General features: G+C 49.9%; 3 protein-coding genes across 10 annotated transcripts in view; 1 reads left to right on the forward strand and 2 right to left on the reverse strand.

Annotated features, from left to right (window-relative positions):
- The window catches only part of LOC122369109, a 20,279-nt gene extending 1,181 nt beyond the window's left edge, over window positions 1-19,098 (reverse strand). Inside the window, exons 1-3 of one of the 2 annotated variants that reach the window (XM_043343543.1) lie at window positions 18,856-19,098; window positions 1,201-1,390; window positions 573-780 (exon numbers count right to left, since the gene is read on the reverse strand). In XM_043343543.1, coding sequence (XP_043199478.1) covers window positions 573-780; window positions 1,201-1,249 — 257 coding nt within the window. In that variant the 5' untranslated portion in view covers window positions 1,250-1,390; window positions 18,856-19,098. Of the gene's footprint in view, window positions 1-572; window positions 781-1,200; window positions 1,536-18,855 lie in introns of those variants that run through there. The other variant, XM_043343542.1, reaches the window with a different exon arrangement.
- A 14,175-nt stretch (window positions 19,099-33,273) lies between these two features.
- Window positions 33,274-48,452, forward strand: LOC122369099 (splicing factor 3B subunit 2-like). Of its 3 annotated transcripts, XM_043343526.1 has the most exons (13): window positions 33,293-33,533; window positions 33,694-33,696; window positions 41,530-41,712; window positions 42,606-42,735; window positions 43,122-43,335; window positions 43,561-43,735; window positions 44,146-44,394; window positions 44,735-44,937; window positions 45,136-45,318; window positions 45,736-45,907; window positions 46,312-46,553; window positions 47,024-47,297; window positions 48,230-48,452. In XM_043343526.1, the coding sequence occupies exons 3-13, from the start codon at window positions 41,566-41,568 to the stop codon at window positions 48,299-48,301; spliced, it is 2,061 nt and encodes a 686-aa protein (XP_043199461.1). In that variant the 5' UTR covers window positions 33,293-33,533; window positions 33,694-33,696; window positions 41,530-41,565; the 3' UTR covers window positions 48,302-48,452. The 3 variants fall into 3 exon arrangements, with proteins under 3 accessions (XP_043199460.1, XP_043199461.1, XP_043199462.1); XM_043343525.1 differs by lacking the exon at window positions 33,694-33,696 and having other exon boundaries at window positions 33,274-33,529; XM_043343527.1 differs by lacking the exons at window positions 33,293-33,533; window positions 33,694-33,696; window positions 41,530-41,712 and adding an exon at window positions 42,052-42,066.
- Window positions 48,453-49,230: 778 nt separating this feature from the next.
- Window positions 49,231-59,981, reverse strand: LOC122369103 (cell adhesion molecule 3-like). Of its 5 annotated transcripts, none has more exons than XM_043343537.1 (8): window positions 59,925-59,981; window positions 58,548-58,890; window positions 55,072-55,280; window positions 53,495-53,630; window positions 53,015-53,151; window positions 52,578-52,681; window positions 52,080-52,213; window positions 49,231-50,699 (listed from the first exon to the last, which is right to left on the reverse strand). In XM_043343537.1, exons 2-8 carry the CDS (start codon window positions 58,591-58,593, stop codon window positions 50,593-50,595), a joined length of 873 nt encoding a protein of 290 aa, XP_043199472.1. In that variant the 5' UTR covers window positions 58,594-58,890; window positions 59,925-59,981; the 3' UTR covers window positions 49,231-50,592. The 5 variants fall into 5 exon arrangements, with proteins under 5 accessions (XP_043199472.1, XP_043199470.1, XP_043199471.1 ...); XM_043343535.1 differs by having other exon boundaries at window positions 58,548-58,744; window positions 59,925-59,960; XM_043343536.1 differs by having other exon boundaries at window positions 59,887-59,930.
- Between the last annotated feature and the right edge of the window lie 10,715 nt (window positions 59,982-70,696).

Below are 70,696 nucleotides of genomic sequence, written 5' to 3' on the forward strand. Positions count from 1 at the left end.
GGTATGCCAAATTTGGCGGCGCTACGCGCCGCCGTTTTTACGTTATTTGCGAAAAACCTTAGGGGCGGGGGGGGGGGGTTGCATCGACCCCCCTCGTCGGGCGAGGGTTAATCAAAAGTAACGTCTGATAATTTGACAAACCAGCGATCTACGGAACTGTGCAACCCAAGCTGATAACTCCTAAGGAACACAAACCGCGTTTTCACGACGGGCTGTCTGGCGAATGCATCTAATTTGACCAAATCTGCACCGACTCTCCTTTGCGACAATTATCTTCAAAGAATTAGGTACTTCAGTGTTTTAATCGAAAATAATGTCTGATATTTTGAAAAGTGAGGTATATAAGCATCTGTGCAACCCAAACTGATAACTTTTATGAAACAAACGTGAAACTAATTTGACCAAATCTGCACAAAATCTGCACCTAATTGCACCAAATGTGTGTCAGATGTCCGTCGTGAAAACGGCTACAATGAACCTAATTTGAACAACTCTGCACCAAATATGCACCAAACGTGTACCAGACAGCCGTCGTGAAAACGGTTATTGCAAAGCCGTCGGCGGTGACGCACCCGTTGACGTAGCAGTTATAGAACAGGGGGAGTCGCTGCACTCCCCGGCATGGCGCCGGCGGGTCGGAGCCGCCCACCAGTTCCCCGCAGTTCGGAGCTACAGGCTGAGTGGCAGAAGAGTTGAAGTCTCTCGGCAGACATTGGCGCTCCCCCAGAAGCGCGAACGTCGATGCCAGTAGATCGGCGTCAAAGACCGAGGCGCTGGCACCTGCAAACAACTCAGTCTTAGGTGGAATTTGAAAACGGCTGACCCTTGCCTCCCGTCCTTGCCGTGCCACACTTGTCAGTCAAGCGCCGCCAGCCTGAATACTACACAGTACAGTGCACATTGCGCATGGCGTCCACCGCTGTCACTAAAAGTAAGCAGATACATACACTGCTCAGTGCTCACTGCGCAGTCCTCAGAGCGCATTGTTCATCTGCCACCCATGACAGCGCAGATAGCATGCACCTGTTGAGTATCCACGACAGGTTGGATGAGGATGTAAATTCACAAGCTTTGTGTGTCTTTTTGGATATGTTTGAATGCATTTGTAATAATTAAATTTGTTTATTTATTTACATCATCATCCATAGCACGCACCGTAGAAACACAGTGCACAGAGTGTGCTGCTCAGTGAGTGCTCACCTGTCACCAAGAGCAGCGCAGAGGCGAGGAGGCCGACGGGGGCGGCCATGGCGCTAAGTTCGACGGAGTGGTGCGGACGGTGGGACGGCTGTCGCTGGTCTGCACCCGTCCTGCTCGCCGACGGACCGAGGCCGACTTTCTTTATACAGGTGTCTGTTCGATGGCGTTTTTTATCGGCATGCTGTTCCGGCTGACATGAATGGAGGTTATTTCCTGGCTCTTCTCGGCTTTTTCATTGGTGAACAGCAAAATCCTTGCTTGTCCCTTGCCCCACTTGCGCATTGGCAACTAAGTACCAAGCATGTTTTATAGAAACTGTTACTATTTTGATATAATGCCAGGGCTGCAGAGTCGATGGATTTTAGGGTGACTCCGACTCCGACTCCGACTCCGGCTTCAAAAATCGACTCCGACTCCGACTCCAACTCCGACTCCGACTCCGGACGGTTCTATTAACCCGCGCCCCGTTGGGCTCTGCCGAGCAATGCTCGACAGAGCCCCCCCCCCCCGTTGGGGGGGGGGGCAATTTGGACCCCAAAGATCTCGAGAACCACGCAACCTAGCGACAAGCGGCAAACGGTGTTGGATAGCCCTATCAGGGAACTACCTTGTGACCCAATTTTATTGACCTACATAGGTCAAACCGATGACGTCACAGGTCAGGTCAAAGGTCGAATTTTCACCGTTTACAGGCATTTCAAGAAATGCGTTGTAAAATCGAGTAAAATGCATTTCATTGAAAATCATCGATGGGGAAATGTTCTTCAAACACATATTTTGCTATTTGAGGTCACTGATACCAGGTCAGGTCACAGAGGTCAGGTCACTGGGGGGTCACAATATGAAAGTGTCGTGTGATGCATGTTTTATGGTCAATTTTACATACATGACAAATGCGATTATGTGGGTCAGGCAGACTTTTGGGCCAGCTTAGGTCACGTTTTGTTCAAGGTCAGGTCAAGGTCAGGTCAAGGTCAGGTCAAGGTCAGGTCAAGGTCAGGTCAAGGCCAGGTCAAATTAGGTCAAATTTCAAAAGTGATATTTTTGCATAAAATGGGCATCGATTCGTTGCAGCTCGTCACGGGGAGCTCAATGGTGGTCTTTGTTTTTCCCTACGTGGTCTAGAATCGCTAAAAATTGAGTTCAAAAATTTGACGTCATCATTTTGAACAGTTTTTTCGCTATAACTTGGCCAAAAAACGAGATATCGATCTGAAATTTGGTATGTATAGAAGAGCACAGGGAATATCATATATATTCCGTTTTTTTTCGAAATTCGGAAATTTTTTGGATTTTTTGAGTTTTTCTAACAAAATCAATTTTTTGAATTTTCGGGGAACAAAAACCCAGAATTTTGAAAATCCGACATAGCAGTTTTGTAGCACCGCTTTTTGTCTACTAGACCATATAAAGAACTTTGAAATTGCTTGGTAACTGTAAATTTGGTGAGCGTTTCAAGATTGCATGTTTTTTGCTCATTTTTGCTCGAACATGACCTCAGTTTGACCTCAATAACTCCTGACCTAAGATGACCTAAGACTTGAAATTCGGTGTGAAGGTGTCAAATTGATGCCCGGGAAGGTACTGAAAATTTGGCGGCGCTGCGCGCCGCCGTTTTCTTGCTATTCAGGAAAAACTACAGGGGGGGGGGGGGTAAAATGCCCCCCAAACGGGGCGAGGGTTAAAATCCATATCATGATATTGAAGTTCATAACGGATATGTTTTTATCTTGCCTGAAACGATCCTTTGTGCGTTCCGCCTTGGAACGCACAAAGGATGGATGGAAAATGCAATAAATAATACGCATTTTTTATAAGGTGGAACGCACAAAGGATGGAAAAATGCAATAAAAATAACAAGCAAGCAGATTCTGGGGAATTCACAGTCTTGCTTCTTTCGCTGAAAACGTTCGTTCAAAACAGCAACATGGCCTTTTTTCGACAAAATCTAAGTTCGAGCGCAGCATCGGCAATCTAACAGGTGCAGGTGTAGATTATTGATTATCGTTCCGCATTTTCCAAAATCTTGAACTGAATCTTGGCAATTTCTCGTGACTACTTCACGTCCATGATACATTCATTTCTTAACCCGTGACCTGGTGGGGGGGGGGGCTATTTTTTGCCCCCCCCCCCCCTCCAGACTTTTCGATATATCTCGAGAACCGCTACGCCGATCGTCACCAAACTTTCAGTACCCTCACGGACATCAATTTTACACATTGTGACAAAAAAATTTTCCAAAGGCTATGATAGGTTGGCCGGAAATGACGTCAGAGTGACGTCATGTTCTGCCGTTTTCGACCCAAAAAGGGTTTCGCGGGAAGAGCTCTCAGGCCTACAGCTTTGCAAATACAGAAAAATGATAAAGACATAAAAGCTGTAGAATCAACAGGGCTACAGAACTGCTATCTCGGATTTTGGAAAGTTTTGGATTTTGACCCCCAAAAATCAAAAAATAAATTTTTTGGATATAATTATCGAAAAATCCAAAAAGTTTTCTGAATTTCGCAAAAACCGGAATATATGTGATAGTCCTTCGCGCCTTCCATCCACATACCAAATTTGAGATTGATGCCTCTTTTTTGGCGAAGTTATAGCGAAAAAAACTGTTCAAAATTGATGACGTCAAATTTTCAAACTCAATTTTTAGGAATTCTAGACCCCGTAGCGCAAAACAAAGACCACCATTAGACTCCCCGTGACGAGCTGCATCGAATCAATACCCATTTTATGCAAAACTATCAACTTATAAATTTGACCTTTTTTGTCCTGACCTTGACCTGACCTTGACCTGAACTTCACCAGAAAGTGACCTAAGCCGTACCTAATAGTCTTATAACCAACACCATTGAGTTGGAAATGAAAAATTGGCCATAAAACATGCATCACACAACCTTAGTAAAGTTGGGCTCATGTGACCTGACCTGTGACCCTTGGTGACCTGACCTGTGACCTGACCTAGTATTGTCAGTGACCTCTAATAGCAAAATATCTACTAGGCAACTGACGCCCTATCGCTGATTCTCGACAAAATGCGTTTTCCTCGGTGTTATAGCGCATTCCCTAGAGGACCCGTGAACGGTGAAACATTTCATCTTTGACCTGACCTGTGACGTCATCGGTGACCCCGAGGTCAATGAAATTTGGTTTCCTTCAACAAATTTGACAGGCCGTTCGAACGCCGTTTCAATTTTGCGGATCCGTCCAGTAGTTTCGGAGATACGAGGGGGGGGGGGGGCAAAAAATAGCCCCCTCCCACCAGGTCGTGTTATAAACAGACCCACCAGGGCGCGGGTTAAATTGAGCTTTTTGAACCGAACACGTACACATATGATAAAATGAATGTCACCATCGTGTTCTACGCCCAAAATTACGCATAAAAATGTGTCACAGGCTGCGAATATCAGTTTTGATTTTTCGGGGATATGTGCCTACCCGGTTGACCTGACCTTGGCCCTGACCTATGCTTGTCTGACCCCTACATGAAGCTGACACTTTTGTAGGCCTAATATGAAGGATTGTGCACCGTTTTGACAGAGTTTATGACGAGAGGCGCCCATTGCGAAGTCCTGAAGTCCAGGCTACTGAAAGCCCGATGTCAGGTGTTTGACCTGACCTTGACCCGACCTGTGACCTCAAAATTCAACTTTAAAGTACTCATCTGAAGCGTCTCGTCCCGTTCTTTCGTTTGCCGCCTCGTGCGTTTTGCTGCGCCTATTGGTTCTAGAGTTACCGGCTGGGGGCGTTTAACGACCCCCCCCCCTCCCCAGCAAACGGCGGGTGGCGAAATACCCCAGCAACTGCCGGGTTAACGGGGCCGGCCGGTCGACGTGTAGGTTTAACCCTCGCCCGTATTGGTGTTTTTCCAGCCGCGAACGTATAAGGGGGGGGGGGCCGTTGGACCCCCCCTTGCCGTTTCGCCCCTGATCGAGCTAGAGCTTCGCGGAAAAAAACGAGCGTGTTGCCCGTGACGAGAGCAAGCCGATGATACCTAATTTTAGGGTCCTAGGTCATTGGTTGACCTTGCAGGTCAGGTCAATGACCCAAAAGTCGGGAAAATCGGGACCTGTTAGAACAGTGGTCGGCAGGTCATTCGGGATCGTGCCCCCTTTTTGGGCGCCAGGCAGGGCCATTACCCCCACCTACCAGACCCCATTGCTGACACAACCAAGTTTACTGAAATTCCATACCATCCTGGAACTCTTTGGGTATTTGCGCATTTCCAATGCATCAAGTTTAAAACATGACACTTCCTCCACAAAACATTTAATGCCTATATCCCAGTAGCGGCGGAACACCTTCAATTAAGGGGGAGGGGAGGGGGGGGGGGCACTGCTGACTTTTGGTCCCATTCTTTCCATGCAACGCCCATAGGGCTAATGTTAAAATGCAAAAATCAAAGGGTGCACGGTGCCCCGGTGCCCTCCCCGTTCCGCCGCCTATGCTATATCCCATTTAACCCTTGTACAGTATATCTAAAAAGTATGTCCCCTGGTTTGGCTCTCCCACAGGAGGCGAATCGGTAACTTGGCTGAATCCCAGTTGCGGCACCCGGCCGCCAGGGTCGCTGCCGCGCGAGCGGCCTTGACCGCTCGCATGTCATTGGCAGTTCGGTCCCTCCCCATCTATACCGAGGTAAGGAGGGGAGAAGAGGGGAAGAGAGGGGAGGGAGCGGCATCCGCTCGGCACTTGGCGACACCTGGCTGACCCCGCGCTCCCTCGCTGACCTTTGTCCTGCCCTCAGGCGAAGCCCGACTTCCTGGCCTGTAGTGGCCGAGCGGAAAACTGAGCTCGCGGGGCGCGACTCCATCGGCCCAATCTTATAAATGGAATGCTGTCGTATTCACGGCATTAGATAATATTAATAGTGATACCAGCAGTGGATGCGGTAAAATACAGTCCAAAATAAACGAAAGCACTCGATTCGTGCATAATGCGCCCTCCCATTCAAATAAGCCCGCCCACTTCGATAGATGGTGTAGTTTCTTAGGGCGTAAAAGATGCAAAACACTACCGATTTTTTTTAGCTCGGCCACTGGGACCGAGAATATACAATTGACTGAAATGCATGAAAACCATTTTGCATTTAGGTAATAGCCGTTTTCTGCACCCAAACATTAGCCAGTGACGCCCTGTCCATTCTAAAGCGTTTATAAGATTGGTCCCAGCACCCGATTTTATATGAGGGAGTCGAACCCATTTACGCCCTTCGTTGCGTTTTCGCAACGCAAGCAAGCGTCGACGTGATCGAAGCTTGAGAAGTGTGTAAAAGAGACTAACCGATGAGACAAGTTTCAGCGTGTGTAGCATGGTTGTGCGCATGATACTACGCAGTTACAAGTCTGTGCGGCCGGTAAGTTACTGCCTAGAGCTCCCAGAGGGAAGTCGAAGGTTTTGTGAGTGATGACGTCACGAAAACCAAGATAAGTAGGCTAAGTGCTTAATAATATCGTAATGAAAATTGTGTAAACATATTCTGCAGAGTCCCTACAATAGCGTAGATATCCATTTTGTTAAGAAATAATGCTACAAAAAGGGTTTGTGACTATTTTCAAACATGACTACGGTCGCGTTGCGGGAACGCAACGAAGGGCACATCGGAAAGACAGCGGTGTTGCGAAAACGCAACGATGGGCACATTGGCAGGGTAGCGGAAGTATGAATATCAACAGCAAACTTCACTCGTGATACGCTGTGGGTTCTCTCTTTCTCTTCCCCATCTTCCTCCCTCTCCTCCTCGTTCCCCAACTCTCTCCCCCCTCTCTCTCTCTCTCTCTCTCTTTCTCTCTCTCTCTCTCTTTCTTTCTCTCTCTCATTTTGTAGCCATGAGGCTGTAGCGGCGGAACATCTTCAATTAAGGGGGGGGGGAGCACTGCTGACTTTTGGTCTCATTCTTTCCATTTCCATTTCCATGCAACGCCTATCGGGATAATGTTAAAATGGCAAAATCAAGGGGGGCACGGTGCCCCGGTGCCCCCTCCCCCCGCTCCGCCGCCTATGCCATGAGGGACGTATATAGGTATGTTTAGTGCAGGGGCGTCGTTTTGTATAGGCCTGGGAGTGCCCGAGCACTACCAATGTTCAGCTGAGCACTACCAATGTGTTGTTGAGCACTACCAACATTTTTCTTCACTTATTGAGAAAATTGCATTCAAACATGTCATACAAATAAAATGAATGAGGTTCTTATGTATAAAATCAACATGATAGCAAGTAACTTCAATGGTAGGTAAGTGGTAACTATTGATGAAAATCTATAGACTTAGGTACTCCACAAGTAGATTGAATTTGAATTGGTTGACCAATTCAATCTTCTTGTAGCGTACCTAAGTCCATAAATTTCCATCAATACCTACACCTAGGTATCATTTTCACTTTCCACATCATGTCATTACGTCAAGTAATTTCAAGTTATGTGGTACCTACCTACCTACCTACCTACCAAGTTTCACAATAGTCAGAGGCGTCGTTTTGTATAGGCCTGGTAGGGCCCGAGCCTTACCAATGTTTATTTGGGCCCTACCAATGTTCGCTGAGCCCTACCAATCTTTTGGCACTTATCAGTTGATAAAAAATCAAAATAAACAGATAAGCAAATATTAAATAAGCACATATGCAAGTACATAAATAAGGTTCTAGCCACAGTAGGTGCATGTAGCTGACAATGAGGTTTCACGTGTCTAGGACTCCGGTCCTTAATGGATTTTAAGAGGCTCGAAAACGCAATTGGTTATAGAGGTCCATAACTGCCTCTGAGTCCCGCATACCTCGCGACCGCCCCTAATAGACCCCGATCCGTCTCCACACCAGCCGCTGGAGGCCCTACACCGACTTCGGAAGGTGCCGCGGTGCTCCAGAATAGGCCATAGGTATATTGATTTGAGTGGGTGATGCAGCCTGATTCCCCAGGGTTCAACGCCAGGTCATTACCGCATCAGACCCCGAAAACTGAAGCTCGTAACTACGAGGGGCGTTCAAAAAGTTTCGGGCCGAACAATGAAGGAGTTTGAATTTTGGCCTGCAAGGCGGTGTGTTTAATGATGTGTTATTGGGATGTCCACTTACGCAAATTAAGTAAGTGGCCATTAATTAAGTCTCTTCTGTGATTGATTCGGGCTTCTATTCGTAGCATAGTTCGCCATTTCGGATAGGATGGGCGACGCCCAGAAGAGAGCAGTGATTCGTTTCATAGTAGTTAGTGCAGAAAAGGCACCAAGCGTTAACCCTCGCCCTGGGCATTTTTCATAACACGGCCTGGCAGGGGGGAGGGGTCGATGCGACCCCCCTCCGCTCGTCAACTTTCCAAAACAGGGGCACACAATTGATGATGTGCGTCCATTCGATAAACATCGAGGAGAGGCTATAGGGAAGCTGACGTAAAGTGTGCACCTGATCCGCGACCACGCACCTGCGTACATGGGCGGGATGACGAACAGTGAAGCGATGAGCTTCGAGTTGTTGTCGCATCCACTTTTTTCTCTCCGAACCTTGCACACTCTGGTTAGTGGTTGCCACCTCTTCCCCAACATAAGAAAATTAGCAGCGGCAACCTCGCTAACAGCAGGGAGACGAAATCAGCCGTCTTGGACGTGCAGGATGGGTCCAAAACCCACTTGGTTACGGAGGCCTTGAGGGCTCTCGCGAAGCGCTGCGCGAAATGTGTTTGCCTTAACGGTGTTTATTTGAATAAATGAACTTTTTGGTCTAATGAGTCGATGCTGTATCTCTCTGCTCCTTCATGGTCGGGCCCGTAGCTTTCTGAACGCCCCTCGTACTGTCATCCTTTTATTTTGGCAAGCAGGTCTTTCTAACTATCGTTGTGTTTCCAGTCCTCGTTAGTTGTCGAACCCTTCAATTGGCGTGGGTCTTCAAAACCGTTCCTGGCCCTGCAGCCGTCTTTTTTAGTCGGCTTGGGCCCTCAAAGCTGTCTCTGTCCCCTTTCAGCACAGCCGTCCTTTTAAGTCGATGTGGGCCTCTTTCAGAATGGCGTGCATTCCTCCGACACTATTGCCTATATAACTGCACGTTTTGTGCATGGCGTCCGGTGTGGACCCAGATTTCCAAAGTTTTTTTTTGTGTTTTTTTTTAGATTTCGGTTAGTCTTGTCAATGACCAGGGCGAAAAATAAGTGGCTGAAATCCGATGAGAAAGGCAGATTTGGGGGTACCCTACCTTGTAAGCCCCGTCATATATGGCCAGCCGCCGTCTTTGGGCACTACCAATCATTTTCGGAAAACGACACCCCTGGTTTAGTGCAAGGTGCGTTCGCACGTAAAATGTTGCGACACATTTCATATTTGCTGGCTCAAACAGCCACAAACACTCCTTTCCTTTTCTCTCGCAGATTTTCGGCCTCGGGCTGTTCGTTCACTAAGCAATGTGTTCCCATGCATCTGAAAATCGCATGGTAGGAAAAGGACCCATGCATCAAACGGTCGGCGATGCTAACGGAGCTGAGAGATAAATAGGTCCTTTGGAAATTGGATCTACTATGTACATTGTGCATAAATAATGAATAACGGGGATGTATTCTGGACTCTGGTATCAGGCGACAGATAGGCATCGCCATTCTCTGGATAGAATCTGCTGACTACCAGCATTTACGTTAGAAAAGATAACTGAGGGTCGGCAAATAGTGGGATAGGCCCCCTCTGATGGTAGCTGAGCCCTTCGGCAGGGGTAATGAGAGCGGACCCATGGGAAAATAATAATTTTTAGGATTCATAACACGCATAGATTCATAAGCTGCTTGATGTGGAGTATACGCCTGTTTTCTTACTTTGATAGGCTTTTTATCTAATCAGACCATTTTTAGAGCTAGCAGGATTATTGGAATTAGGGGAGACATTTGTCTGACCGGACACGGTCAATCGTAGACTGGAGACTGAGCCCAGCCAGTGGGCAGCCGCCACCCATGACCCACCCCCTTCCCCCCTCCCAAGCACTCACTGCACCCGGCTACAGGCGCGCTCCTATGTGAGCTGCCCGATTGCGCACTGTAAAAAAATCTTACAAGCCCCTTGTAGGAAAACCGCTGGCGCAAAAATGAGCATGCAGCGACGTGTAAAAATCGCCTCATATTTAGCTAGTAAGAGGGTACAAGCTTGTTTCGTTAGTAAATGACAAGCCCACGCCTGATAAACCGAGCACCTCCGTGTCAGCCCCTCGTTTCGTTATTCGGTACCTCGTTTGAAAACGAGGGCAAAACCAGCAGATCGGTACGCCGATTAGGCTCCTTAGCAGGACTCGCCTGGTAACCCAACCAGCTAGCGCCTGCTATTGCTGCCCAGTAGTAATACTAGCTCAATTGCATCACCCCCCCCCCCCATTCTTCTCCCCAGCCGCCCCTCCGACTGGTGGACGACCCGGCCAACGACAGCCACGACAGCGTGCCAACCACGTTACAAAAAAAGCATACACAAAAATAACGTTTATTACTTATTAGCATACGATACAAAATATCTTAATATATACATATTACGATATCATAGTGGAGTGGTGCAAAAGCTGATTCGAGTCACCACCAATAACATTCACAAAATAATACGGCTGCATGAGACACGATCGGGCACTTCCACGGGCTCTGACGCAACGGCACTTACAACAGGCGAGTGAGCAAGTTGATCCTGCCATGTCAGGTACATAATGCACTGTGCAGTCAATCAAATATTTGCCATACTTTGCAGATTCAAGCAAGTATTTTTTTCTGGGCGAGGCTTACCAACATAAATATCGCTGGCTTCCGGTATACCTTCATGCCTCAGTCTCCCACAACTTTGAGCAACTCTGCAAAGAGAAAAGAAAATTAACTGCTGATTTTAAAATATTAGTGAGGATGGCTTTATTATCTACATCAACTGACTTTTGTATAAGATAAATCAATGTGAGGCAATATGTGTAGCTTACACATTTGGAAAAAAGGCTAGACAGCAACTGAAAGAAAGTCCGTCTTCCAATAGTCTGAATTCAAACGAAACAGTGGCCCACAACGGTCAAGGGGTGAATTCTATGACGCAACATGTGTTCAGAATATTACAAAATAAATAAAATGTCGTCCATTGCTACGTAAATATCATACAATATAACGTACCTTCGAAATATCCCAGTCCGAGAACTTCACAACGCACCGTGCCACAACACAACCGCACCAACCGCCGGCAGCCGCAGAACTGAACAATGGCGGCCGGAAATGACGGCCTCGCCGGAAGTGAAGGACGCGTTTTAGAAGCAGTCTCAGACTCGTCGCTGCTCACCGTAGCAGGGATTTATGAGGCACTACCGAATCAAAGTCGTTTTGCCTCATTCGGCAACACGAAAACCCTACCAGGACTAGTCCGATGATGAGTTTCCGACTAGGTGGCGTGTGCGCAGGATTATATTTAAAGCACGTGCAGGGCGGTGCCTCATTAGCCGACATAATAATGATATGACACGATAATGAAACATGCATGTAACAAGCATGCAACAAGCTTCTGGCGGATTTAATTATGAGACTATGCGTAGTTTTCCGACACAGCGCGAAATCTGTTGATAAGCAGGAAGGGGTGTTAGGGAAGCATTTAAGTTATTAGGTTACCGTTTGTAACCAATTGTTTCACGAGGCCACTCTTTAACAACTCTCAGGCTGGTAATGTCCCTATATATAACAGCAAGGTACAATGGACGACCGTGTAACCCACTCCTTGTCATAGAATTGGCTCGTGACATTTTTTTACAGTGCGATATACGTTGCCGGTCCAGCCCGGAACAGGGGGATGAGGCGTGGAGGAGGATTCAACTATCCTGAAGATGGAAAGGGCGGATTGACGTCGAATCACCATTCTGTCCTGGCATTGTCTCGAGAAAGAGGTTACACGTGAAGGTCGCCGAGAGTGGGGCCATGAAAATTTTGGATTAGGTGTAAACATGATAAACTGGGAGTCGATTTGTTGTGATGCGCTACGCCTTACGCGGGTAATTTGTTAGAGCCGGATCGGTCCTTTTTTCTTTTTGCTGAGAGTGGGTACGACTAACCTGCAATGGAATTTAACTTTACTCCTAAGAGGGTGGTTAAAAATGATTGCGGATATACGCGCATACGAGAGGCACTGGTTTACTCCCAATCCTCCGTTTAATTGTATTCAGTGTGCACTGTGCAGGGTCTGATAGGTGGAGGTAATGGATCTGTCTAGCTTCCAAAAAGAAAGCATCACCCTGGATACGTGTCGACCACAACTTTAAATGAACAGATGGACAACGTAAATGGTTGATAATGACCGTGTTGCCATCTCCCCGTTCGCGAATCATGAAGCTATGCTTCCTCACTGAGGCTCTTAGGCGGGTTATAGAGCATGACGGATGTGGGTTCCGCATTTTCAAGCAATAGTTGTCAACAGTTGATTGATGTTTTGTCAAAACATATTAGCATATACGGCAGTTCAGTGTACTTTATGTCCGTCTGATGTGCCCGTCGTTGCGTTTTCGCAACGCTGATGGCGCCCGGTGTGCCCTTCGTTGCGATTTCGCAACGCATGTTTTTTACGTTTTTCTCGAGAAACTTTTGCTGCAGGCAAAAAATATTTTCGATTCCATACAAGGCCCTGGTAGGAGCATAACATATTTTGATTTCGTCGATTTTCATGATGGTCAATATTCCTGGGCATAAATGGGTTAAAAAGCATCTTATTTCTAACGAATTTATTATTATGGCCACTTTTACAGGACGTCTATAAAGCTTTGACTTTTACATTTCTTCCTCGTTCAGGAGAAACGTTTTAACCCTCACCGGACCTTCAGGTTTTCTGAATACCGAGGGGACGTTGGGGGTTGGAAGTGAGGAAACAACCCCCTTCGCCGATTCGCCCCTAATTGAGCTAGAGCCTCACGAAAGAAACGATCGTGTGCGTCGTTACGAAATGCAGCGATTGGTCTCCGATTTAAGGACCAGGGTCAGCCGATGACTTCGGAGGTCAGGTCAAGTGGCCCAAGGCACAGGTTCGGTTTTTGGTAAATAACTTCGCTAAAAATGATCGCAGATCCGCGATTTTAGCAGCATCGTGTTTTTTTTTTTATTCAGGCCTCGTTTGTCTAGCTCAGGCGTGTCGAATGGTATACTTTTTCTTCGGGTGAGATCAACTTAACCCTCGCCCGTATAGAGGGGGGGGGGTCGAACGGACCCCCTCCCTCGGTTTTTCACGAATAACTCGCGTAAAAAGCGGCCGATTGTGACGAAACTTTCGTTACCCTCGCGTTAATCAATTTTACACCCACCCTGAAATTGTCATGACCCTGACCTTAATGACCTTTGACCTGCGACCTACTTTTCGAGATCATGTTTGGCCGGAATCGCGATTCGGTGTATGTCGGCTCGCATTAGCGGCGCGTTTGCAGTCTTTTCGTGGTTTTAAGCGTTCAAACATGGGATATGATGTTGCTTCCATGCATTAGGGTGGGTGTCAAGGTCACCGGAAAGTCAGGTCAGGTCATTGGCCTTTGATGACCTCGGTTCACTTTTTCGAGTTTTACATGTTTCTAGGCCAGTTTTAGGAGCTGAATTCGAATTTAGCAGCCATATGAACATTTACGAAGTAGTTTTGGTGCCCTCGTAACATGTTGTGAAGCTGTCAGAGGCGGTTGCCACCTACCTACTACGAATACCCTTACTGGTTGACCTGACCTGACCTGACCCGACCTGGCCAAAATGCATGAAGACATCTTCTGTGATCAAAACTAACATGATATTCGTGATCAGCACCCCGAAAACCCCATAGCAGCCACGCTTTACGACTTTCTAACAGGCCCGATTTTCCCGACTTTTGGGTCATTGACCTGACCTGGAAAGTCAACCGATGACCTAGGACCTTAAAATTGGGTATCATCGACTTCCTCTCGTCACGGCCAACACGCTCGTTTTTCCGCGAAGCTCTAGCTCGATCAGGGGCGAAACGGCAAGGGAGGGTCCAACGGACCCCCCCCTTAGACGTTTGCGGCTGGAAAAACACCAATACGGGCGAGAGTTAAGGTGTTAACCTCGGGTCAAGGTCAGGTCACAGCCCGTCAGGTCACGAAGCTGGTCAAAGGAGGTCATATTGCATATCAATCGATTCGGCAGGTCTTTTCATGTCCATTAGTGGCTTTATCGCCTCGGTAGCTTTAGTTGATCGGGAGTTATTGACGAAAAACTGATACCCTTGGTTACGTGATAAATGACGTCACGCAAGATCAACAAAGCAAAATTAAAGCATCAGACCTTGCAAGGAGCGCATGAAATCACGATTCCGTGTGCTTGAGAATTTGAGATAGTTGTATATCATTTCCGGACCAAACTAGCAATTTCTATATTCCCCTGACTTTTAATGGTGAGACACTGACCTGATCTCAGGCGACCCTTCAGAAAATCCGAGATATACATTTATACAAGTTGTGATACTCTCGATCATACTATAAGATCCTGTAAGTTTCATCTCCCTATGAAAGCTCTGCACTGAGGGTGTTGCGAAGTTGGAACATTTTAGGAGTGTGCACACAGTCCTAAAATGTTGGACAGTTTAGGACAGTTTCACACAGTTCATTTTAGGACTGCTCATTTATGACGTCATAGATCAGTGACCTGACTTGACTTAAAAATGCGGTTGGCGTAAAAAAATCCGACTTATCAAATCCCGACTAAAAAATCGACTTATAATCCGGTTAATCAAATCCCGACCATGTTTTTACCTGGCCATTAATGTTCTAACCTTACAGGTGATTGTTTGAACGCGGAAGGACTTGACAATTTGCTAGGAGGGTTTTGCAGCGCTATTAGTTCGGCATTTAATTATAAATCATTGCTAATTTCGATCCGGATATCGTTATTCAATGCTGGCCTTTGCGTCCTCAGAAAGTTGTTTATAGTCATGAAGGCTTGCATTGACCCATACTTTCCATTTTTCAGCACTATTATTCGCCGTAGTTGACCAGGTGTTTTTCTTCAGCTCTCCCCTGAATCCTTTGGCTTACATAGACCTGGCGTATCACCCGTGCATCGCAAGACGCACCTACCACACACAAGTTCATGATCCCCACGAACCCACATCAGCGTCCGTTCGCTTGGTGTGTGACCCCTTGACCTTTGGCCGCGACAACTGCCAGCTTGCTGGAGCACCCCTCCCTACACGCGCTGCCCCGCCCGCTCCCCTCCCTCCCCCCCCCCCCGGGGTCGTGTCACGAAGGTTCGGGCTTACGCTACTACCGGCCGCTGCGCAGCTGTCACCTAGCGCTTGGGAATATGTGGTCTGGTGCGGATTCAGCCAACTACCGGCTCGCGACACCAGCGCCACGTAGTGGCGACGGTACATTCTTTTTAGACACACTGTACGTATAGGGGCGGCGGGTGGTTTTTCGTTAAAAGCTCACGTAAAAGGCATTGGATCACGACCAAATTGTACCCTCGAGCCCGTCATATTTTTTTACCAGCCCGGAACATATCATGACCTGAGACCAGTTTTACCAACAGAAAAATAACCGCCTGCCGGAATTTTTGGCCTCAAGACCGCTTCACATACGGAGCGTAAACGCGATGGGCTCGTAAGCGGATAGGGCTGTACCGTTTACGCTCCATATGTGAAACGATCTTTAGGCAAAAATTCCGGCAGGCGGCTATTTTTCTGTTGGTAAAACTGGCCTCTGGACCCATAATGACCGTTGGCTTATGAGCTTTTCTGGAGATCATCTTGAGCCATAAACTCTCACTTCAAGGAGTTATAGCGGGTCCCGATTTTCCCGACACTTGTCATTGCCCTCTGGCCTCTTGAATGAGACGGAATGACCAAGGACCTTAAAAATGGGCAGCAGCGGCTTCCTATTGTCATGGGTAGCACGCTCGTCTTTTTTATGCACAGCTCCATATCAGAGTCCGAGAGGCCGCGGGGGTCCGATCGACTCCTCCCCCTTATGTTAGCGGCTGTTGAAACGCCAACAGACGGGCGACGGTCAAAAGCTGCAGCTGCTTTTGTACGACTGTACGGAGGGCCGAGGGGTGAGATGGTGAGGCGAGCAGGTACGTGAAAATTGGTATCTAATCAATGTGTGCTGACTGCTGTGCCTTTGGCCTGGGCTAATCTTTGAATCCTGGGATGCAACAGTCACGATGGCTCCATCACTGGAGCTACAAACTCTAAAAACATAGGCTTTCTCAGAATCCCTCATTACCCCCACCGAAACGGCTCCATTACCCCCAAAGGGGGCATGCCCCACCATTTGCCGACCCCTGTGTTAGAACGTCGTAAAGTGTGGCTGCTATGGGTTTTTTCGGGGCGCCGATCACGAATATCATGTTAGTTTTGATCACAGATGATGTCTTTATGCATTTAGTCCAGGTCGGGTCAGGTCAGGTCAGGTCATCCAGTAGGGGTCCTGCCGGGTATTCCTAGTAGGTGTCAACCGCCTCTGACAGCTTCGTAACATGTTACGAAGGCACCAAAACTACTTCGTAAATGTTGATATGGTTGCTAAATTCGAATTCAGCTCCAAAAACTGACCTAAAAACATGTAAAACTCGAAAAAGTGAACCGAGGTCACCAAAGGTCAATGACCTGACCTGACCTTCAGGTGACCTTGACACACCCCCTAATGCATGAGGGCAACATCATATCACATGTTTGAACGCTTGAAACCACGAAAAGACTGCAAACGCGCGGCTAATGCGAGCCGACACGCCGAATCGCGATTCCGGCCAAACATGGTCTCGAAAAGTAGGTCACAGGTCAAAGGTCATTGGGGTCAGGGTAATGAAATTTTCAGGGTAGGTGTAAAATTGATTAACGCGAGGGTACTGAAAGTTTCGTCGCGATCGGCCGCTGTTAACGCGAGTTATTTGCGAAAAACTATGGGGGGTCTGTTCGACCCCCCCCCCCTATGCGGGCGAGGGTTAAAACAAGTGTTCGGGACGGTTTGGTTATACAAGTGTACAAGTGTTCGCACAAGAGTTTCGTTCCCCATGAGCCGCACGCTGAGTTTTGACAAGCAGCCATGGCACGTGGTCCGCACGCCTCCCCCCCCCCCCAGTGCCCGTCACATCTGTGAAAACCGACAGCCACCTATCTACAGAACCGATCAGTCGGCGTATACACGGAAAAAGAAATATTTACTCCCCGAAGTTTGGTATATGATCATTCAGACACCAGCTTTAAGTTTTTATTGGGAGCTTTCGAAAGAGTTACAGCTTCCTTCGTCAGCCTAATAGGATAGAATTATTAAAAAAAAGGCAAACACGCAGGTACCTAAGTATACAAAACAGTTCAGAATTTCGAAAAATTCGAAAACGATACTTTAACTTAAAGTGGCGCATAGGTATTCAAGCCAAGCATCAGCTGCTAATACCTAAATCCATTTCCAAACAGTTTTTAAGGTGGCCCTAAAAATCGGTACATGACCTTCCTTAACCCTCGCCGGACCTATTGGTTTTCTACATACGCGCCGGCCGAGGGGGGGGGGGGGGCGGGTACGACCCCCTCACCGTTTCGCCCCTGGTGGAGCTAGCGCGTCGCGGGAAAAACGAGCGTGTGCGCCGTTACGAGACGCAGAGATTGGTACCCGATTTTAAGGTCCTAGGTCAACCGGTGACCTCTGAGGTCAGGTCAAGTGCCCCAGGGTACGGTTCAGTTTTTGGTGAATAACTTCGCAAAAAACGGCCGCAGAGCCGCGATTTTGGCAGCATCGTGTTCGCCTCGCTCAGGCGCGTCAAATGATATACTTTTTGTCCGGGTCAGGTCAACTTGGGGTGTTGACCTCAGGTCAAGGTCAGGTCAGCACCCCCAGGTCACGAAGTTGGTCGAAAGAGGTCATGTCGCATATCATTCGATTCGGCAGGTCTTCCTGAGTCCATTGGTGGCTTTCTCGACTCGCTAGCTCAATTTGATCAAGAGTTATTGACGAAAAACTAATATCACCTTGATGACGACATAAATGACGTCACGCAAGGTCAACATTGCAAAAGTGACGCATCTAACATTGCAAGGAGTGCATCAAATCAAGATTCTGTGTGCTTGAGATAGTTGGAGATCGTTCCCGGCACCAGAATAGCAGTTTTCATTTTTCCCCATTGACTTATAATGGTGAGGTCACGAAAATGACCTGACCTCATATGACCTTTAGGAAAAATCCGAGATATACAAGTTGTGAGACTCATAATGGATACTAGATCCTGCAAGTTTCAGTTGCCTGTGACATCTCCTCTGGCAGTGAGGGCGTTGCGAAGTTGCGACATCTGAAGACCGTGCAGAGGTTCACTTATGACGTCATAGGTCAGTGACCTGACCTGACCCAAAAATGCGGTTGGTGTCAAAAGATGCGGCTTGGATCAAAGGTCAGGTATGCCAGGTAAGTTTCAGCTCTCTATCGCCAGCGTGTTCGGAGCTATCGCGAAAAAAACCCTATGGGGGGGGGCGGCACCCGCCCCCCCCCTCGGCCGGCGAGGGTTAAATTAATGCCTAACGTGGTTATATACTCTTTCATGGACATATGCCACCTTTTCATCCTTCTTAGCACTTCATAGCTCTCATGGTTTCCCACACCACCAGCGCAGAGCGGGTTGAATGTTGAGCCTCGCGGTGGTGAGATCCCGGGTTCAATTGCAACTCCAGTGCAGTGCTCGGTAATACCGAGCACTGCACTGATACCGAGTCGGTATGCACTTACATGTACGAGGGATGGCCTGCAGTCGTCCGTCCGCAGTTGGTGAGCGCAGCCCAGTCAGCTGAACTCAAAATGGGTATCCAGTTCTTTGGTGGGCACGGTTAACCCTGTGGCAGGCTCCTGGCTACCCCTATTAGTGGCAGGGGGGGGGGGCTGTTTACGACCCCCCCTGATATCTCGAGATCTAACGGGCCGATTTTCAAAATTCAACGGCATTCGATTTCGCTCAACGTCATCTACATTTCTAAAAAAATAAAAATTAAAAAATGTCAATAGGGGGGTAGAGGGGGGTAAAAAACGGGCAAATTGCAGATACATTTTAAACTGTTTATCACGGCCAGGTTTCTGGGCCAATCTTAGCGCAACTTTTGCCAATCGATAGAGAATGAACCAGGAATTCACATGGATCCTAAAAATATGCATTTTCAAAAATCATAGGCGGATACAGATCATTGAGATTGGGGGTACACAAAAAGTATAGTAAATACCTAAGGTTTTTGTTGGTACCTAGCTGTTTCTAAAAAGGGTGGTAATGGTCTTGTTATGTTACAATTTTCTTATGAGAGAACGACTACAATTGTTTTGGTCATGCATAGGCGGTGTCAGGGCACCTATGTTGAGAGGTAGGGGAGAGTGGGGCAATGGCGACACCATAAGCATTTTGCTCAATAGCTTGGCTATTTGAAGCTATTTTATGGTGATTTTGACTGTGGTTATAGCCAAAGGAATAGGCTTTCAGATAGCACCCAGTTTTAGTATCTCAGATCACTGATGACAGATTCAGAGCCTACGCGAAAATGTGGTGAAAAATGGAGGTGCAAAAAAGCGAGGGGTAATGCCGGCCACTAAGTGCAATAGCACAAAAGTCGAAATATCGTTACTGGTATTCATCCTTAAACCGTTCTTTCGATGGAAATTTAAGTGAGAATTAAGAAACGACAACTGTATTCAGCAGTTAACAGTACACTGCACTGCAACACAACACTGCACTCGCTGCAACACAACAGCGCAGCGCCAACAGAGCAGCAAACTAACACAACCGTAAACACAGCAAGCAAACTAACACAGCCTTAAACACAGCAACCCGAAACGTTGAGCTTTAACGACAGAAGTCGCAAACAAAACCGCGTGGAGTCATTCCGGACACGTGTCCGCTGTCCGGTATTACCCCGAGGTCAGCTTTATTTTAAGAAAGCAGGCAGCAGTCAAAGGCATTGCGCCGCAAACGCCTCACATCCAGCAGTCGCCTAAGAAAGGCTTAATTGAAGGTCATTGCAAAGCAGCACTTCTGAAAATGCGTTAACACATTTCACAGTCAGCAAATAGATGCAACAAAAATTAAAAATCAGATACGAAAAACACATCTAACGCTATAAAAATAAAAATAATGGAGCTACCGTGACAAACTTGCACCACGTGCTAGAATGGCGCTCAAGTGAAATGTAAACAACATCAGCTGATTAGTGATGGACAAAGTACTCACTAGAGATGGGTGGCAGGCATTACCCACCGTCCGCCATTGCCCCACTCTCCCCTAAAACATAACCCCCCTTTTTTGACGCCTGGATCCGCCTATTATAGCAAAAACGTGTCAAAAGAGGATGCACAATAACTTTGTATATGTTATCACATGATACCTTTCATTCACTGTTCGTAAAACTGGTGCATACATGATACAGTTATAATACATCAGCATCGTGATCTTCGCCCAAATGACTCGCTTCACGAATAGGACCCTCCAATTCCCAGTGCTCTGGAGCCGCCCCTGGGGAAGTTATGAACTTGAAATTTTCAGGGAATGTGCCCAATTTAGCTTTAAGAAAAGTCAGAAAATTTCAGCATCGTAGCTTCAGCGGTTTCGGAGATATTCCCGAAAAACCTGAGGGGTGGGTGAAAACAACCCCCTGCCACTAAAAGGTTAACCCTATTAGTGGCAGGCTCCTGGCTACACCTATATTAGTGGCAGGGGGGGGGCTGTTTACGACCCCCCCGGTAATCTCGAGTTTTAACGGGCCGATTTTCAAAATTCAAACGGCACTCGATCTCGCTCAACGTGATCTACATTTCTAAAAAAAAATAAAAATTAAAAAATGTCAATAGGGGGGGGGGTAGAGGGGGGTAAAAACGGGCAAATTGCAGATACATTTTAGGCTGTTTATCACGGCCAGGTTTCTGAACCAATCTTAACGCAACTTTTGCCGATCGATAGAGAATGAACCAGAAATTCACATGGATCCTAAAATATGCATTTTCAAAAATCATAGGCGGATACAGATCATTGAGATTGGGGGTACACAAAAAGTATAGTAAATAAGGTTTTTGTTGGTTACGGAGCGAGCGAAGCGAGCGTAGTCTTTCCTTAGATTAACGGAAATTTCTGAGTATGAGCGGCCGGCCGTGGTCACGCTTTTGCGAGGCTTATATCTCAGCAACCACTTAACCGATTTACATGCGGTAAATTTTGTAGGGTAGCTTCATTACTTCTACCAAGTATTGGACTATTCCCGATGCATGTGGGTGACCCCTTATGCACGTGCCACGTGCAAAACGAAGAGGTGTCACTTTTGTAATTGTTGCAATATCTCGGTAACTACTTGGCCGATTGCGCTGAAAGTTGGCATGTAGGTAGGCACCCACTAGGCACTGCATATCCATGTGCCAGAGTTGGGGTGCTGCTGCACGTGCGCACGTGCAGGGGTCGTTTCCAGATCTCGAGAACGGCTCGACCGATTGCGCTCAAATTTGGTACACAGTTAGGGACCGGTTAGTAGGGTGCCGTGCACAAGTCAGTTGGGACCCATTTTGCACGTGCGCACGTGCAGGGTGCCGCTTCCAGATCTCGAGAACGGCTGGGCCGATTGTGCCCAAATTTGGCACATCGCTAGAGACCGGTTAGTAGGGTGCCGTGCACAAGTCAGTTGGAGGTACCCCCTCGCAATTTCGCACGTGCAAGGCCCACCCTCTCGCTCGCTCCGTTAGTCGCCCCAAAAGGCGTTATACTGGTAGGTACTGTTTCTAAAAAGGGTGATACCTAATGGTCTTGTTATGTTACAATTTTCTTATGAGAGAACGACTACAATTGTATTGGTCATGCATAGGCGGTGTCAGGGCACCTATGTTGGGAGGTAAAACATAACCCCCCTTTTTGGACGCCTGGATCCGCCTATTATAGCAAAAACGTGTCAAAAGAGGATGCACAATAACTTTGTATATGTTATCACATGATACCTTTCATTCACTGTTCGTAAAACTGGTGCATACAGTCAGGGTTACTTTTACAGGAAAAGTCGAGAGGGGGAATAAAGTTCGGGGCAAGGGCGGATCCAGGGGCATCTGAAAGGGGGCCCAATGCCATTAGGTTTTTGTTAGGATGGCGCCTGCATAACCTTACCTACCCCCAAATCCTACTCTCTCCCCGGATTCTGGCCACTTTATATTGTTAGGTTGCAAACAAAAATTAGCTAAAAAACACACGTAGGTATACCTACCTTGGCGGTAAGGGGCGGGGGAGGTCCCAACTTGACTGCGCCCTTGCAAATGTCATTCAGTAGTATCAACCTGTTACCCTGGCCAAACATCAAGTAGCGCCTTTCTAAATAGAGAGAGGTTAGCACGTGACTATTTTTGCTAGGCCAAGACCGATTGAAGAACCCTGGTTCGAAGGAAGACCCTTGGTTCGAAGAGGTCATGACCCCTGTCCCCCCCCGGTTTCTACGCCTGTAGCGATATGTCAGTGATTGCGAAGAGACGGTGAGACAAGACAAGAGACGGTCCCACCGACCATCCGATCGGTATCGGGTCAAATCTGGAGTTCCCGCTGCACTGAACGTAAAATGGTTGGATGGAGCCTCAAATTGAAAATTATCTAAGCGCCAGCAACGTTGATTGATGACTATAGTCTGATCAACGATGATTGTAGAATCTGAGTAGCGAATTGAATGAAAATGGGCTCAAAAATAAATTTGAAAGGGGGAAATTCCCCCTTCCCTCCCTAGCCGTTCACGCACAATTTGAAAGGGGAGCGGAATTTTCGAAGGTGGGAACTTCCCCCTTTCCCCCCTTTAAAAGTTACCCTGCATACAGTTATAATACATCAGCATCGTGATCTTCGCCCAAATGACTCGCTTCACGAATAGGACCCCCCATTTCCCAGTGCTCTGGAGCCGCCCCTGGTAAAGTTATGAACTTGAAATTTTCAAGGAATGTGCCCAATTTAGTTTTAGGAAAAGTCAGAAAATTTCAGCGGATCGTAGCTTCAGGTTTCGGAGATATTCCCGAAAAACCTGAGGGGTGGATGAAAACAACCCCCCCCCCCCTGCCACTAATAGGGTTAAGTGGAAACAATTATTTACCTAGTTCGGTTTGACAGTACAAGGCGTAAAACAATGTGGTATTCAAAATAGCCTTGTTATACAAATACAGAAGCAACGTGTACCAATCCCATCGCCTTTTTTCTTCCACCCGTATTTAATTGATCGCATAGGGGATGTACTGAGTAGAAGCCGGAGCCGGAGCCGCCGGAGCCGGATCATTTTACTCGGAGCCGGAGCCGGAGCCGGAGCCGCCATGACATTTCACCCGGACCCGGAGCCGGAGCCGGAGCCGATTTTTTATCCGGAGCCGGAGCCGGAGCCGGAGCCGTCTGAAATTTCCACGGCTCCGCATCCCTGATGGTAAGCGTATCACGGTCCGTGAAGACTCTACGCCTTGAGTTGTGGTCTGCCGTGTGCGGATGTTGTGCGGCACAGCCTACCGTTCAGGCGCGAAACAACTACTGCCATCTGTCAACAGATTTATGAATTATCGACGGTAGCACGATGCAACGCATAGATACTGCATAACGACACTATTTATCTGCACGTAATGCCATTGTCGATGCAAATTTACACGAATCATGCTTAGCTTTTTACAAAAACATGCCTGAATGTTTATGGATATAAGGCGGGAGAAGGCATGAAGATAAGTACCTGTGGCATGCCGTTCATGTTATGCCGTTATTAGTAAAGTACCTAATCTTGGTTCATGTGGCCTGATGCACCTGTTCCCTTCCACAGCTTCAAAATTTCACGAATTGCACGGTTAAGCTTCAAAATTTTAAGGATTGCACGGTTAGACTTCAAAATGTTACGGATTTCCAGGAATCATGGGTGTAGGAGCGCCAAAAATATTGGTGAAGGATGTCACCTGAACCTTCTAAGAAGGGACAGGACTGTGCCGCAAAGGAAGCGCGGGGAGGAGGGGGAGGAGAATTTTGTTAACCCCTCCTGTTTTTCGCAAATAGGTCTCACGCCTTTATCAACTAAATAATGTCAAATTTTCAGTATGTGCTTAAAATTGAATTGTGCATCTTCATTGCCATGAAAGCAATAAGTAAATCGATCTACAACTTCTTTTTAACCCGCGCACCGACGTGGGTCTGCGCCAACTTATAACCGACGGGAGGGGGGCGGATGACCGCCCCCTGAGATCTCGAGAACGAAGTAAGATAGCGACAAGCGGTAAACGGCATGGGATACGCACGGACAAGGTCTACAATTTTTACAAAGGTCATTTTCAGGTGAGGTCAAAGACGACGTCACAGGGGTAAAAAAATTCAAAATGGCGGAGTAGATATGGAGAGTTTTTCTCGAATAACTTTCGAACTACTCAAAGTAGGAACAAACTAAGGGCATCATCGTAATCCTCTCGTCAATCCGCATCGAATGATATACAGGGTGATCCAAAAAATTTGGAACCCCTAAGTTAAAATGTCTATAAGCCCAAAAGTATTCATTTTATTGACAAATTGCAAACACCATTAGAAAGAGCATTAAATCCTCTATAAAATCATGTCAAGTTGGTGCATGTATCCTGTAAAGTATTGACACACTGTAAGGTTTCGGAATGAGCGTCAGAAAACTGAGTGAAACGAAATCGCCAATTGTTAACAATGCACTGAAATCCGTTAGCACTCCATCTGTTGTGTTTTTAGGAATAATACCACATCCACATTCAATTTTATTACATAAAAGTCTACGCAGAAGCACACAATAAAACAGATACACGCATCCTAGCTCCCGCTGTTCATCTCAGTATGTGCTCAAACCGAGCTCCGTGGGCCGTCACGCAGGCCTGCAGTCGCTTGCGGACGGCTTCAACTGCGCGGGCCAGCAGTCTCTGGGACAACTGGTCCCAGCAGGCCGTCAGCCTTTCCTTCAGCTCCTCTATGGTGCTGATCCTCTTGACCTCTGTACACCATTCGCTCCAGTTCGCTCCACACGAATAAGTTAAAAGGGCTGAGGACAGGACTCTTCGGTGGCCAGGCATCTGGCTCGATGAAGGCCGGGCAGGCCTGTTCCTGAAACTCGACCACTGAGTGGGCCGTGTGGCACGGAGCACCGAATGGCATTTTTTTTGCTCTTGCTGAAATTTAAATTCATTACAATAGCACGTGAATGAGCTATTTTTATTCATTAACCTCCGACATGCGACATAGTCAGAACAGCAAACCGCAAATCACTGATTTGCGGATAATGTTGAAAACCGTTTCACTGAGTTTTGTGACACAAATTGTATAGGCATATAACTAGGGTAATATTTATAGTAATAGTTAAGTTCAATTAACTTGGTTTTATAGAGAATTGAACGTTCTTTCTAATGATGATTGCAATTTGTCAATAAAGTGAAAACTTTCGGACTTACAGACATTTTAAGTTAGGGGTTCCAATTTTTTTTGGATCACCCTGTATATGTTGACCTTGAACGGTCAAGGTCAAAGGTTGACCTCAGGTCACGTGACCTCGTCGTCATCATATATCATTCGATGCGCCTTGACGAGCTGAGCACAATGAGACTATCTGCGCGGCTGTATCTTGTTCTTGTACGGAGTTATTGGCAAAAAACCTTTGGTGACTTTTGATGACGTCAGTCGTCACATGACCTTACAGCTGCCCAACAGCAAAACAGACCTCAAGGTAGTAAAGGTTGATCGTAAATGAAGTCATGTATGGTTTATGGGGCCATTCCGACCCGTTTTAGTGGTAAAAACAGGGAGTTGACTTTTCCCCTTTTTGACTTAGGTATACATAATGGGGAGGTCGAGAAATTTAGCCTGACCTTAGGTCATCGATAGGTATAAAGATTCCGAGATATAGGTACAAATTGTAGCTACTAATGACCTTATAACATCCTGCGATTTTCAAAGGCCTCCGACATCTACTGTAGCTCTGGCACGGTGACAAAGTTGCAAAAAAGTGATTTGAGGTTGGGTCATTCGAAGTGACCTGGTGATCTGACCTTGAAAGGTAGGAGGTTTAAACTTCCACACCATGTGTAAAATTGATAAGGGATAAGCCAATGGGGGTCAATGGGGAAATGGGGAAATGGGGAAAGTCAATGGGGAAAAATGGAAACTGCTATTCTCGCACCGGGAACGATCTCAAACTATCTCAACCACACGGAATCGTGATTTCTTGCACTCCTTGCAAGGACCAAAGCTTCACTTTTGCGCTGTTGACCTTGCGTGTCGTCATTTACGGCGTCACATGAGTCACAAGAGTTTTTCGTCAATAACTCCCGATCAAATTGAGATAGCGAGTCGGGAAAGCCACCAATGAACTCAGGAAGACCTGCCGAATCTAGTGATTTGCAATATGACCTCCTTTGACCAGCTTCGTGACCTGGGGGTGCTGACCTGACCTTGACCCGAGGTCAACACCTCAAGTGGACCGCACCCGAACAAAAAGTATACCCACCATTCGACGCGCCTTAGCGAGGCAAACACGATGGTGCTCAAATTGTGGCTCTGTTTTTTTTTTTTTTGGTGAGTTATTTATGAAAAAACTGAACCCGTACCTTGGGCAACTTGACCTGACCCCAGAGGTCACCGATTGGCCTGATACCTTAAAATCGGGTACCAGTCGCTGCGTCTCGTAACGGCGCACACACTCATTTTTCCACGACGCTCTATAGCTCCATCAGGGGTGAAACGGCGAGGGGGGTTGTACCAACCTCCTCCCTCCTCGGCCGGTGCCCTGTGTCGGTGTCCCCGGCGCGGCGCCCCGACCCGGGCGCCCGGTGACCGGAGGGACATCACAGCAACACAGGCACGTAGCTAGGATTTGGCCAAGGGAGGGGCGGAGGAATCCCGGGGGCCTCCTTTCTACAGAGGGCCTCCTCCCTAAAGGGGCCTCCTTTCTACAGAGGGTCTCATGCCTACATAATTACATATACAACATAATGCAGACTTTTGTTCAGCTTTCATATGGCCAGCGCACTGGTATGTTTCTTTATTCTTACCGCTGTCGCGGTAAGAAACATACGCATATCACAAGTCTCCCAGTGGCATGGTAACTGGCAAAAAAAAAAAAAACTCGGGCGCCGGCGGCGGCGGCGGCGGCGGCCGGACCGCAGCAGGAGGGGGGGGGGGGGGGGAGGATCTGCGAGGAATGGATGGATACTGGATGACGGTCAGAGTACCTAACACTTGGTGTATTATCATATATCGTTCAAGCGCTTAACCGTATTCCGGGCGGGCTCTGAAAGACTCTGAATCGGGCGGAGGCCTTTTTGGCCCCCGTCAGAACTCGAAAAGCACGAATCGTAGCGACAAACGGCAACGGCGTTTGATAGTTCGTTGAACGACTTACAACTTTTGTAAACAACTTTTTTGGGTCAGGTCAATATTGAGGTCGCCAGAGGTCATAACAAATAACATGGTTTATAACGACCTACAGTGTGTCTAAAAAGAATGTACCGTCGCCACTACGTGGCGCTGGTGTCGCGAGCCGGTAGTTGGCTGAATCCGCACCAGACCACACATTCCCAGGCGCTAGGTGACAGCTGCGCAGCGGCCGGTAGTAGCGTAAGCCCGAACCTTCGTGACACAACCCCGGGGGGGGGGGAGGGGAGCGGGCGAGGCAGCGCGTGTAGGGAGGGGTGCTCCAGCAGGCTGGCAGTTGTCGCGGCCAAAGGTCAAGGGGTCACACACCAAGCGAACGGACGCTGATGTGGGTTCGTGGGGATCATGAACTTGTGTATGGCAGGCGCGGATACAAGGGGGGGGGCATGGGGGCCATGGCCCCCCCCTTGGCCGATTTTTTTCAAAAATAAAACAAAAAGTTAAAAAGTTAAAAAGCTGAAAAGGGGGCCTCCTGAAAATAAAGTGGCCGAAATCCGATGAGTTTTTTTTTTTAACCAACCCACTTAGTTATTTCTTAGAAGACTAGCTGAGAAGACTTCTTTGTTAGAAGATTGGTAAAGCTTTTCATAACTTGGAGGTCTCTTATACTCACAGAGATGACCACTTTTACAGGGCCTCCTAACCTGCACAGAGGGCCTCCAAGCCTGCACAGATGTTGAGATGTTGCCTGAACAGCTAGATAAGCTCAATAGACGCAGTTTTTTTTGGGGGGGGGGCCCAACAAGTGGGAAGATGGGGCCTCCAACAGGTGGGATTATGGGGGGGCCTCCTGGTTTCTAATGGCCCCTCCCTTGGAGATTTTCTGGATCCGCCCCTGGTGTGTGGTAGGTGCGTCTTGCGATGCACGGGTGATACGCCAGGTCTAAGCCAAAGGATTCAGGGGAGAGCTGAAGGAAAACACCTGGTCAACTACGGCGAATAATAGTGCTGAAAAATGGAAAGTATGGGTCAATGCAAGCCTTCATGACTATAAACAACTTTCTGAGGACGCAAAGGCCAGCATTGAATAACGATATCCGGATCGAAATTAGCAATGATTTATAATTAAATGCCGAACTAATAGCGCTGCAAAACCCTCCTAGTAAATTGTCAAGTCGGATTATACCCACTTGAATTAAACTATCCTAAACAAAATTGTTGATTAACTTTCTAACACTGACGTTCTTTATCATACGATAAGTATGGGGTTAACCAAGATTCAGCGTCTTCCGCGTTCAAACAATCACCTGTAAGGCTAGAACATTAATGGCCAGGTAAAAACATGGTCGGGATTTGATTAACCGGATAATAAGTCGATTTTTTTAGTCGGGATTTGATAAGTCAGATTTTTTTTACGCCAACCGCATTTTTAAGTCAAGTCAGGTCACTGATCTATGACGTCATAAATGAGCAGTCCTAAAATGAACTGTGTGAAACTGTCCTAAACTGTCCTCAACATTATAGGACTGTGTGCACACTCCTAAAATGTTTAACTTCGCTACACCCTCAGTGCAGAGCTTTCATAGGGAGATGAAACTTACAGGATCTTATAGTATGATCGAGAGTCTCACAACTTGTATAAATGTATATCTCGGATTTTCTGAAGGGTCGCCTGAGATCAAGTCAACGTCTCTCACCAGGAAATTGCTAGTTTGGTCCGGAAATGATATACAACTATCTCAAATTCTCAAGCACACGGAATCGTGATTTCATGCACTCCTTGCAAGGTCTGATGCTTTAATTTTGCTTTGTTGATCTTGCGTGACGTTATTTATCACGTAACCAAGGGTATCAGTTTTTCGTCAATAACTCCCGATCAACTCAAGCTACCGAGTCGATAAAGCCACTAATGGACATGAAAAGACCTGCCGAATCGATTGATATGCAATATGACCTCCTTTGACCAGCTTCGTGACCTGACGGGCTGTGACTTGACCTTGACCCGAGGTTAACACCTTAACTCTCGCCCATATTGGTGTTTTTCCAGCCGCAAACGTATAAGGGGGGGGGGGGGTCCGTTAGACCCTCCCTTGCCGTTTCGCCCCTGATCGACCTAGAGCTTCGCGGAAAAAACGAGCGTGTTGGCCGTGACGAGAGGAAGACGATGATACCCAATTTTAAGGTCCTAGGTCATCGGTTGACTTTCCAGCTCAGGTCAATGACCCAAAAGTCGGGAAAATCGGGCCTGTTAGAAAGTCGTAAAGCGTGGCTGCTATGGGGTTTTCGGGGTGCTGATCACGAATATCATGTTAGTTTTGATCACAGATGATGTCTTCATGCATTTAGGCCAGGTCGGGTCAGGTCAGGTCAGGTCAACCAGTAAGGGTATTCGTAGTAGGTGGCAACCGCCTCTGACAGCTTCGCAACATGTCACGAGGGCACCAAAACTACTTCGTAAATGTTCATATGGCTGCTAAATTCGAATTCAGCTCCTAAAACTGGCCTAGAAACATGTAAAACTCGAAAAAGTGAACCGAGGTCATCAAAGGTCAATGACCTGACCTGACTTTCCGGTGACTTTGACACCCACCCTAATGCATGGAAGCAACATCATATCCCATGTTTGAACGCTTAAAACCACGAAAAGACTGCAAACGCGCCGCTAATGCGAGCCGACATACGCCGAATCGCGATTCCGGCCAAACATGGTCTCGAAAAGTAGGTCGCAGGTCAAAGGTCATTAAGGTCAGGGTCATGACAATTTCAGGGTGGGTGTAAAATTGATTAACGCGAGGGTAACGAAAGTTTCGTCGCGATCGGCCGCTTTTTACGCGAGTTATTCGCGAAAAACGGAGGGAGGGGGGTCCGTTCGACCCCCCTCTATACGGGCGAGGGTTAAGTTGATCTCACCCGAAGAAAAAGTATACCATTCGACACGCCTGAGCTAGACAAACACGATGCTGCTAAAATCGCGGATCTGCGATCATTTTTAGCGAAGTTATTTACCAAAAACCGAACCTGTGCCTTGGGCCAGTTGACCTGACCTCCGAAGTCATCGGCTGACCCTGGTCCTTAAATCGGAGACCAATCGCTGCATTTCGTAACGACGCACACGATCGTTTCTTTCGTGAGGCTCTAGCTCAATTAGGGGCGAATCGGCGAAGGGGGTTGTTTCCTCACTTCCAACCCCCAACGTCCCTCGGTATTCAGAAAACCTGAAGGTCCGGTGAGGGTTAAAACGTTTCTCCTGAACGAGGAAGAAATGTAGAAGTCAAAGCTATATAGACGTCCTGTAAAAGTGGCCATAATAATAAATTCGTTAGAAATAAGATGCTTTTTAAACGACTTCCTCATGTAAAATCGGGTGCTGGGACCAATCTTATAAACGCTTAAGAATGGACAGGGCGTCACTGGCTAAAGTTTGGGTGCAGAAAACGGCTATTACCTAAATGCAAAATGGTTTTCATGCATTTCAGTCATTTGTATATTGTCGGTCCCAGTGGCCGAGCTAAAAAAAAAAAATCGGTAGTGTTTTGCGTCTTTTACGCCCTAAGAAACTACACCATCTATCGAAGTGGGCGGGCTTATTTGAATGGGAGGGCGCATTATGCACGAATCGAGTGCTTTCGTTTATTTTGGACTGTATTTTACCACATCCACTGCTGGTATCACTATTAATATTATCTAATGCCGTGAATACGACAGCATTCCATTTATAAGATTGGGCCAATGGAGTCGCGCCCCGCGAGCTCGGTTTTCCGCTGGGCCGCTACAGGCCAGGAAGTCGGTCTTCGCCTGAGGGCAGGACAAAGGTCAGCGAGGGAGCGCGGGGTCAGCCAGGTATCGCCAAGTGCCGAGCGGATGCCGCTCCCTCCCCTCTCTTCCCCTCTTCTCCCCTCCCCACCTCGGTATAGATGGGGAGGGACCGAACTGCCAATGACATGCGAGCGGTCAAGGCCGCTCGCGCGGCAGCGACCCTGGCGGCCGGATGCCGCAACTGGGATTCAGCCAAGTTACCGATTCGCCTCCTGTGGGAGAGCCAAACCAGGGGACATACTTTTTAGATATACTGTACATAGATAGGTCAACTTCAAAATCTGACCTAGGAAGGTCACGCTGGGTACCAATCGGCGCGTCATGACCAGGCGAACGGTTTGGTACACTAACAACTATCTAGCCCCATCATGTCGTGATTTATTGGCTAAAAACTGTTGATGACCTCACCTCACCTCAGATGATCCTTCCCGGTGCCCCTGTCAGTAAATGCCACCTGGGTGCTTACAGATCAGATAATCTGACCTGACGTACCTAATTCAGAAAGAATTGGGTGGTTTTGACTCGTTTTCTCGAAGCAGGACACAGTTCATTATATTTTCCAATAGGCTTGTCACGATTCTGACCTGACTGACGTCTGCAAGATTGAAACTATACGGTTATCAATTTTTTATGTGTGAATGATGCCACGTTTACTTGCTGTAAGTAAAACATGGTTTCGTTAGTAAATTTTCCTATGGTCCAGGTGGTTTGCTTCATTTACGCCGTAGATGAAACAAACAATCGATGGATAGGTATATATTAATTTCCCGGTCAAATAAATTATTATGAGTTGTGCGAAGCATGGCTATGGGAATATCACCACGGTCTGATAAATGGTTTGGGTAATTGCATCCATCGTAAAAATACCGACACAGCCACAGAGGGCTTCCTCTCTACAGATTGCCTCTTATCTACAGAGGGCCTCCTCTCTGCTGAGGGTGTCTTTCTCTCCAGAGGGCCTCCTTTACAGAGGGCATCCTCTCTACAGAGGGCCTCCTCTCTAGTCTCTTCAGGGACCTCCTCTCTACAGAGGGCTTCCTATCTATGTAGGGCCTCCTCTCTTCAGAGTCTCGTCTCTACACAGGACCTCCTCTATACCGAGGACCTCATCTCTGCAAAGGGCCTCCTCTCTTCAGAGGGCCTTCACTCTACTGAGGGCCTCCTACCTACAGAGGACCTCCTTTCTACTGAGGGAGTCCTCCTCTACAGAGGGCCTCCTCTCTTCAGACGATCTCCTCTCTACAGAGGGCCTCCTCTCTACAGAGGGCCTCCTCTCTACAGAGGGCCTCCTTTTTTACAGAGTGCCTCTATTTTACAGAGGGCCTCTTTTTTACAGAGGGCCTCCTTTTTGCAGAGGGCCTCCTCTCTACAGGGGGTCTCCTCTCTAAGGGGGCCTCCTCTCTACACAGGGCCTCCTACCCACAGAGGGCCTCCTCTCTACTGAGGAGTCAGAGGGGCCTTAGCGGTCAGACACAGACACTAGTGGTTATTCACAGGAGATGAGAAGGGCCCTAGCTGTCACTTGTCAGGCTGGTCAGAGGGCCCTGATTGTCCTGACGTCATTTTTTAGATTCCCGGGTCAATTTCGTTCGCCTCCGACGTGATTTTGGCCAACGTGGGCCTTCGGCCCACGTTGGATTCAGCCCGAAAGGATTCAGGCCAACGTGGGCCTTCGGCCCACGTTGGCCTGAATCCTTTCGGGGGACCTCCTGAAATCCCCTAGGGAGGGGTGGGCGCCCCCTCCGCCCCCCCCCCCCCCTTGGCTACGTCCCTGCAGCAACAATACTAACAGCCGTCTGCGGCATATACTAAGATAGCACTAGATGTTGGATTGTTTATTTAATGAGTATTTTGTGCATGAAACATATAATATTCAGTACTTACTTTGTTTCACTCATATAAATATACGAAGGACATACGAACATTCGAATATGCAATTGATTGCGCGTACTATTTTTTACTAGCCGCGTATTACTGCCGCCAGCATCTCTTTGGCGCAGCGCGTCGAAAATGAGTCAATTTATATTTGCGTGTGTTTGGCGTGTGTGCTCATTGGAAATTAGACGTCAACATTTATTATTTTTCATAAACATTGGCCACGCGCGTTTTTATATCTTGGTGGAGAACCGCCAGTGCAAGACATTATTACAGAATAAATGGGACTGATATTGATCATGATGTAATGTTCATTAGGAGCTGAACATAACAATAACGTTCAAGTCGAAGTCTCGGAGCCAGAGGAAGCATTAGGATCTAGGATAGGTAGGTACCTCAACCTGAGGCTCAGTGTTAATAAATAACATTAATTCACTCCCCATGACCTAGTGGATAGGGCGTCCGTTTCCTAACTCAGCAGCAAGTTGCAGCAAGTTCGCGGACGGGAAGCTCCACGTTGTTTGACCCGCATTCCTATTAAGCCAGCTCAGTAGGTGGAACTATGGTCATGAGTACCCAAATATAGGAACGTTCCCATTTTTGGGAGCGGAGTTCCCAAATATGGGAACGGGCGTTCCCATTTATGAGAACGGAAGGTAATTTTTCGGCCGTTCGCCCACTAAAACTCATTAGTGCATCACGTCTCAAAAAAGTGCACGCTAATTTAAGTATCTACTAAATCTCAATAAAATTATCTTTAATCTGACCGTTGAACAAGGAAATTGACCGTCGAATGATATTTTTAATGATTTTTTGAAATGACGGAATGGTGAAAACATGGGTTATGCTACATTTAACATGCAATTTAAAGGAAAATGAAGCGTTTTTTTATATTTTGAGGTCAAGTATAATAATTTTCGCCTGGTTATGAAGTTTCATTCTAGCGACACTAGATGCTGACATATGCAAGCGAACACGCGGACAGTCCCGAGGTAATATTGTTGACTTTTGGTGTCGGGGCGCACGACCGCGTGGAACGTCAGTGATTTTACCGAACTACTGTTGTAAACTCAGTTTCAGTGGTTCAAAATTATTCAGCTGTATTTTATCAGCCCGGAAAGACATATTTTATTTGGATGCTAGCTGTTTAGCGTTGTTTTATAAGGAGCGTCATGAGCGTGGTTTTTGTCTTCCGTGTTTCTAAGCATGATCGTTTTGGGGGAATTTCTCTTATATAGGTCGCTCTGTGTGGCTTATTTATAATTTTTATGCTGATTTCGATCATTCCTCGTGCCCATCCTACCAGGCCTTTTGCCACTTACACTCATTAAGAAAGGAAAAAACTAGATTTTCCATGGGACTAGGTGTTTTGAGGGTGTAACATATTCAGCGTTCCCATTTTTGGATACTTCCTTGTGCTCGTCAACTATCGGTGATAAACAGACAGGTGCTTGACATGTCTCCACCCTCGGCGCGGACGGTGGATATAGGTATGGAAGACCTTGTTGAACATCGCTGAGCGTTGTGAATTACATAATCGTGCAGAGGGGGGCGTGCCCGCTGCGAGATCGACGGGAATAAAAGCGCAGAAGACCGGGCGAAACATGCGACGGTCCTGCCGGAAAGGTCATCTGATGATTGTTGTGTTAACAATAATTTGCGGCGTTGGACGTGATGATTGTTAATAAAAAGAGCCCCTGAAAGGCGTCGTTGAAATCGTTCCCAAATTTGGGTACGCCGTTCCCATAATAAGGAACGCTTGCAGCGCCAGTGAACGAGAGCGTTCCCAAATTTGGGTTCGCGGCCCGGATGATGGACTGCTTTAGAAATAGGGGAACGATTTGAAACTACGATGGGCCTTACAATATCGAACTCTTTCGCAACAATATTGAGACAAATATCAGGCGATTCACGATCGTTTTATATTTTTTGGACGTCATTTAACGGTTCTTTTTCTTGTTTGAAATAATTCCTACATGGCGTTCCCATATTTGGGTTTATCGTTCCCAAACATGGGAACGAAAATGCGTTCCCGAAAATGGGTACGCTTGACCATAGTTCCGCCTACTGAGCTGGCAACTGGCGAGAGAGGGCCACACTAGACCCGGGAGGACCATGCCGCCATCTACCTGAGGCACGTTAAAGTTTCAATCTAAATTAGCACCGGTGAACCGGGTGCGGGCGGGTGCACGTCAGAATAGCTAGTGACATTTGAGCTAGTGACTTTTGAACTAGTACAAAACAGCTAGTGCCTCAAAACAGCTAGTGACAAAACAGCTAGCGTCAAAATAGCTAGTGAAGCAAAAAAACTAGTGCTTAGAAACAGCTAGTGACAAAACAGCTAGCGTCAAAGTAGCTAGTGAAGCATAAAGAGCTAGTGCCTCAAGACAGCTAGTGACGAAATAGCTATCGTCAAAATAGCAATTTCGTTGGACCTCTGTTCCCTTCCCATTCACTTCGCTTCAAAATGCAAGATATCTATGACTGTAAATATGTATTTCCCGCGATATGCCATCTCTTTAATTCCCCGGTGCCCCGCTTCTAATTTGTTGTTTGTCCTAGGGATCCCGTCCTCTGCCCTCCTAGCATTCCAAATAATTTTGTCAAACTACGGTGCTCTTCTGCTCCTTCTACCCGTGGGGACTCTTCGTCGGGAAAGAATCTATAATAGCTGCTCTACGAATAAGCTATTTTGCTTAGGATTAGCTATTAGTCGACGCTAGCGATTTCTATAGCTACATGGGCGTAGGAACGGCTGGAACATTGTGGGTGCATGGGTGCAGCAATCCAGCCATGGCCGGTGAAGCCGGGGGGGGAGGGGGTAGGGAGCGGCACCCGAGCGGAGGCTCCTTGTGAGCTTTGAGGGTGTACCATGTCGAAAAGGTACCTACCGATGATAAGTGTATTTAGAAGCGTTGATAATGTCAATATTGACTACCGCAAAAAGTACCTAAATGCGGCTAACTTAGCCATTTTCGAAGATAGGTATCGGGCTAAAACTTTTGACAGTGGGTCATCGGTATGTGTTCAATCACATGTGTTCCGTTGCTTCCTTTTTTACTTGAGCGCAAATGTAAGTTTTGAAGACCATCACAGTAGCAAACGCTTCTAAAGGTGGAAAGTGGGCAAACTATCCTGAATTTGTTGTGCTGCATGGGAATTAGTGTTGATGAGAAAAGGGGGTTTTGTTCCAGATTATTGTGGGTGCAGAATACATTGTCTGCACCCACTGGAGAATTATTGTGGGTGCAACTGCACCCACTGCACCCATGGTTCCTACGCTTATGACTAGCTATAATGAAGCACTAGCTATTTTGCTCTACTAGCTATATTGACGCTAGCTGTTTAGTCACTAGCTGATTTAATGCACTAGCTATTTTGCATTACTAGCTATTTTGGCGCTAGCTGTGTTGTCACTAGCTGTTTTGAAGCACTAGCTCTTTTGTACTAGCTCAAAAGTCACTAGCTCAATAGTCACTAGCTGTTTTGACGTGGACCCGTGCGGGCAAGGCGTGGTGGCGGGTCTGTGGTGTCATTCGTAACAAGCACAGCACTGCTTAGCGGGGCACCCGGGCTCATAGCCACCCATTCATCTATTCAGACGAAATTTAGGTATACATTAAAAATTTCTATAAAAAAATAATTAGGTAGCAATTAGTAAGACACAGTGCATTTGCATAAATGCTTGCCTAGCCTGCAATGCAAGCAATGCTCGTTATATCTACAAGTCAAAGTCCTGTCCTGTTGTCCTGTTTGCAAGTCCCCAAGAATGATAGACAAGTCCAACAGAATCCCATGCACATAGTACCTACTCTAAACTCAGCCAGCACACTTTTTTCTAAGCCGCCAGTCCCGCCACCCATTATCAGGTGACCAGGAGTGCCCCCTCCCTCTATCCCGCGACACACAGAACCTTACGTTAACACCAGAATAACTTAAAATTTCAATTCACGGCACTCCCAGCTAGGAAATGAAATGCAACATAAAAAGGCAGAAAGAGAGAGAGTCTAGGGTTAGTATGGTTATATAAGCAAAGTAGTCAACACTGCAAACAGTGGTGACTGCCCTCTACTGAAAGCCCCTCCTCATTCACTCGCTCACATTCGTAACATTCATACATAGAAACCAATAGGAGAAAAAGGCTTGGTCACTGGGGAAGGTTGGTTAAGGGTTCTTGCATTAATGGCAAAATCATCATCATATCATGGTCAAGTCATGCATGTGGGTCAGGTAGCCCAGACACTCGGAGCACCCCACTAAGCAAGGCTTGTTGTCGGGCTCTCCAAGTGCTCAGGCAGATAGGGTGACATGTCAGCTATGTTGAAAAAACATATTGGATCTGTATGGATCCAATATGTTTACTTTACAATCCATACTTTACTGTATGGATTGGATCTGTCAGTGTGCTGGGACACAATGTGTCCTGACAGGCAGGGACCAGCAAATAGGGAATCATGAATTGATATTTTATATTGTCTCCTATCAAGTGCTGATGCCTAGATTCAGTAGTAAATATTCTAAGGTTTGTTCAGTGCTGACTGCTGGATAGTGTGGATATCTAGGCTGGTTGGTGTGGAGTCTGTGAACTGGTGGAGCTCATGGTCTTGTTATGTCTTGTCATATTTATTCTGCAGTCTGGTTAGTGTTTATCAAATAATGAGCTCGTAACACCAAAGAAGCTTGAACCTGACTTGTTCTGGCTGACCCAGAAGACAAATATTTCCACTGAACTTGTGTGGTGAGCAATTAGTCATATGTCCCCTCGCTCCCAAACTGCTACATGATCTTTTGCTCTTGGTATTGAGTAAGAATATTTTGTTCTGCCCTTAACCCGTGCACCGACGGGGGTCTGCGCCAACTTACAACCGACGGGGGGAGGGGGGGGGGGCGGATGACCGCCCCCCCCCCCGAGCTCTCGAGAACGAAGCAAGATAGCGACAAGCGGTAAACGGCATGGGGTACGCACGGACAAGGTCTACAATTTTTACGAAGGTTATTTTCAGGTCAGGTCAAAGATGACCTCACAGGGGTAAAAAAGTCAAAATGGCGGCGTTAGAGCCTAGATATGGAGAGTTTTTCTCGAATAACGTTCGAATTGGCCAAGCTAGGAACAAACTAAGGGCATCATCGTGATCCTCTCGTCAATCCGCATCAAATCATATATACAGGGTGATCGAAAAAAGTGTCACCCCTAATTTAAAAGCCATATAACTCGCGATTGGTTGGTCGTGCGACTTTGCGCCAGGCAGCATAAGAAAGAGCATACAATTTCCTTTTGAATGGATGTAAATATGCATGGTTTATGCCACAAACGAAGATGTGGCTATTCAAAAAGTATGTTAAGGACGCAATTTGGCGTGTTCAAAAGTTTGGTTGTGCGAATTTGTACTTTTGACAGAGTTTTTGATCTGACAGCTCACGTGACAGCTCACGTGAGCATTTTTCTTAACTGTTCCATGGTTACCGCTGCATAAAATTGATAATCCGGTAGTGCAGGTTGTCGCAATGTTTCGCTAGTTACCGGCGAATTTGTGAATAATGAGGCCGCATGTTTGCAAGGAAGATCTGATAAAGTCTGCCTTGCCTAAGGTCAGCTGAGAAACAGTCTGCAGTGAACAACATACATACACTCCATGTGTAATGTGTAAGGTGTGTGTCATGTTGAGTTACGATACTCATTGTTCTCGTTCAGCGGTGTCCGTTCCCGTTCGGTGAATTTCGTTTCACGTAAAAGCCGCACATTGACTGGTTTTTGAGCCCATGGGGCGGTCAGCTTCCTCAGATGGGCAGTCCTTGGGCGGACTCTCTGTCTCAGGCTGCGGCAGTGGGGGCCGAAGTGAAGTAGCCGGTCCAGGGTGACTCCCAGCAGCTTCAGCTGATCGCCCGCAGTTACGGTTTCACCTGCCACCTTCACGGAGCAGTTAGCCGCATCGCGGGGCCACTGGGACAGGACTAGAGCCTGTGTCTTCTGGCCGCCACCGTCATCTTGTTGGCTTGGGCCCACTGCGCGAGGGTGTCCGCAGCCTGCTGCGCTCGTTGCCGGGCGACCTGAATGTCGTTACCGGCGCAGAGGGCGGCTGTGTCGTCCGCGTAGAGGAACGCCGTGGTGCCTGGGACTCTGCAGTTCCGCGGCGAGTGGGGCGGCCCACAACAAAAACAGGGCCGGGGACAGGACGCTGCCCTGAGGCAGGCCCGCCCTGAACACCCGCTCGCCGCTGGTGGCGCTCTGGTACTCCACCGTCGCTCGGCGGTCGCGCAGGAACTGCCACGTCCAGTTGTAGAGGCACCTGGGTACCCCCATCTCCATCAGGCTGACTCTCAGCAGGCAATGGTCCACGGTGTCATAGGCTCGCGCGAAGTCGAAGGCCAGGAGGACGTATTCTGTGCGGTGGTGCCGTCGGCCGCGCGCTTGCTGCGGGACTTGGGGAGGTTCCAGCCGTCCTGTACTTGTTGGACCAGGCGTCCGATGCTGTCCTCCACTGACCGTCCAGCGCGGAACCCCACTTGCTCGGCGGGGACCAGCCGGTCGCGTTCCACGATGTGGCGCAGCCGTCCCAGGACCAGCCTCTCGACGAGCTTGCTGAGGTGGCTCGTGAGGGCGATCGGGCGGTAGCTGCCAACATCCCGCGGTAGCTGCCAACACTGACATCGCTTGCACTGTCGAGCTGTTGTGTTTTGCTTTGGAGCAGAGTACTCAGTACTTACTGGGACTTTGTACCGGAATGGTCGCATTTTACCAGTTTTACCTGCCTGTCGTGTGTTTCTGAATCGTAACATTGGAAGACATTGTTATGCTGTGATACCTTGGAGAAATCAAGCATTTATTCTGCGTAGTTATTGGTTTCTGGTCGGGTTTTACTGGAAATAAAGAAAACATTCGGGCCTGACTCGTGCATTTGATACCGAAGGCCTTTAAAAGGTCATTTGAGGGGACCTGGTGACCTGACCTGGGGAGACTTGAGGCTACGATTTTTAGAAATCATGCTAAATGGATGTCAATTGATGTGTAGAACGTCGTTTCACTTGCCATTTTTCATTACGGACACGACTGTGTAGAAAGGAACGCATATATACTCTCAGGCGCATTGGACTGTATATGGGTTATATATGGGCGAAACAAAAATGGCTGGCGCCGCACGAATTTTGATTTTTCGAAACTTTTACCGCCAGGGCCTTTCATTTCTAGTCCATGCGCAAGTTTTTAGCACATTTTCCGTTTGTTTCGTTTCAAGTGACACACCCTAATGGGGACATGATTTGGAATAGAAAACAATCATGAATACATTCAGTTGAAAAAAATTGCCTGCTCTTTCCGATGCTGCCTGGCGCGAAGTCATCCGACCGACCAGTCGCGAGTTATGTAGATTTTAAGTTAGGGGTGACACTTTTTTCGATCACCCTGTATGTTGACCTCGAAAGGTCAAGGTCAAAGTTTGACCTCAGGTCACGTGACCTCGAGGTCATCATGTATATCATTCGATGCGCCTTGACGAGCTGAACACAATGAGACCATCCGCGCGGTTGTATCTAGTTCCTGTGAGGAGTTACAGTGGAATCCGCTTAATAAATCCACGGATAATAAATCCAGCCGCTTATTGTGGCCGCTTCAGCTGTTACCGGATTTTCTCCATAGATACCCATAGTTAATAAATCCGCTGAATAAATCCACGTACTCCGCTTAATAAAGCCACTTGGGAGTTTCGAATTCCGCAGTGACATCTCCCCATTCGAAATGTGGCATCCAGCCCGCTCAAAAAGAATCGCACTGGAGCAGCGGTCTGCAGCAGTTGGACTTCCCACGACAGAGGGAGGTCAGGGGTATCAAGAGTGTCATCACCATGCACCTCAGAGAAATGTTCCCGGCAAAGCAGGCGCCCTCAACTGTTTCGTTGGCATAGCAGGGCGCAGGCATGATGGGGAGTGATGTATGGTATATGGGGCCATTCCGACGCGTTTTAGTGGAAAAACAGGGAGTTGATTTTTCCCCCATTGACTTATAATGGGAGGTCGAGAAATTGACCTGACCTTAGGTCATCGATATCGAAATTCCGAGATATACAAATTGTAGCTACCAATGACCTAAGAACATCCTGCGACTTTCAAAGGCCTCCGTCATCTACTGTAGCTCTGACACTGTGGCAAAGTTGCAAAAAAGTGACTTGAGGTTGGGTCATCCAAGTGACCTGGTGACCTGACCTTAAAAGTTTGGAGGTTTAAACTTGCACACCATGTGTAAAATTGATGAGAGAATGGTCATGCCAAATTTCGTGGCGCTACGCGCCGCGGTTTTCCCGCTATTCACGAAAAACCTCGGGGGGGGGGGGGGAGAGGATAACCGCCCCCCCCGTCGGTGCGCGGGTTAACTTCTGCTGTACTGTTCTTTTCAGGTTGTGTATCTGTCTCTGGCATCATCCAGCCCAGTCATGTCGGACCATTCCGGCCCGCCGCCGCTGTCTGGGCCTCCGCCGCCGCTGCTGCGCTCCGAGCCGCCGCCGTCGGCATCGGGGCTGCCGTCGGTGCCACCACCACCGAGCCTGACATCCGTGCCGCCCCCGCCCAACATCAGCTCGGTACGTCTGTGCCGCCCCCGCCCAACATCAGCTCGGTACGTCCGTGCCCCCCCCCCCACCCAACATCAGCTCGGTACGTCCGTGCCCCCCCCGCCCAACATCAGCTCGGTACGTCCGTGCCCCCCCCCCGCCCAACATCAGCTTGGTACGTCCGAGCCGCCCCCGCCCCGCCCAACATCAGCTTGGTACGTCCGAGCCGCCCCCGGCCAACATCAGCTCGGTACATCCGTGCCGCCCCCGCCCAACATCAGCTCGGTACGTCCGAGCCGCCCCCGGCCAACATCAGCTGGGTATGTCCATGCCGCCAACATCAGCTCGGTACGTCCGTGCCCCCCCCCGCCCAACATCAGCTCGGTACGTCCGTGTCACCCCCGGCCAACATCAGCTGGGTATGTCCATGCCGCCAACATCAGCTCGGTATGCCGTCCCCACATACCACTGCATCGGTGTATCACGTGCGTGAACTTATCTCCGTCGCTCATGGCTGGGTCGTATTTTGTTTGTCACTTCCCTTACCTGTACGTTTTGGTTAGAAAGAATGCCTGCAAAATGACTTTTGTAATTGTTGTTGCTGTTGTCGTCTCCCTCCACTCCTAAGGCGTAGCCAGTCGGCCCTGGGGGGAGGCGAAGGCGGCACGGACTCTTGTAGTCGTCGTGCCCAAAAGCCCCAATAAATAAAGAAAGACTGGTTGTCCAGCCAGTCAGGTAGTTTGGCACCAGTATTCATAATGCGATTCTCCATGTGATTTCATTTGATGGGTAATTGCCCACCCCTGTGATTGTCTAAGTCATTGGTGTATTATTTATAACTATGCCAGACGCTACACCTCAGCCTGTGCTTGCATTCCACCCGTCTGTGTACGTCTTCTAACGCTCTGCCTGTGCGCCGGCAGCTGTCGTCTGAGCCGGCGTCCGACGCCAAACCGGCCGTTCAGCTGCCGGGCGTGCTGGAGCGCGCGCTCAACTACAAGCTGGAGCGGGCCAAGGAGGTGGGCGTGGAACTGAGCGAGCTGGAACGGATCGGTACGTCACCCGGGGGACAGTGAGCGAGTGCCATCAGAGGGCATTCTGAATGGGGTGGGGCTGCAGCCCGCAGAGCTTTGCAGGGGATCGTATGTGGACAGTGGATGAAGGGCATGGATGTATGGCTGGTAAATGATTTGATTTTAGGATTCATTGCACAAGTGGATTTGCTACCTTTGTCGTAGGTATCTCAATAATGAAGACACATTTACATATTCAACTTTTGCTCTAATCAGCATTTCATGATAAAGCTACAGGTCCGACATGAAGATGTAGGCCCGACTGATTCTTCGCAAAGGACAGCTGGCTGCTTCCTCTCTAAAATCGGTACCTGCTGCTGATAAGTATAGTGTTAACGATCACTGACTGGCGGTGATCCTCCACAGAGGCGGAGGGCCTGGCCGCCATGCCGCAGGCACCGCCGCCGCCCAAAATCCGCGAGGATCCCGCCCGGGCCAAGGAGCAGCGCGAGGAAAAGCAGAAGAAGCGCAAGGAGCTGCGCAAGAAGAAGAAAAAGAAGAAGAAGCGCCCCCGTGCCGTACAGCAGAACGGTACCAGCCAGAAGGCCGACACAGAAAGCGCAGACGATGTCGAGATAGAGTGAGTGTACACAATCTGCTTGGGTATGCGGCGTAATGTCTTCGATTCGCATTAAGTTTCCTAGACATATATATTGCATAGCTGCTTAGCCGACGTTTTTGTAGGACTTATGGTGCTATTTATACAGTTCTGTATCTGCTATCGTGCGTCCACTATCTCCCCGGTGGCGCTGGGTGTACACTGTGCGCCGCTACCGGTGCTGTGACGACGCTCGGTGTGCGCCAGGTACGTGGCGGACGCGCCAGAAATGGACCCGTCCGACCCGCTCTACCGCCAGTTCGCGCACATCTTCGAGACGTTCAAGATCAGCGAGCCACCGTCATCTGAGCAGGGCGGCGGCGACGGACACAACGCGTCTGCCGACGACCAGGCGCCCCAGCAGCCGCAGGATCTCAAAAAGGTGACCGACCGTCTAGGGACGGCGGTCGTCGGGATCAGAGCCTTTGTAGGTGGGGTGGGCTGGAGAATTCAATGTGGTCAATAGCTATTTTGTGTGTGGCTACTCATAAAGTTCAGTAACTGTGAAAAGATCCATCAACATGACGAAGATCAGGCATGTGTGTAATATTTTTATTTGGTATGTGTAGGTGGATGGATGTGACTGAAAGGTATCGTGTGGATATGACTTCCAATATTTAAACAGCTACAAGCTGTATGAACAGCCGAAATAAAAGAAATCTGAGCCTCGGCTTCACGCAACTGTATTGCTTCATCTATCCATCTCCCCATAGGGCAGCTGGGAGCCCCGTGTCAGTCTGTGACGCCCCCTGCACGGTAACCCTGCCCAGACTGACGGTGCCGGTGCCTCAGGTGCCCAAACTGCTGGACGGTGACGACGACAGCGACGACGAGGGTGACGACACCGACCAGCCCAAGATCTCCAAGCGCAAGATGAAGAAGCTGACGCGCATGACGATCGCGCAGCTGAAGCAGCAGGTGGCGCGGCCGGACGTGGTCGAGATGCACGACGTCACCTCCCGCGACCCGCTGCTGCTGGTGGCGCTCAAGAGCACGCGCAACACGGTGCCCGTGCCGCGACACTGGTGCTTCAAACGCAAGGTAGGCCGGGTCGTTAGTGGGAGATATCACGATGTTTTAGCATTCCTAGCAGGTTTTTATGTAACCTTGTATCATTACCTAGTTCATGATTCTCATTACAGGGCTTAATCTTACCTAACAGGGATTGCTCAGCTAATTTTGCACAGTGTTTTAGTTCTGACAATGTTTTAATTCTGACAATGTTCACAGCTTAGTTGTTATCAGAATTATAACTTTCCATCTGTCCACACCACAATAATTTTGAATGGCTGCCGTTACCAACAATCCATCCGCTCCCCACCCACAATCATTTGGTTTATGTTGCTGCCGACTCTAACAACCCATCCTTTCGGTACCACAGTACCTTCAGGGTAAACGAGGTATCGAGAAGCCGCCGTTCGACCTGCCCGAGTTCATCAAGAAGACCGGCATCATGGAGATGAGGCAGGCGCTGGCAGAGAAGGAGGAGGCCAAGAACATGAAGGCCAAGATGCGGGAGAAGGTGCGACCCAAGATGGGCAAGATCGATATCGACTACCAGAAACTGCACGACGCATTTTTCAAGTGAGAATTGCGTAATGCATATGTATGATATATCAGCGTAATAATTTGTTCGAATAATGCTATTCTTATAATGGTATGTGGTAGGGAGTTGCAATTTCCACATTGCCTGATGCTTTCTGAGGAGTGAATATAACCATCTGTCTTTAATTACCATGTTGGTCCTTGGGACCGACTTATTGACCCGGTTCTCGCCCTCAGGTGGCAAACCAAGCCGCGTATGACAATCCACGGCGACCTCTACTACGAGGGTAAGGAGTTCGAGACGCGACTCAAAGAGAAGAAGCCGGGTGACCTGTCGGACGACCTGCGCACCGCCCTGGGCATGCCTGTCGGCGCCAGCAGCAACAAGATCCCCCCGCCGTGGCTGATCGCCATGCAGAGGTCAGTGTGGCGAGATGAGATCACCTCGTGCTGACCGACTGACTGATCATGGCCAGGTGGGATGAGTAGTAAAGTAATCTTGGGTGGGATGATGCAAGACGCTAAGTGAAAAAGGTGGCGTGTTCTCTGTAAGCGCCATTAGTGGGCGCTAATCTCGTACCGGGAATGGGTTACTATTCGGAATTTATTTGGAAATGTAATTAAACAATAAGTATGTTGAGATGGGTAGATTATGGTGATATGCTGCAATGATGCCGGGGGCGTGTTGTTTTATTTTGTACTGCTGTCGCTGAACCTTGTTCATCAATCCTATCCTTGTCGAACAAGGCTTGTTCGTCCATTAGTGTCTCTCGGTGCCCCCTCCCCCTCGCGCTGACCTGATCCCCGTCTAACCGCTCGCCTCTCCGCCCGTGACAGGTACGGTCCGCCGCCGAGCTACCCCAACCTGAAGATCCCCGGTCTGAACGCGCCCATACCGGAGGGCTGCAGTTTCGGCTACCACGCCGGCGGCTGGGGCAAGCCGCCGGTGGACGAGCACGGAAAGCCGCTCTACGGAGACGTGTTCGGCGTTCAGAGCAAGGACTTTGACGTGAGTCACGCTGTCGGGGAGGGGGACTAGGGGCTTGTAGGAGAGGAGAGCTGTCGGAGGTGTCGGTTCTGACTAGCACGAGCATGACGTCGATTATAATTCACTGTGGACGGCGATGATTTTGTGTTCGGTTAGAGGATAAAAAATATTGCCGGTCGCCTAGTGTTTTTGCTTTAACTTTTCCCCCAGAACGTCATGTGACTTTATCCATCGGTAATGATGCCTATTTTTGCTTGTTATTAGAAGCTTTGCTCCTACTTGTCGGAAGTTTAAAGTAGCGGAATGGTAAACGAGTAGTCGGCTCAGTGACATGACTCCCCTTCGCCTCCGTCCCTCTTTCCCCGTATCCCAGCGTCCCTCCACCCCTGGCGGCGCCGTGACCCGCTGCCCCCCCCGGCCGACAGAACGCCGCCGGCGACGAGGACGTGGAGCGGACTCTGTGGGGCGAGCTCGAGTCCGAGTCCGAAGAGTCCGAGTCGGAGGAGGAGTCAGAGGAGGAGGAGGGCGAGGGCGTGGAGGAGTCGGGCCTGGTCACCCCGGCCGAGGGACTCATCACGCCCTCGGGGGTGACCAGCATCCCCGCCGGCATGGAAACTCCGGAGATGATCGAGCTCAGGAAGCGCAAGGTCGAGACCGAAATGGAGGGGTGAGTAGCGGCCGTCGCGGGTGACAGTGTCGTTTACTATATCGCTGAGTATCACCTTGAACTATGGGCGTGCCACTGAGAGCTGCCAGTGCAGAGCTGTGCACCGCAGTGCCACGCCCGAGTTTCCGGAGTGTGTCAATGCTCTGCACTGTGCACTTCCTTTGTCGACCTGCCTGTTAGATGAAGTTGCTGATTGTAGTACAGTCAGGAATTTGTAGCACAATGGGGACCCGAGCAAGTTCCGGTGTGTGCAGGAAAATCTATATTTGCATGAAATTTTCAGAGCTACGTTAAATGATGTCATGTTGTCAGTTTAGAACCGAATTATACTATTGACCTTTTTTTGCCGCAGCATTTGCTCGCGCACTGCACATGGCAGGGTATGCGTTCGGTTTATCCACTCTCCACTGTGTTGCGCTTTGAGTCTTCTCACCTCGCCTCTCTCACGCCCTCTCCCGCTGTTCGGACAGAGGCGAGACGCCGTCGCTGTACCAGGTGCTGCCTGAGCGGCGTAACGAGCGTGTCGGCGCCGCCATGATGGCCTCCACACACACCTACGATCTGCCCGGCAAGCGACCGGCCGGCGCGGGCGGTGAGGGCGTCGAGGTGGCGCTGGACCCGTCCGAGCTGGACCTGGTGGACACAGACGCCATGGCGCAGCGCTACGAGGAGCGCATGCGGGAGACCCAGCTAGAGAAGGAGGACCTCAGTGATATGGTGGCCGAGCATGCGGCCAAACAAAAGGTGGGTGTGAGGCCGGGGGGATTGGAGGGATGGGCTGGTGGGTGTGGGGTTGGAGATGTTTATAGAAAGGGGGGGGGGGTGCTTGCCGGCGTGTAAATTGAGAACAGTTGATTTTAAAACGAATGACTCGGCAGTGTCATGGTACTCAAAAGTCAAAATGCTTATGGAAGACGTGATCTACTCCGGGCGCCTTTACCATTGCATCATTGAGCTCAAATTTACAGATGGCATTCAGGTTTGCTGAGTGCCGTTGAAGTTCAATATTCCTCAATCTGTGGGCAAAAGTTGTTTATTTTAGATCGAACAGATAACATGTCCAGCCGGCTGTTTTCTCAACAGAGGTTTAATTAATCTCATATTGCCAATCAGCGCAGTATCACTGGCCCAGACCCAACAAACCATGGCGTGGTACATAAACAGCAACTCGTATTCCAAGCTTTCAGTAATGCAATGCTTTGATTTGACAATCGCCAGTGGCCTCCCTTTCTTCGGTTGTATTAATGACAGGCAGCATTACTTTAACAGCCCGTGATATTGCATGCCGTATTGTCCCTTTTGATTGACGATTGCAATAATCATCTGAGATTGAAGTGTCACTGAACCATTGGAAATGCGCCGCTCCGTAATGAAGCTAATACGTTTCCATGAAAATGATTGGCTCGGGTTGGGGGACGGAGAAGTGGGGGACTGAAGAGGCGGGTCCGCCTTCTTGAGCGGTAGGTGGCGAGGCGAGGGCTCAGTAGGAAAACTATTGGAAGCTGGCGCCTGCTAATTAATTCATACTTTGTTTGAGGATGTCGATGGAACACCGCCCAGACATGTTTACTGCCATCATTTTGTTAATGCTGGAAGTACTCATTAGTGATAATGGGTTGTTATGCTCGCGAAATTTATAAATTTCTTCCCTAACGTGGGTTTGCTCTGTTTCTCAGAACAAACGAAAGCGGCAGCAGGCGCAGCAGGACGACAAAAAGTCCAAGAAGTACAAGGAGTTCAAGTTCTAAGGGACGCGAGTCGTTTGCTGGGGTTCATCGCAGAACACCGATGCCGGTAATATTCCGAGAACATGTATCATGTGCGCACTTTGAGAGGGAGTTTTTCATCCGAGCTGGTCACTGGGTCGCGTCTGCCGTTCGTCCAATACATGTAACGTCAGAGTCGGGTCTTTAAAGTCTTTAACACATATTCAGACACGGATGCCTCTTGCTTGCAGTCTGCCCCCCTCCCCGAATATCCCTAATTCCTCAATAGCACAGCCTTCCTTCCTTCCAGTTCAATTCAACTATTGGTAGGTGTTTAATTGGACTTCCTAACCACATGGGTCACATTTATTCACGATGCACATTGGGATTTGCCTCAGCCATTTATTGTCACTTTTAGCAGCCAAACCTCCTGAAAAGTTAGCCCATGAAACGTGCAATGTAAATGCTTTTACGTTGGAAATTGTCACAGTTTTGCCGTCATCGAAACCCCCTCGAGGAAACGTATGTCGCTGTCCGAAACTTCCCTCTCATGCCCAGGGAATATGTTCTTGGGCTGTTTATCAAATTTAAAGCTTCATATGTTGTTACTTGTTACGCATAACGCTGAAGGCTGTTGCTATTTTTTAACATGATAATTGGTGTGAAGAAAGCAAAAACGAAACAAAAACAAAACGAAAAAATGTTCCAATGCTTGGAACAATATTGCGTGACAGATTGAACCTTGATTACATCATAAAGTGACGTAGTGTCGCATTTTTTTTTTTTATTCTTATCGACACGTAATGGCCGCAAAATCTGACATGTGAGGTGTGACATTGGAGTTAGCTTAACAATTCTACTAAGCTCGAACGTCGTGCCGATCGTATCGACAAATCTCGTTTACCGTATTTCCTGTTTCGGTTTGTTCCTGGGACGCGTTCCTTACCGTCGGAGTGTCTCACAAGTCGAGGTCGTATCACACGTGTATTCGAGTCTGCTTCGTTCCCATGGCGCACACTCAGCAGGACAAGCACTAGCCGGCCACGGCGGCTGTCGATCTCTACATCTGTGCTCAAACAAACAACAAACTGACTTTATGTACGCGGGCTGGTAGCCAGAGAGATCCCGTAGGGAGCTACACCCCAACTGCCCCTCCCCTAAAATCGACTCTGGTGGTCCGCCGACGCCTCCAAGTGCTGAGTAGTGCCAGTATGCCGCACGATAGGCACTCCACTCAGCTAAAACTCACCTACGGACCTGACGCGACTCGACGACTTGGCTCGGCGCTCATACGAGCTAGACCGCTACCGTTCAAGTCCAAGGACGGCTCACGGTCGCCCGGACCAAAGTCCGTCCATCAAGCGTCGTGCTCTCTGGACAGTAGACAATGGACATGGCAGCGGTGCATGCGTGGCTGTCTCGCTGGAGCGGCTGGGACGAACCGCCGTGACAACTGATAGTACGGCGGCGGGCATTGGCGTTCGTCGTGACCATATGTGTCGGGAACTCCCGTTGAGGCGGCGCGTCACTCGTGTCTTACACGGGCCCTTGCATACGACACTCGCTACACGCTCGTTCGGTCCGTTACATGTCGGCGAGAGACTCAAATGTCAGTAATGCATTCACCCCTCTCGGCATCCTGACGCAGCGTGGTAGCAGCTGCGCTGTGCGAAGTTATAAAATTAGCCTCTCATTGGGGCTAAGAACTAGAAGATTATTCAACACAACCGAACAATCTAAGTCAATCCCTCGGCTTTGGTGAAAACACTCGCACATACACTGCATTAAAAAGTAGAGTCCAGTGCAATACACCGCAACAAACGCTAGGCCATCGAAACCAGCCAGCCGGCTTTCTGAATTATCATTCAGAAAGTTGCATAAGCTGAGTCAGTTGGGTATTGCACCCGTGACTCCTCACACACACTATTTGTCTTTGCTCACGGGTTTCTTGGCTGTCACATCTCCAAGTTCCCGCTTCACGACCGCTTCACACTTGCAGGCTCAGCAAGGCTTGCCTCCGCCGTATCTCGGCAAGGTTCGCTCGGTCCGTTACGCCTCGCTCCCGGGTACGGTGTCACTGTCCGGTACTCCGCTGGACACTATGCCTGTCCAGTACTCCACTGAGCACTTTCCTGTCCTGTCCTGTGCTCCGCTGATCGCTGCCCTGTCCGGTACCTGTCCTTGTCCGGTACTCCACTGATCACCATCCGGTCCGGTACCTGTCCGTGTCGGGTACTCCACTGAGCACTGTTCGGTTCGGTACCTGTTTTTGCTCTGTACGCCATAGGGCTGACTTGATCACTGCGTCATCTTGCCTGCGCCCGAGGTCAGGGCTACGTCCACCGTGGACAGGCGGGCACGGAGGCCGTGTAACCCACTACTGCGAGCAGCAGCAGCAGTAACGCGGTGGAGGGATGCGCCGCGCCGACACCGCTGCCCACTGAAATAGAAAGGCGGTGTCAGATGAAGTAGAAAACATGAACAATGGCCTCCACTTTTATTGTTAACAACCCACATTCAGCGGCGGATCCAGGATTTCGTCAAGGGGGGGGGCATACGGCGTTGTGGTGCCCCCTTAAAAATCCACGGCTTTCGGCCACTTACTTAGGGGGATGGTGCCCCTGAGACCTCGGGATGGTGCCCCCTCAGACCCGGGAGAGTGCTCCTTCAGGCCTCGGATTTCGGAATGGTGCCCCCGGAGACCTCGGGATGGTGCCCCCGGAGACAGACTTCGGGATGGTGCCCCCGGAGACTTCGGGATGGTGCCCCCGGAGACAGACTTCGGGATGGTGCCCCCTCTGCCACCGGAGACCTCGGGATGGCGCCCCCGGACCCTCGAGGTGGTGCCCCCTCCGACCTTGGGATGGTGCTCACGGAGAACTCGGGATAGTGCCCCCGGAGAACTCAAGATGGTGCCCCCGCGGGCCTCGGGATGGAAATAGCCCCACCCGAGGTGAGGGACAGAAATGAGCCTCCGGGAGACCCCGAAAACGGTACCCTATTCCGATAGACCTTCTGGATGGTGCCCTCTTAGGAGACCTCTGGGTTGAAGCTCCCGTCGGTGACCTCCGTGATGAATTAAAAAAAAACTCCGTGATGGTTCCCCCGGGAGGCCAAAAGGCGGGGGGGGGGGGGGCATGGCCCTCATTGCCCCCCCTCTAGATCCGCCACTGCCCACATTTTCTTTTCTTTTATAATCTTTAGGTGTATTAGAATACGACAGACGACGCATTAAACGCTCGATTTGAATCCAGCAAAATTGAGTTTTCTCACATGACTATTGATCATCGTGTGTCAAACTATTGACAAGCTAGCTTGTCGCTGTTTTCTCCACATCACCGCTGTTTCTGAGGCAGCCTTTACCCGGCTACTGGCTATCTTCTCGAATGAATGCAGTTAGTGACCGCATAACGGTCGGGGCCGGGCAGCCGATCGTTCTCTGTCACCGTGTTTATAGTCACGCCCAGGCTACCCCGGTCAGGGACAGGAGCTGGCTGCCGACGGGGTACAGCGCCGCCCGGACGGAGGACACTTTGAGAAAGGGGCGGCGAAATGTGGGCTGGTGGAGCCGGGTAGTGAGGATGGGGAACCGGTAGTTATAACCCGGAAACCTAAAAACAATGGCGGAGATGGTTTTCACATAGGCCAACTATTTATGGAACTGTGATTCCAGCACACAATATTTATGAACGTACCCCCAAACTTCCTACTCGTGTCTCGTAACATCAACATGAACCGGGTCTGATAAGTTTTATCAATCCCAAATTCGCCCGGCTGGCCTCAAACCTGTCACCATGCCGTCACCTCCTCTGCTCCGTACCCAGTATGGAGGTCGTGTTTGTGTAGAGCGTCTCCGTCGTGCGGCCGTCGCCGCCGGGGGGTCGCTGCCGAGACTCGTACTCGGAGATGTTCCTGGAGACGATCGACGTGCAGGAGACTTTGACCGGTCCGCTGCTGTGAATGGAGCACGCCGGTCAGAGAGACCACGCCCCCACTCCGCCACCCCTCCCCTGAACGAACCTCCGCACCCCGCCCCCTAATTGAGACGAACCGAACACCGCATCCTCCCCCTGACTGAATTGAGCCGCCCTACGCGTCCCCTCCCTCCCGCCTGAGACGAGCCGCCCCCGCGCCCCCATGGAGACGGATCGCTCAGCTCAACAACATTGCCGCCAGGGAACCACCCAACTCGAGTAATATGAGGCTGCGACAGTGCATTGTTATTCGAGACGCTTATTAGCGCGCTATCAACCCGAGCGGTCTGACAGATGATCCGCCGGTTTAGGGTGACTGCCGACTGTTTCGAGGAGGGGGTTACCTCAGCAGCGTGGGCCGCAGGTGCAGGCGGAGGCCCAGAGTGGCAGTCTGCAGACCTTCATCGTCCTCCTCCAGGGGATACGGGGTCAGCAGGTCACCAGTTATCTGTTGGAGGGTACAGGGTCAGGTCACCAGTTGGTAGGGAATTAGTTCATTAGAGATCTGTCGGTGCGGGGTCATAAGGTCACTCGTGATCTGCCGAAATATACCGTCGGGTGCTCAGTGCCCACGTGTCATCGCCTGTACAGACGGGCTATAAAATAGACACAGTGTGCGTTACAGATCGGCTCAAATATAGCATGTGATACATACAGACCGCTTCACACGGCGCGCATAAAGCTCATCGTTTGGCGGTTGCGGTGCCTTCCATACCACCCATACCTACGGCTGTCGCGCACCGCGCGGCCCTCCGTCTCGACGGCTCTATTAGTCCCTTACCAGCCGGCCGTGGACGGCCCAGTGGAGCCGCGCCGCTGGGTACGACTTGGCCGACGTACAGTTGAGCTGCAGCGTGTCCCCGGGCGCCCAGTGGTCCTCCTCGAACCCCGAGATGACCGGGTCTGACTCGGGTGGCGCTGGGGATTGGAAGGGGCTGGGTCAGCACTCAGCAGCCTACTTGACCCTCGTGTTGTCAGCGGAGAACAGCGGGGTCGCATATCCGGCAGCGCTGCGACTACATTATTGCTTTGCAATGCTACTCCACGGATGCTATTGCTGTCAATGGTCTCCCAGTGTTCTGGTACGCTCGCTCCCCTTATAACTGCGCCGCTCAGACCGGCTGACGATATGAGCCTTGTGCTCAACACCGGCACGTGCTCCCTCCCGCCCCCCCCTCTCTCTCTCTTTCTCTCTCTCTCTCTCTCCTCTCTCTCTCTCTCTCTCTCTCTCTCTCTCTCTCTCTCTCTCGCTCTCTCTCACCTACGACCAGCATGTTTGTCGTCTCGGTGACCGATGCGAAGACGGGCGCCTCTGTGTTGACCTTACAGCGGTACTGACCGCTGCTGAAAACCGACAGCGAGGTGAGCGTCACCCGCACATCGTCCGACTCCTTCACCTGGGGACAGAGGTCACAGGGGTCAGATTAGGTCAGACTCCTTCACCTGAGGACAGAGGTCAGAGTTTAGACTCCTTCACCTGGGGACAGAGGTCACAGAGGTCAGACTCCTTCACTAGGGGACAGAGGTCAGAGTTCAGACTCCTTCACCTGGGGACAGAGGTCACAGGGGTCAGACTCCTTCACCTGGGGACAGAGGTCTCAGGGGTCAGACTTCTTCACCTGGGGAGGGGGTCAGAGGTCAGACTCCTTCACCTGGGAAGGGGGACAGAGGTCAGACTCCTTCACCTGGGGAGGAGGGCGGAGGTCAGATGCCAGACTCCTTCACCTGGGGAGCAGGGCAAAGGTCAGACTCGGTCAGACTCCTCATGAGTCAAAGCTCAGACTTCTTCACATGGGCAGATGTCAGACTCCTTAGCCTTTGAGTACGTGGATCAGAGGTCAGACTCCCCTTAGCACTTAGCAGTACGGCTACAATACAAGGCATGAATATTGAAGCATTGATCAATGCACTTTTTACCCTTGTACGTCATTTAAGGGGCACACCAATCTAAAACTCGCTCCCCTCGGCTCGGCGTGCCGGCCGTATCCGGTCCACAACAAAAGCCGCCGCCTCCCTCGCCAGTGACCGTTACACCCCCCGGGTAATGCCGCCACCCGGGCCTCATGACACAAGACGCATGCACGGCGCTCATGCACACCTCGCGACTGTGCAGTGCACAGGCTCGCTGTTGCATGAACAGCTACTATAACGGAACCCTTAGAAAACCCTACATGAAGTAGGCATCTATCTCAGTGACACACGAATCAATGCCGTGCGCTGGAGTGGGACAGACGGCGGGTCATAACAAACTCGGGGCCGAGGCGCGCTGCGCGAGCCGGCCATAAACCTGTCTGAGGGCAGGCGCGCGGGCGCCGACACCGGAACCGGCCAACTAATGAATCAGCCACTCGGGGTGCCGGTAATGGCCCGGCTGGTGATACCGGCGCGTGCCGAGAGGCCATGCGCACCCCCTGCCCGGTCACTGGGGCGGCTACCGAGCGCCCATGGAGCGTCCACAGACTACGAGTAAGCCCTCGATGTGACCGCGATCGGTCGGGAAGTTCCCATGGCTAGCTGTGGGATGTTTACGAGGGATCAGCTTACATGTGCGGTCAACCATGCGATGAGCCTGACCTGGTTGCCACACGAGGTGCTGGCCTGGGGGGGGGGGGGACGATGGATGGCACTGATGGAGGTGTCAATACTCGTAGAGGTGGATTACATAACATGACCCGTTGGGTCTTACCCCTTTCCCTTGAGTCGCTGGCATTAGGACTGGTTACTCATGTTTACACTATTCCGGGCCTTTCAAGGGAAGTGCTCTGGGCTGGTTACTCACGTTCACACTGGTGCGGGCCACTCAAGGAAGTGCTGTGGGTGGGCTGGTTAGGTACTCACGTTCACATTGATGCCGGCCACTCCTGGGAAGGTAGTCTTGGGCTTGCGCGCGGTGGGCAGGAAGCGATAGAACTCTGTGTCGTCCTTGTACCAGGCGACGCTGTAGAGGTCGTCGCCTTCGACGTCATACCGACAGCGCAGGGTGGCCGTCTGCCCGCGCTGACGCAACGCCGGCACCTCCAGCGAGGACAGGCGCAGCGACCAGCAGCCTGCGCCACAGAGAAGGGTCATAGGCAGCAGAGTTGTAGTAGGTACAGACATCACGCCAGGTATTCGTCTAACGTGGTAACTAGGGGGGACGGCGAACCCCGCAGTCATCGATCGGGACCCCGCAGCGAAGGTGAAAACGTTAATCGAGGGGTGGGGGCATCCTCACCGAAGAGGCATAAATATCGCCATTAACACATTGCTAATTAAAATAAAACGAACTTGAGACTCGTCCCCTTGGAGAAATTTGTTGGACGAGCCTCTGCGTCGCGCCGCGAGCTAGACGGCAAAAAGCCCTACAAGTTCTCTACATACCGTGGCCGTCCTACATATACATAGGCAGTATTTAAGAGACATTTGCGCCCGTCCCCCATTGCTTTACATGTAACGGTGAGGATCGAGGTCACGTAAATACGAATCGAGAAAAGCGCTAAACTTGGCTCGTTGACACCCAGTTCATGTTTCCATTGGTAAAGGCAGGGCTGAGGGCCTTATAACCATATAACCGGTAAAGGTACCCAAAACAAAATCAATAGCTTGGTCGGTTAATCCAGCAGAGTTTGCTTGTGCAACGCTGGCAGGTCCCATAATCTATTGACAGTTTAATAGCCAAATGTGCTTAATGTTTATGAATGGCCCATCTTCGGATACAGGCAACGAATGTGGCCGTTTGTCTTTACTTAATAACAACCTTCGCTTGGTGTTCCCATTATGTGAACATTTCAGGAAAACTAGGTATATTTCGCCTCGCCTGCCCCCTATCATATACGTTTCCTATTTGGTTCGTTCGCTAGGACACCTTTCCCACATTCAGCTAAGGGAAGCCGAAGACCTCGTCACCTCATTAAGTTGCCGGCTGATGACATAAATATATATAAAGAGCTGTGATGTCAAGCCGGGCGATACCTATGTGTATGGCTGACCCTCGGCATGGCCAGTCCAGTGAGCCAGTCACGTGCTACCAAGCATTCATGCGCTCTAACATCATGGTCCCCTAATATCTCTATTCTCTAATATGTGTGAGTGTGTGTCGCCTCATACACAGCACCTATGCCGAGCCGCTATCATACTTACAATTGTGGCGCAATGTGCATTGCAATGTGCGGTAGTGGCGGAACACCCTCAATTAGGGGGGGGGGCACTGTCGACTTTTGGTTTGTCCATGCAACGCCCATAGGGCTAATGTTAAAATGCAAAAATCAAAGGGGGGGCACAGTGCCCCGGTGCCCTCCCCGTTCCGCCGCCTATGGCAATGTGCATACCTGCTTTGGTTTGCGCTTTGTAGTTTGTGTCGAGGTCCTGCGTACTTGCAATTAGGCGATTCATAAACAAACCATTGGATGACCTCGGGAGGTCCACAGCAATGGATATTGGACAGTCTGGAAACGTCATGTGGGGAGGCGGGAGCAGCGAGCAAGACATTGTCCTTATGCTGCAGCACACGACGAGCAGAGATAAATCAGACGATATGTAGTGTGCGCTGGTCACTTTCATTGGAATAAATCGGGCAATGACAAGTGTTAGCCTGTATTTAGGGTCTTGTGTTAGCTTGTGTTAGCCTTAGAAAATGACTACTCCGGTTAATAAATAAAGATATTTTAAGGACAATAAAGCCACCGCTTAATAAATCCAAAACGTCGCGTTACCAAGGTGGATTTATGAAGTGGATTCTGCTGTATATTCCACACGTCGCATGGACCCGTACCTTTCATGTTTACAGCTCAACCAACAAGTGTGCACAATACACGTATAACTCGCAGATGCACATTGAAGGATTTCCCTCCTGCTCCGGCTAGGTCACACAATTTGGGCAGGCCCGGACCAAGGCGCCGGTGACGGGATGCCGGAGATAGGCTGCACAGAGCCGGATAGACAGAACCCCGTTCCCAGCAACTGACGCAGCAGCGGCTCATCCTTAAAATCAGAGCTTAAAATACGCACCCGCGCCGAGTGAGCTGGTGCAAAATGTAGTAGGTCATGGACGGTGCGGTAATGTACCGGGTGAGCTCCTGTATGGCGCTAATGACTACACACAGCAAGAGCCAAGAGGTCAAACTATGACCCATGGCTCTAAACGGTCAAAAAGTCGCATAATGCTGTAGGTATCCATACCGATCAAACCTCACCGATTTACACGAACATGAGCCTTTTTATCCGAAACGGCTCCTGCGTCCCGGGGGGGGGGGGGGGCGAAACGGCCCCCTTCTCCTTTTCAGTCTATATCTCCCAAAGTAGGTATAAAGCAGATATTTTTTATATAAATTTAGTCCGAACCTTTTGATAGGAAGGATTTACAAGGACAGAGCCATCGCTAAGCGAAGCTTGTTGCGGTAACCCTGCCCTCCACCTTCCCATCGCGCAATTCCAGTTCTATGGCAGAATTTAGAGTCCAAAGTTTAACGTGCGCACAAGGTTGAAGGTAGTCTTCAAGTGGCGCTATTGCATGCCTTTTGAAATGTCAAAATCAGTCGGTAACTTTCCGAGATCTAAGGGGGAGGGGGGGGGGGGCGAAACGCCCCCTCCCCCAACGGGTGGTAGGGTCCGCACTCCGCCTGCAGCCCAACGGGGGCGCGTGTTAACTGCGAGAAGACATATGTAAGCGTTTACTACACTAACACGAACCACGAATCTATGATAATGAATGAAACTGCTTTGATTTCATATGACGATATATCTGCAGTGACCACGAAAGTATAAATAACAACCAACACCCAACAGAACGTATTACGTCTAACAGCGGGGTGCGTACGCCATGTAAATTTGAGTTCCGCTGGCAGAACGTTCCGATCAGTGACATTGACAGTACCTAACTACATATATAAAGCATGACATGTCCTAACGGAACAGCACGGTCCTTCCGAGGCAGGAGGTAAATCCGCGCCCCGTCGGCGCCACCTGAGCGGACACCTCATCGTCGGACGAGCCACGCCGCCTCCAAGGCCACGCCCGCCTGCACCCGGTGGCGACCCAGAATCGCGCGGCGCGGCCGACAGACGCGACGGCTCCGGCCACGGGCACTGCCTCAGGTGCGTCCCCTGGCATCAGCCCAACGTCAACAGCACCCCAGGGCCGCCCTACTGACCCGGCTACACACGTCACTCCCGCCGACCGTCACCGTGGAGCCCGCGGTCACACCGCTAAACCGGTTAGCGAGATCGTGGACAAGAAACCTTTTATCATTTCGTGACCGGGAATAAGTTTTTAGGTCTTACCATCTTACGACCTCTATTCCACCTCCCGCATCCGACGAGCAGGCGCCGGGTACTCACCGGGAATGCAAAGGAGTCCAGCAAGCAGCAGCGCCGCGCCTCGCATGGCGGCGGCACCTCGGGCACCTTGAAGCACCACCGTCCGCTGCTCGAGCTACACTGGCGAGACCGGACTCCGCCGCCCGCGCCCCCGCGGCCGGCCGGCGCGGCGGGGCGGGGCTGGACCGATTAGGTTGCCCGGCTCACCTCACGGCTCACTCCACAGGGAAAATAATAACAAAAAGATGCAAACACGATTCCAAGAGCGCCGTACGGTGGTCTCGATGACGAAGCACGAACTCAGTGCCTCCATTTCGCATATAGTTCACATTTGTAGGTATAGGTATTGTTGTGTTTGTGAGGACTGAAGAAGATATACACAGTCAGGGGCGGATCCAGGAAAACTCCAAGGGGAGGGTCATGAATCGAAGTGGTGCCCCTACCTATACCCAAAATTAAAAACTCAACGGATTTCGTCCACTTCATTTTGGTGGTGCCTCCATTTTCAGTTTTTTATTTTTATTTTTTATTTTTAGTCAGTATCTTACCTCTTAGCCACAACCACATTTACCAATTGTAAGCAAGTATATATGAATGTGCTATGTGTACAGGGGTGGGCAGATAAGTTGGGACAAATTTCAACTTCCTCTAAAACGACTATTTTTTGAGTGATTAAGATAACTTTTGAACATGAATATAGGCTAACGAATACTTTTCCATGCTATGCAGGTTGCGTTGTAATTTTGAGTCGGCTGGTCACAGAACGTGGACTTAAGCAAGTAGTCACTATCAACTTAATCCGCGCGCACATGCATGCCAATACTCTAATTATGCTCCATCAAATGGCTGAAAGTAGTGTGTATCGAACAGACGTAAACGTTGGAGGAAGAGAAGATGTTGAATCATCCTTACATACTTATTGCATTGACACCGGCCGCTCCCCCGGTTTTCCAGGGGGGCTAAAAGGCAAAATTCAGTTAAATCAGAGGATCCTCGCGAAAACAGTGGCGCGAGCTTACAACGAAGGTTACCGCGCCATGAGAAAGCGATATACCAGCACCTCAAACATGTACTCTTATGCATTGATGCATATCAACCTGTTATCATAGATGTTGAAGCCGCTGTGACGTTAAAAAGATCGTTTCCTCTTGAAGGGCTTGGAGAAGCGAGCAAGCACACGTGCAGGTCTTTTTCGACGATGGTATCCCCATAACCGAACATATGAACAACCGCAAACACCATGAAACATCGCAACCAGCCCAGAAGACGTGATCTTAGTTCCAAAAAGCATGCAGCAGAGCTCGGTGATGGCATTCCACTCGGTGACTTCTGACGGCCACGTGGGGCCCCCTTATTTTACGGAATCGGGAGGGGGTTCGCCATTACAGCGTACCTAACCATTATTCCGGCAGTTCGAATCAACAAGCTGGAAGAAGGCAACATTCTGCATGGAGTGATGCTCTTCGAGGAGACGTCTGTATACTTAGCGAATTATTGACATTGACGTTCAGCGACAGATTCGCGGACCCCTAGGAATCCGCTGAAAATCCCTATATAGGGGTAACTAGGGGCGTAGAGTCGCGTGGTGCAATCCGTTAAACCCTACACCTAATACTTTTCCCGCTACAGGGCAGCAAAGTTCCAGCGACAGATTCGCCGGACCCCTAGGATTCCGCTGAAAATCCCTACATAGGGGTAACTTGGGGCGTAGAGTCGCGTGGTGCAATCCGTTAAACCCTACACCTAATACTTTTCCCGCTAGAGGGCAGCAAAGTTCCAGCGACAGATTCGCCGGACCCCTAGGAATCCGCTGAAAATCCCTATATAGGGGTAACTTGGGGCGTAGAGTCGCGTGGTGCAATCCGTTAAACCCTACATCTAATACTTTTCCCGCTAGAGGGCAGCAAAGTTCCAGCGACAGATTCGCCGGACCCCTAGGATTCCGCTGAAAATCCCTACATAGGCGTAACTTGGGGCGTAGAGTCGCGTGGTGCAATCCGTTAAACCCTACACCTAATACTTTTCCCGCTAGAGGGCAGCAAAGTTCCAGCGACAGATTCGCCGGACCACTAGGATTCCGCTGAAATAGGGGTAACTTGGTCGCCGGACCCCTGGGATTCCGCTGAAAATCACTACATAGGGGTAACTTGGGGCGTAGAGTCGCGTGGTGCAATCCGTTAAACCCTACACCTTATACTTTTCCCGCTAGAGGGCAGCAAAGTTCCAGCGACAGATTCGCCGGACCCCTAGGATTCCGCTGAAAATCCCTACATAGGGGTAACTTGGGGCGTAGAGTCGCCTGGTGCAATCCGTTAAACCCTACACCTAATACTTTTCCCGCTAGAGGGCAGCAAAGTTCCAGCGACAGATTCGCCGGACCCCTAGGATTCCGCTGAAAATCCCTATATAGGGGTAACTTGGGGCGTAGAGTCGCGTGGTGCAATCCGTTAAACCCTACACCTAATACTTTTCCCGCTAGAGGGCAGCAAATTTCCAGCGACAGATTCGCCGGACCCCTAGGATTCCGCTGAAAATCTCTACATAGGGGTAACTTGGGGCGTAGAGTCGCGTGGTGCAATCCGTTAAACCCTACACCCAATACTTTTCCCGCTAGAGGGCAGCAAAGTTCCAGCGACAGATTCGCCGGACCCCTAGGAATCCGCTGAAAATCCCTATATAGGGGTAACTTGGGGCGTAGAGTCGCGTTGTGCAATCCGTTAAACCCTACATCTAATACTTTTCCCGCTAGAGGGCAGCAAAGTTCCAGCGACAGATTCGTCGGACCCCTAGGATTCCGCTGAAAATCCCTAAATAGGAGTAACTTGGGGCGTAGAGTCGCGTGGTGCAATCCGTTAAACCCTACACCTTATACTTTTCCCGCTAGAGGGCAGCAAAGTTCCAGCGACAGATTCGCCGGACCCCTAGGATTCCGCTGAAAATCCCTACATAGGGGTAACTTGGGGCGTAGAGTCGCGTGGTGCAATCCGTTAAACCCTACACCTAATACTTTTCCCCGCTAGAGGGCAGCAAAGTTCCAGCGACAGATTCGCCGGACCCCTAGGAATCCGCTGAAAATCCCTATATAGGGGTAACTTGGGGCGTAGAGTCGCGTGGTGCAATCCGTTAAACCCTACATATAATACTTTTCTCGCTAGAGGGCAGCAAAGTTCCAGCGACAGATTCGCCGGACCCCTAGGATTCCGATGAAAATCCCTACATAGGCGTAACTTGGGGCGTAAAGTCGCGTGGTGCAATCCGTTAAACCCTACACCTAATACTTTTCCCGCTAGAGGGCAGCAAAGTTCCAGCGACAGATTCGCCGGACCACTAGGATTCCGCTGAAATAGGGGTAACTTGGTCGCCGGACCCCTGGGATTCCGCTGAAAATCACTACATAGGAGTAACTTGGGGCGTAGAGTCGCGTGGTCCAATCCGTTAAACCCTACACCTTATACTTTTCCCGCTAGAGGGCAGCAAAGTTCCAGCGACAGATTCGCCGGACCCCTAGGATTCCGCTGAAAATCCCTACATAGGGGTAACTTGGGGCGTAGAGTCGCGTGGTGCAACTCGTTAAACCCTACACCTAATACTTTTCCCGCTAGAGGGCAGCAAAATTCCAGCGACAGATTCGCCGGACCCCTAGGATTCCGCTGAAAATCCCTTCATAGGCGTAACTTGGGGCGTAGAGTCGCGTGGTGCAATCCGTTAAACCCTACACCTAATACTTTTCCCGCTAGAGGGCAGCAAAGTTCCAGCGACAGATTCGCCGGACCACTAGGATTCCGCTGAAATAGGGGTAACTTGGTCGCCGGACCCCTGGGATTCCGCTGAAAATCACTACATAGGGGTAACTTGGGGCGTAGAGTCGCGTGGTGCAATCCGTTAAACCCTACACCTTATACTTTTCCCGCTAGAGGGCAGCAAAGTTCCAGCGACAGATTCGCCGGACCCCTAGGATTCCGCTGAAAATCCCTACATAGGGGTAACTTGGGGCGTAGAGTCGCGTGGTGCAATCTGTTAAACCCTACACCTAATACTTTTCCCGCTAGAGGGCAGCAAAGTTCCAGCGACAGATTCGCTGGACCCCTAGGAATCCGCTGAAAATCCCTATATAGGGGTAACTTGGGGCGTAGAGTCGCGTGGTGCAATCCGTTAAACCCTACATCTAATACTTTTCCCGCTAGAGGGCAGCAAAGTTCCAGCGACAGATTCGCCGGACCCCTAGGATTCCGCTGAAAATCCCTACATAGGCGTAACTTGGGGCGTAGAGTCGCGTGGTGCAATCCGTTAAACCCTACACCTAATACTTTTCCCGCTAGAGGGCAGCAAAGTTCCAGCGACAGATTCGCCGGACCACTAGGATTCCGCTGAAATAGGGGTAACTTGGTCGCCGGACCCCTGGGATTCCGCTGAAAATCCCTACATAGGGGTAACTTGGGGCGTAGAGTCGCGTGGTGCAATCCGTTAAACCCTACACCTAATACTTTTCCCGCTAGAGGGCAGCAAAGTTCCAGCGACAGATTCGCCGGACCCCTAGGATTCCGCTGAAAATCCCTATATAGGGGTAACTTGGGGCGTAGAGTCGCGTGGTGCAATCCGTTAAACCCTACACCCAATACTTTTCCCGCTAGAGGGCAGCAAAGTTCCAGCGACAGATTCGCCGGACCCCTAGGAATCCGCTGAAAATCCCTTTATAGGGGTAACTTGGGGCGTAGAGTCGCGTGGTGCAATCCGTTAAACCTTACATATAATACTTTTCCCGCTAGAGGGCAGCAAAGTTCCAGCGACAGATTCGCCGGACCCCTAGGATTCCGATGAAAATCCCTACATAGGCGTAACTTGGGGCGTAGAGTCGCGTGGTGCAATCCGTTAAACCCTACACCTAATACTTTTCCCGCTAGAGGGCAGCAAAGTTCCAGCGACAGATTCGCCGGACCACTAGGATTCCGCTGAAATAGGGGTAACTTGGTCGCCGGACCCCTGGGATTCCGCTGAAAATCACTACATAGGAGTAACTTGGGACGTAGAGTCGCGTGGTCCAATCCGTTAAACCCTACACCTTATACTTTTCCCGCTAGAGGGCAGCAAAGTTCCAGCGACAGATTCGCCGGACCCCTAGGATTCCGCTGAAAATCCCTACATAGGGGTAACTTGGGGCGTAGAGTCGCGTGGTGCAATCCGTTAAACCCTACACCTAATACTTTTTCCGCTAGAGGGCAGCAAAGTTCCAGCGACAGATTCGCCGGACCCCTAGGAATCCGCTGAAAATCCCTATATAGGGGTAACTTGGGGCGTAGAGTCGCGTGGTGCAATCCGTTAAACCATACACCTAATACTTTTCCCGCTAGAGGGCAGCAAAGTTCCAGCGACAGATTCGCCGGACCCCTAGGATTCCGCTAAAAATCCCTACATAGGGGTAACTTGGGGCGTAGAGTCGCGTGGTGCAATCCGTTAAACCCTACACCTAATACTTTTCCCGCTAGAGGGCAGCAAAGTTCCAGCGACAGATTCGCCGGACCCCTAGGATTCCGCTGAAAATCCCTACATAGGGGTAACTTGGGGCGTAGAGTCGCGTGGTGCAATTCGTTAAACCCTACACCTAATACTTTTCCCGCTAGAGGGCAGCAAAATTCCAGCGACAGATTCGCCGGACCCCTAGGATTCCGCTGAAAATCCCTACATAGGCGTAACTTAGGGCGTAGAGTCGCGTGGTGCAATCCGTTAAACCCTACACCTTATACTTTTCCCGCTAGAGGGCAGCAAAGTTCCAGCGATAGATTCGCCGGACCACTAGGATTCCGCTGAAATAGGGGTAACTTGGTCGCCGGACCCCTGGGATTCCGCTGAAAATCACTACATAGGGGTAACGTGGGGCGTAGAGTCGCGTGGTGCAATCCGTTAAACCCTACACCTAATACTTTTCCCGCTAGAGGGCAGCAAAGTTCCAGCGACAGATTCGCCGGACCACTAGGATTCCGCTGAAATAGGGGTAACTTGGTCGCCGGACCCCTGGGATTCCGCTGAAAATCACTACATAGGAGTAACTTGGGGCGTAGAGTCGCGTGGTGCAATCCGTTAAACCCTACACCTTATACTTTTCCCGCTAGAGGGCAGCAAAGTTCCAGCGTCAGATTCGCCGGACCCCTAGGATTCCGCTGAAAATCCCTACATAGGGGTAACTTGGGGCGTAGAGTCGCGTGGTGTAATCCGTTAAACCCTACACCTAATACTTTTCCCGCTAGAGGGCAGCAAAGTTCCAGCGACAGATTCGCCGGACCCCTAGGAATCCGCTGAAAATCCCTATATAGGGGTAACTTGGGGCGTAGAGTCGCGTGGTGCAATCCGTTAAACCATACACCTAATACTTTTCCCGCCAGAGGGCAGCAAAGTTCCAGCGACGGATTCGCCGGACCCCTAGGAATCCGCTGAAAATCCCTTTATAGGGGTAACTTGGGGCGTAGAGTCGCTTGGTGCAATCTGTTAAACCCTACACCTAATACTTTTCCCGCTAGAGGGCAGCAAAGTTCCAGCGACAGATTCGCCGGACCCCTAGGATTCCGCTGAAAATCACTACACAGGGGTAACTTGGGGCGTAGAGTCGCGTGGTGCAATCCGTTAAACCCTACACCTAATACTTTTCCCGCTAGAGGGCAGCAAAGTTCCAGCGACAGATTCGCCGGACCACTAGGATTCCGCTGAAATAGGGGTAACTTGGTCGCCGGACCCCTGGGATTCCGCTGAAAATACCTACATAGGGGTAACTTGGGGCGTAGAGTCGCGTGGTGCAATCCGTTAAACCCTACACCTAATACTTTTCCCGCTAGAGGGCAGCAAATTTCCAGCGACAGATTCGCCGGACCCCTAGGAATCCGCTGAAAATCCCTACATAGGGGTAACTTGGGGCGTAGAGTCGCGTGGTGTAATCCGTTAAACGCTACACCTAATACTTTTCCCGCTAGAGGGCAGCAAAGTTCCAGCGACAGATTCGCCGGACCCCTAGGATTCCGCTGAAAATCCCTATATAGGGGTAACTTGGGGCGTAGAGTCGCGTGGTGCAATCCGTTAAACCTTACACCTAATACTTTTCCCGCTAGAGGGCAGCAAAGTTCCAGCGACAGATTCGCCGGACCCCTAGGATTCCACTGAAAATCCCTACATAGGGGTAACTTGGGGCGTAGAGTCGCGTGAAGCAATCCGTTAAACCTTACAACTTATACTTTTCCCGCTAGAGGGCAGCAAAGTTCCAGCGACAGATTCGCCGGACCACTAGGATTCCGCTGAAATAGGGGTAACTTGGTCGCCGGACCCCTGGGATTCCGCTGAAAATCACTACATAGGGGTAACTTGGGGCGTAGAGTCGCGTGGTGCAATCCGTTAAACCCTACACCTAATACTTTTCCCGCTAGAGGGCAGCAAAGTTCCAGCGACAGATTCGCCGGACCACTATGGATTCCGCTGAAATAGGGGTAACTTGGTCGCCGGACCCCTGGGATTCCGCTGAAAATCACTACACAGGAGTAACTTGGGGTGTAGAGTCGCGTGGTGCAATCCGTTAAACCCTACACCTTATACTTTTCCCGCTAGAGGGCAGCAAAGTTCCAGCGACAGATTCGCCGGACCCCTAGGATTCCGCTGAAAATCCCTACATAGGGGTAACTTGGGGTGTAGAGTCGCGTGGTGTAATCCGTTAAACCCTACACCTAATACATTTCCCGCTAGAGGGCAGCAAAGTTCCAGCGACAGATTCGCCGGACCCCTAGGAATCCGCTGAAAATCCCTATATAGGGGTAACTGGGGGCGTTAAGTCGCGTGGTGCAATCCGTTAAACCCTACACCTAATACTTTTCCCGCTAGAGGGCAGCAAAGTTCCAGCGACGGATTCGCCGGACCCCTAGGAATCCGCTGAAAATCCCTTTATAAGGGTAACTTGGGGCGTAGAGTCGCGTGGTGCAATCCGTTAAACCCTAAACCTAATAATTTTCCCGCTAGAGGGCAGCAAAGTTCCAGCGACAGATTCGCCGGACCCCTAGGATTTCGCTGAAAATCACTACACAGGGGTAACTTGGGGCGTAGTGGTCCGGCGAATCTGTCGCTGGAACTTTGCTGCCCTCTAGCGGGAAAAGTATTAGGTGTAGGGTTTAACGGATTGCACCAAGCGACTCTACGCCCCAAGTTACGCCTATGTAGGGATTTTCATCGGAATCCTAGGGGTCCGGCGAATCTGTCGCTGGAACTTTGCTGCCCTCTAGCGGGAAAATTATTAGGTGTAGGGTTTAACGGATTGCACCACGCGACTCTACGCCCCAAGTTACGCCTATGTAGGGATTTTCATCGGAATCTTAGGGGTCCGGCGAATCTGTCGCTGGAACTTTGCTGCCCTCTAGCGGGAAAAGTATTAGATGTAGGGTTTAACGGATTGCACCACGCGACTCTACGCCCCAAGTTACCCCTATATAGGGATTTTCAGAGGATTCCTAGGGGTCCGGCGAATCTGTCGCTGGAACTTTGCTGCCCTCTAGCGGGAAAAGTATTAGGTGTAGGGTTTAACGGATTGCACCACGCGACTCTACGCCCCATGTTACCCCTATGTAGGGATTTTCAGCGGAATCCTAGGGGTCCGGCGAATCTGTCGCTGGAACTTTGCTGCCCTCTAGCGGGAAAAGTATAAGGTGTAGGGTTTAACGGATTGCACCACGCGACTCTACGCCCCAAGTTACTCCTATGTAGTGATTTTCAGCGGAATCCCAGGGGTCCGGCGACCAAGTTACCCCTATTTCAGCGGAATCCTAGTGGTCCGGCGAATCTGTCGCTGGAACTTTGCTGCCCTCTAGCGGGAAAAGTATTAGGTGTAGGGTTTAACGGATTGCACCACGCGACTCTACGCCCCAAGTTACCCCTATGTAGAGATTTTCAGCGGAATCCTAGGGGTCCGGCGAATCTGTCGCTGGAACTTTGCTGCCCTCTAGCGGGAAAAGTATTAGGTGTAGGGTTTAACGGATTGCACCACGCGACTCTACGCCCCAAGTTACTCCTATGTAGGGATTTTCAGCGGAATCCCAGGGGTCCGGCGACCAAGTTACCCCTATTTCAGCGGAATCCTAGTGGTCCGGCGAATCTGTCGCTGGAACTTTGCTGCCCTCTAGCGGGAAAAGTATTAGGTGTAGGGTTTAACGGATTGCACCACGCGACTCTACGCCCCAAGTTACGCCTATGTAGGGATTTTCATCGGAATCCTAGGGGTCCGGCGAATCTGTCGCTGGAACTTTGCTGCCCTCTAGCGGGAAAAGTATTAGGTGTAGGGCTTAACGGATTGCTTCACGCGACTCTACGCCTCAAGTTACCCCTATATAGGGATTTTCAGCGGATTCCTAGGGGTCCGGTGAATCTGTCGCTGGAACTTTGCTGCCCTCTAGCGGAAAAAGTATTAGGTGTAGGGTTTAACGGATTGCACCACGCGACTCTACGCCCCAAGTTACCCCTATGTAGGGATTTTCAGCGGAATCCTAGGGGTCCGGCGAATCTGTCGCTGGAACTTTGCTGCCCTCTAGCGGGAAAAGTATAAGGTGTAGGGTTTAACGGATTGCACCACGCGACTCTACGCCCCAAGTTACTCCTATGTAGTGATTTTCAGCGGAATCCCAGGGGTACGGCGACCAAGTTACCCCTATTTCAGCGGAATCCTAGTGGTCCGGCGAATCTGTCGCTGGAACTTTGCTGCCCTCTAGCGGGAAAAGTATAAGGTGTAGGGTTTAACGGATTGCACCACGCGACTCTACGCCCCAAGTTACGCCTATGTAGGGATTTTCATCGGAATCCTAGGGGTCCGGCGAATCTGTCGCTGGAACTTTGCTGCCCTCTAGCGGGAAAAGTATTAGGTGTAGGGTTTAACGGATAGCACCACGCGACTCTACGCCCCAAGTTACGCCTATGTAGGGATTTTCAGCGGAATCCTAGGGGTCCGGCGAATCTGTCGCTGGAACTTTGCTGCCCTCTAGCGGGAAAAGTATTAGATGTAGGGTTTAACGGATTGCACCACGCGACTCTACGCCCCAAGTTACCCCTATATAGGGATTTTCAGCGGATTCCTAGGGGTCCGGCGAATCTGTCGCTGGAACTTTGCTGCCCTCTAGCGGGAAAAGTATTAGGTGTATGGTTTAACGGATTGCACCACGCGACTCTACGGCCCATGTTACCCCTATGAAGGGATTTTCAGCGGAATCCTAGGGGTCCGGCGAATCTGTCGCTGGAACTTTGCTGCCCTCTAGCGGGAAAAGTATAAGGTGTAGGGTTTAACGGATTGCACCACGCGACTCTACGCCCCAAGTTACTCCTATGTAGGGATTTTCAGCGGAATCCCAGGGGTCCGGCGACCAAGTTACCCCTATTTCAGCGGAATCCTAGTGGTCCGGCGAATCTGTCGCTGGAACTTTGCTGCCCTCTAGCGGGAAAAGTATTAGGTGTAGGGTTTAACGGATTGCACCACGCGACTCTACGCCCCAAGTTACGCCTATGTAGGGATTTTCAGCGGAATCCTAGGGGTCCGGTGAATCTGTCGCTGGAACTTTGCTGCCCTCTAGCGGGAAAAGTATTAGGTGTAGGGTTTAACGGATTGCATCACGCGACTCTACGCCCCAAGTTACCCCTATATAGGGATTTTCAGCGGATTCCTAGGGGTCCGGCGAATCTGTCGCTGGAACTTTGCTGCCCTCTAGCGAGAAAAGTATTAGGTGTATGGTTTAACGGATTGCACCACGCGACTCTACGTCCCAAGTTACCCCTATATAGGGATTTTCAGCGGATTCCTAGGGGTCCGGCGAATCTGTCGCTGGAACTTTGCTGCCCTCTAGCGGGAAAAGTATTAGATGTAGGGTTTAACAGATTGCATCACGCGACTCTACGCCCCAAGTTACCCCTATGTAGGGATTTTCAGCGGAATCCTAGGTCCGGCGAATCTTTCGCTGGAACTTTGCTGCCCTCTAGCGAGAAAAGTATAAGGTGTAGGGTTTAACGGATTGCACCACGCGACTCTACGCCCCAAGTTACTCCTATGTAGTGATTTTCAGCGGAATCCCAGGGGTCCGGCGACCAAGTTACCCCTATTTCAGCGGAATCCTAGTGGTCCGGCGAATCTGTCGCTGGAACTTTGCTGCCCTCTAGCGGGAAAAGTATTGGGCGTAGGGTTTAACGGATTGCACCACGCGACTCTACGCCCCAAGTTACGCCTATGTAGGGATTTTCATCGGAATCCTAGGGGTCCGGCGAATCTGTCGCTGGAACTTTGCTGCCCTCTAGCGGGAAAAGTATTAGATGTAGGGTTTAACGGATTGCACCACGCGACTCTACGCCCCAAGTTACCCCTATATAGGGATTTTCAGCGGATTCCTAGGGGTCCGGCGAATCTGTCGCTGGAACTTTGCTGCCCTCTAGCGAGAAAAGTATTAGGTGTAGGGTTTAACGGATTGCACCACGCGACTCTACGCCCCAAGTTACGCCTATGTAGGGATTTTCATCGGAATCCTAGAGGTCCGGCGAATCTGTCGCTGGAACTTTGCTGCCCTCTAGCGGGAAAAGTATAAGGTGTAGGGTTTAACGGATTGCACCACGCGACTCTACGCCCCAAGTTACGCCTATGTAGGGATTTTCATCGGAATCCTAGGGGTCCGGCGAATCTGTCGCTGGAACTTTGCTGCCCTCTAGCGGGAAAAGTATTAGGTGTAGGGTTTAACGGATAGCACCACGCGACTCTACGCCCCAAGTTACGCCTATGTAGGGATTTTCAGCGGAATCCTAGGGGTCCGGCGAATCTGTCGCTGGAACTTTGCTGCCCTCTAGCGGGAAAAGTATTAGGTGTAGGGTTTAACGGATTGCACCACGCGACTCTACGCCCCAAGTTACCCCTATATAGGGATTTTCAGCGGATTCCTAGGGGTCCGGCGAATCTGTCGCTGGAACTTTGCTGCCCTCTAGCGGGAAAAGTATTAGGTGTATGGTTTAACGGATTGCACCACGCGACTCTACGCCCCATGTTACCCCTATGAAGGGATTTTCAGCGGAATCCTAGGGGTCCGGCGAATCTGTCGCTGGAACTTTGCTGCCCTCTAGCGGGAAAAGTATAAGGTGTAGGGTTTAACGGATTGCACCACGCGACTCTACGCCCCAAGTTACTCCTA

This window comes from Amphibalanus amphitrite, unplaced genomic scaffold (genome assembly GCF_019059575.1).
Source record: "Amphibalanus amphitrite isolate SeventyFive unplaced genomic scaffold, NRLGWU_Aamphi_draft 001006F_arrow, whole genome shotgun sequence".
NCBI lineage: Eukaryota > Metazoa > Arthropoda > Thecostraca > Balanomorpha > Balanidae > Amphibalanus > Amphibalanus amphitrite.

Bases quoted from the DNA above. Each gene is read 5' to 3' on its own strand.
- LOC122369099 (XM_043343525.1), top strand. From the start codon at position 41,566: ATGTCGGACCATTCCGGCCCGCCGCCGCTGTCTGGGCCTCCGCCGCCG. The intron at 44,938-45,135 runs GTGAGAATTGCG...TCTCGCCCTCAG, and splicing joins CTGCACGACGCATTTTTCAA to GTGGCAAACCAAGCCGCGTA. The intron at 47,298-48,229 runs GTGGGTGTGAGG...TCTGTTTCTCAG, and splicing joins AGCATGCGGCCAAACAAAAG to AACAAACGAAAGCGGCAGCA.
- LOC122369103 (XM_043343534.1), bottom strand. From the start codon at position 56,772: ATGAAAGTGACCAGCGCACACTACATATCGTCTGATTTATCTCTGCTC. The intron at 53,152-53,494 runs GTGAGAGAGAGC...TCCAATCCCCAG, and splicing joins GACAAACATGCTGGTCGTAG to CGCCACCCGAGTCAGACCCG. The intron at 50,700-52,079 runs GTACGGAGCAGA...TTTCTATTTCAG, and splicing joins AAACACGACCTCCATACTGG to TGGGCAGCGGTGTCGGCGCG.